At 32.4% G+C, this 72089-nt stretch overlaps 5 protein-coding genes across 11 annotated transcripts in view; 2 read left to right on the forward strand and 3 right to left on the reverse strand.

The window, feature by feature from the left end:
- Nucleotides 1-8652: 8652 nt before the first annotated feature.
- LOC132753263 (transmembrane protein 184C-like) lies at nucleotides 8653-19101 on the reverse strand. The gene is made up of 10 exons (XM_060743709.1): nucleotides 18723-19101; nucleotides 17785-17821; nucleotides 17146-17351; nucleotides 16267-16341; nucleotides 15195-15288; nucleotides 13742-13854; nucleotides 13165-13261; nucleotides 11905-11998; nucleotides 10915-11120; nucleotides 8653-9342 (listed from the first exon to the last, which is right to left on the reverse strand). The coding sequence occupies exons 1-10, from the start codon at nucleotides 18965-18967 to the stop codon at nucleotides 8893-8895; spliced, it is 1617 nt and encodes a 538-aa protein (XP_060599692.1). The 5' UTR covers nucleotides 18968-19101; the 3' UTR covers nucleotides 8653-8892.
- Nucleotides 19102-19148: 47 nt separating this feature from the next.
- Nucleotides 19149-28949, forward strand: LOC132753262 (spartin-like). 2 transcript variants are annotated; one of them, XM_060743707.1, is made up of 7 exons: nucleotides 19149-19294; nucleotides 20410-21215; nucleotides 22859-23080; nucleotides 23545-23739; nucleotides 24789-24947; nucleotides 25446-25536; nucleotides 26065-28949. In XM_060743707.1, the coding sequence occupies exons 2-7, from the start codon at nucleotides 20420-20422 to the stop codon at nucleotides 26309-26311; spliced, it is 1710 nt and encodes a 569-aa protein (XP_060599690.1). In that variant the 5' UTR covers nucleotides 19149-19294; nucleotides 20410-20419; the 3' UTR covers nucleotides 26312-28949. The 2 variants fall into 2 exon arrangements, with proteins under 2 accessions (XP_060599690.1, XP_060599691.1); XM_060743708.1 differs by having other exon boundaries at nucleotides 19191-19209.
- Nucleotides 28950-33853: 4904 nt separating this feature from the next.
- On the reverse strand, nucleotides 33854-37734 carry LOC132753265 (polyubiquitin-C). Of its 5 annotated transcripts, XM_060743711.1 has the most exons (8): nucleotides 37577-37734; nucleotides 36950-37177; nucleotides 36569-36796; nucleotides 36105-36332; nucleotides 35698-35925; nucleotides 35245-35472; nucleotides 34777-35004; nucleotides 33854-34367 (listed from the first exon to the last, which is right to left on the reverse strand). In XM_060743711.1, exons 1-8 carry the CDS (start codon nucleotides 37689-37691, stop codon nucleotides 34132-34134), a joined length of 1719 nt encoding a protein of 572 aa, XP_060599694.1. In that variant the 5' UTR covers nucleotides 37692-37734; the 3' UTR covers nucleotides 33854-34131. The 5 variants fall into 5 exon arrangements, with proteins under 5 accessions (XP_060599694.1, XP_060599698.1, XP_060599695.1 ...); XM_060743715.1 differs by lacking the exon at nucleotides 36569-36796; XM_060743712.1 differs by lacking the exon at nucleotides 35698-35925.
- Nucleotides 37735-39464: 1730 nt separating this feature from the next.
- LOC132753266 (calnexin-like) lies at nucleotides 39465-54268 on the forward strand. 2 transcript variants are annotated; one of them, XM_060743717.1, is made up of 19 exons: nucleotides 39465-39622; nucleotides 41122-41278; nucleotides 41433-41512; nucleotides 42067-42190; nucleotides 42952-43028; nucleotides 43281-43362; nucleotides 44122-44190; nucleotides 44693-44816; nucleotides 45500-45578; nucleotides 45899-45973; nucleotides 46873-46908; nucleotides 47188-47342; nucleotides 47851-47966; nucleotides 48252-48326; nucleotides 48738-48884; nucleotides 49302-49430; nucleotides 51215-51370; nucleotides 51823-51899; nucleotides 52624-54268. In XM_060743717.1, exons 2-19 carry the CDS (start codon nucleotides 41123-41125, stop codon nucleotides 52658-52660), a joined length of 1794 nt encoding a protein of 597 aa, XP_060599700.1. In that variant the 5' UTR covers nucleotides 39465-39622; nucleotide 41122; the 3' UTR covers nucleotides 52661-54268. The 2 variants fall into 2 exon arrangements, with proteins under 2 accessions (XP_060599700.1, XP_060599699.1); XM_060743716.1 differs by lacking the exon at nucleotides 49302-49430 and adding an exon at nucleotides 50174-50305.
- Nucleotides 54269-56933: 2665 nt separating this feature from the next.
- The window catches only part of LOC132753256 (uncharacterized), a 56950-nt gene continuing 41794 nt past the window's right edge, over nucleotides 56934-72089 (reverse strand). The window contains exons 8-12 of the mRNA XM_060743699.1: nucleotides 61705-63576; nucleotides 61193-61322; nucleotides 60576-60677; nucleotides 59967-60140; nucleotides 56934-59332 (exon numbers count right to left, since the gene is read on the reverse strand). Of these exons, the coding sequence (XP_060599682.1) occupies nucleotides 59066-59332; nucleotides 59967-60140; nucleotides 60576-60677; nucleotides 61193-61322; nucleotides 61705-63576 (2545 nt within the window). The 3' untranslated portion in view covers nucleotides 56934-59065. The remainder of the gene's footprint in view (nucleotides 59333-59966; nucleotides 60141-60575; nucleotides 60678-61192; nucleotides 61323-61704; nucleotides 63577-72089) is intronic.

A 72089-nucleotide genomic window follows, 5' to 3' on the forward strand; every position in this document is an offset into this window, starting at 1 on the left:
ATTCAAAATTTTAACCATTTCATGTTTAAATGTTGAATTCTGCTTAAGCCGGTGCTAGGGGGCGTGGACGGTAACTTGCACTTTCCAGTACCGTCCATGAACAGGCTCAATCAAACCGAGCCTGCAACATTTTCAATTTTGCCGTGTTGGGCTTTCTTTAGGGTTTCTGCATTTATCTATTTAAGTAAGTCAAAACCTAAGGATGACTTTGATTTTATGTACAATGGTAAAAAACTTGATTTAGTAGATAACTTTACTTACCTGGGAGTACTTTTTAATTATAATGGTAAATTTTTGAAATAAAAAAAATTCTTGAATGCTAGAAGAGCAATGTTTTCTGTGATCCAAAAATCCCGTAAATTATGTTTACCAATTTCTTTGCAACTACATTTATTTAACTCTATCCTTCTTTATGGAAGTGAAGTTTGGGGATTCGAACAAGTTCAAATTCTAGAGAAATTTCAGTTGTATTTTTGTAAATTTATTTTGAATTTAAAAGCTTCTTCACCTAATTGTATGGTTTATGGTGAGTTAGGCATATTTCCATTACTCTTACAAGTGAAAGCAAGAGTTTTGTGTTTCTGTAGTAAAATTATTAAAATAACAAGAATAAAGATCAACAAGGCAAAGGCAACGTTCACAGGACGCCGCCCCCGAAAAAAACCCAAGCAGGACGCCCAGAAGGCACCAAACAATACCTGGAGTGGACACAAGGGCAAAAGGAGCGGGACATGTAATGTGAAATAATATAAACAAAAACAGACCCATAAGGGAATTGAAGGGAAAAGGGCTGTACGGGTGAAAAGGTGGGGGGTAAAAATGGAAGAGGGGGGTGGGGGAAGAGAAAATACCTACCGTCAACGACAATCCAACAAGGCAGACATCACAAAACAAGTAAACATCTAAAAACAAGCAACAATACAGACAAGAAAAACACGTGAAGGAACACAAAGGGGTACCGCCTTGGAACGGTCAGTGGTAGTTAAACCACTGGGGAGTTTAAACCGGTTTTAGGCGCGCCAAACCTCACTCTTAGCCCCAGTGTGTTCCTGAATGACACGAAAATGTATATAAAATTAATCCCCGCCAAGTGAAATTCTAACAATGGCCATGGTTACATTAGACGAAATAAATAAAACACATACAAAATTATGTAAATATGTAGAAAAGGTTACTACCTAATGACCATTACCAAAGTACTCGATGCCTTAAAGGAAGGCAGAGCAACAAGAAAATCACCTACAAGGGCCCGACGAAGCAAGGCAGAAGACGAACATTAAGACAATTCAGTCCCCAAAGGGCTTGAAGAACTGTCCATCATAGAGTCTCCCACTTGGTCCGTCAGATGTAATCAAAAGAGGAAAGCGTAGCGTCCAACTGTAAAAGGGTTGAACACCAAGCATGCATAATGTCTTAAAATAATTGGGTCATAACAATGAATGCTAAGGAAAAAAAGATATGTAAACTTCTTTATAAAACAATGTTGTCTTTGTCCTCTAGGGATATTGTTGATTCTAAATGGATAAATTTTGTGAAAGAAACACTTAGTAATCTTGACATGTCAGAATATTTTCATTTACAGAAGGTAGATGATATTAATCACTTTAAAAAATATTGTGAAGCTTAGACTATAAGATCAATTTTTATTTGTTTGGGTCGTCAGACCAAACAAATAATGGTAGCGAAATTTCAGACCCTGGTGCTGTTAATTGCAAATGCCGAAAGAAGTCCGCCTTTTTTTGAAGCGGTTACTTCCCTTTATATGTACATTAACGCCGAAAAATTCAGGGGAGATCACTGCGTAAAGATTGTCAAATGACAGGCGCATTAATTTTCAAGCAAAATAGTTCCCAAATGGTCATTGTTTTATTCTTTATATATATATATACATGCTTATAGTAAACTCCATGATTATTTACATCTGTGTTAAACAACAGGTTTAGCGTCGAAATAATAAGACTTACAAACCCTAATTTAGAATAATATGGTTTTCTTCAGACCGTTAATATATAACTTCACCGTGGCCGAGGGGTTTGCACGCTCGCTTAGGAATCGAGAGGTCTGCAGTTCAAATCCCAATATAGGCAACTCATTTGTTTTTTGATTTTTTAAGTCAATTGCAATTAGTCTTATAGCCAATTTAAAACACTGGAAAGTATTGGTGGCACTTTACAAAAACAAATTGGTTTATAATCTCACAACCTTCACCTTTCTGACATTCTGAGACCCAAACAAATTCAACGCCTTCTGTGCTTTGATTACAAGATTGGCATAGTACTATTGATACATCCACTAAGTGTTTAGTGTATCGTACATATTAAATACTCATTTTTCTAGATGTTCTTCCTTTTGACATAGGCAAATATTTATGTAAATTTAGAACAATGAATCACCTATTACCAATTGATAAAGGCAGACATTTGGCAATTGATCATAATAATAGGCTCTGTTCCTTATGTGCGTACCAAGCTATTGGTGATGAATTTCACTACTTATTTGAATGTTCGTACTTTAATGATATAAGACGTAAATCTCTTCGTCCCAAGTTTTATATTCATCCCAATATTTTTAAACTTGACAGATTAATGAATAGTTGTGATAAAAAGATTCTACTAAAATTATCTTTATTTTGTAAAAACATTATGTTAAAATTTAGATAATTAATACTTCTCATTCTCCGTTCCCATTTGTTACAATGTAAAGTACATATTGTATTGAATTCAGTACTTGAATTGAACAATATGATCTCCTTTTTTGTTCATTTAGCTAGTCATAATTGTATTCTTATATTGTGATATTAGTGATTTTTGACTGTTATTTTACTGTTTTTTTTTGTTTTTTTTGTTATAACCAGTTACATATTATATGCCTTGGTTTAATAAAAACAAAAAACTGAAACTGAAACTGAGAAAAGGGCACGATATGCCTAAGAAATTATTGGTGGGATATATGTATGGTTGAACACTTTTAACTGAATCTTTTGGATCCATACACAGCTCTAAAACTTATATTGGACAGTGAGTCGACTAGCACAGGTGTCCAATTTACGGGTCTTACTAAGTTATTGACTGTACTTTCTAAGGGAATTCAATATTGTACTCAGTAGTGTATAATAACCTGTTAACATGAACCTGGGCCATTAGTCTAACTAATTGTCCGTTTTTTAAGGAATAATAAAAATGTATGATAAATCTAAAACTACAATACAGAAAAGGATGTTTTCCTTGTACATTAATGAGCCGCGCCATGACAAAACCAGCATAATGGGTTTGCGATCAGCATGGATACAGACCAGCCTGCGCATCTGATCAGGATCCATGCTGTTAGTTATCAGTTTCTCTACTTATAATAGGGTTTGTAAGCGAGCAGCATGGGTCCTGACAGACTGCGCGGATGCGCAGACTGGTCTGGATCCATGGTGGTCGCAAACGCATCATGTTGATTCTGTCATGGCGTGGCTCATTTATTGAAAGAAATCTAAGATCTGTACTCTATATTCTGCACAGACCCCCATACCAGCTTGTACAAATCTACTGTATCTACTGTTCTTAAAACCATGGAGTCCCCTCTTCCCCCCCCCCCCCAAATTTACGAGTTCAGTCATGCATTTAAATTTAAACCCAAATAACTATAACTTATTAAAGCCATACAGAAGTTAGTCTTAAAAAAACAGTCAGCAGCAAATTGCAATTATGATCCAGAATACATGTTCACAAAGGACTAATATTCCGTCAAAATCCATGTTAGACCTTTTTGGACTATGCAATGAAGGCTTATAAAGGACTATGCAGTGAAAGACTTGTCTTGGCAGTGAAAGTCTTGACTAGGCAGTAAGACTAATTAGGACAACAATGAAAGGCATGTTTAGGACTAGGCAGTGAAAGACTTACAAGAACTATTATTAGACTTATTAGGACGAGGCAGTGATAGACTTATTAGGACTAGGCAGTGATAGACTATTAGGACTAGGCAGTGAAAAACTTGACTAGGTAGTGAAAGATTTATTACTAGGCATTGATAGACTGATTAGGACTAGGCATAGATATATTTTTAGGCCTAGGCAGTGAAGACTTATTAGGACTAGGCAGTGAAAACTTTTTAGGACTAAGTAGTAATTATAGACTTATTAGAACTAGGCAGTGAAAGACTTATTAGGACTAGGCAGTGAAGACTTATTAGAACTATGGGGTGATAGACTAATTAGGACTAGGCAGTGATAGACTTATTAGGACTAGGCAGTGAAGATTTATTAGAACTAGGTAGTGATAAGACTTATTAGAACTATGGGGTGATAGATTTATTAGAACTAGGTAGTGATAAGACTTATTAGAACTAAGTAGTGATAGACTTATTAGACCTAGGTAGTGATAGACTTATAAGGACTAGGCAGTGAAGACTTATTAGAACTAGGTAGTGAAGACTTATAAGAACTAAGCAGTTGATGACTCATTAGGACTAAGTAGTGATAGACTTATTAGGACTAGGTAGTGATAAACTTATTAGGATTAGGCAGTGAAGACTTATTAGAACTAGGTAGTGAAGACTTATAAGAACTAGGCAGTGATAGACTTATTAGGACTAGGCAGAGATAGACATATTAGAATTAGGCATTGGAGACTTATTAGCACTAGGCAGTGATAGACTTATTAGAACTAGGCAGTGATAGACTTTTTAGAACTAGGCAGTGAAGACTTATTAGGACTAGGTAGTGAAGACTTATAAGAACTAGGCAGTGATAGACTTATTAGGACTAGGCAGAGATAGACATATTAGAATTAGGCATTGGAGACTTATTAGCACTAGGCAGTGATAGACTTATTAGGACTAGGCAGAGATAGACATATTAGAATTAGGCAGTGAAGACTTATTAGAACTAGGCAGTGATAGACTTATTAGGACTAGGCAGTGAAGACTTATTAGAACTAGGTAGTGACGACTTATTAGAACTAAGCAGTTAAGACTTATGAGGACTAAATAGTGATAGACTTATAAGAACTAGGCAGTGAAGACTTATTAGAACTAGGCAGTGATAGACTTATTAGAACTAGGCAGTGATAGACTTATTAGGACTAGGCAGTGAAGACTTATTAGAACTAGGTAGTGAAGATTTATTAGAACTAAGTAGTTAAGACTTATTAGCACTAGGCAGTGATAGACTTATTAGAACTAGGCAGTGAAGACTTATTAGAACTAAGCAGTTAAGACTTATTAGGACTAAGTAGTTAAGACTTATTAGGACTAAGTAGTGATAGACTTATTAGAACTAGGTAGTGGTAGACTTATTAGGACTAGGCAGTGAAGACTTATTAGAACTAGGCAGTGATAGACTTATTAGGACTAGGCAGTGAAGACTTATTAGAACTAGGTAGTGAAGATTTATTAGAACTAAGTAGTTAAGACTTATTAGAACTAGGTAGTGATAGACTTATTAGGACTAGGCAGTGATAGACTTATTAGGACAATAATAAAAGGCAGTTTAGGACAAGGTAGTGAAAGAATTATCTGGACTCATATGCAAACTTTAAAAAAAAAAGATAATAATGAGTGAATGGCTCTTTAAAAACAAGAGTATATGTAAGCACACTAGACCCTTTGATCCCTTCAGTTGTTTTTGATATACCAATTATCATGCAAAATCATCCCTGACGCCTGTGTCAATGCAGAATTCAACAGCTCTCCCCATCCTTAAAATACAGTAGAATCCCTACTTAAGACCACCCCGGAATTAAGACCACCCCCCTATTGAGACCATTTTTTAAAAGTACGGAATTTTATGTTCTATATGTCAATGGTTACATGATCCAGAATTAAGACCACCCTACTTATCCACTTTTAAGACCACCAGATTCAGTCCCAATTCTTTGTTTTGTTCTTTATTTGACCCCACTATTGAGACCACTGATTTAAAGTCAACACCTACCTAGATCTTAAATTTGTTGGTAGTATCAGCTTGAATGCTCTAAGGCATGACACCTTATTTCACAAGGTGTCAAAAACACCTCATATCATTGGGATATTGTATGAAATAAGGTGAGAATATAAATTTTAGAGTGGTCTAATCTTGCTTTAAACACATTGATTATGCGAAGAACTAATTTTTTATTTGATGGGTAAATTATGTACATCATATAATAATTATATTGAAATTGATATTGAAATCATACAAAATAGAATTTGATATTAAAGTTCTTTCTTCCCATCAGATGTTAATTTATAACATAGTTTTATGTTGTATTTGTAGATATATATTGTTTGTTCATAAAAATAACTAAAATAGACCATGGTCAAAAAGTGTGTAGGCATTGATAAGAATATTCACAATTAAGACCACCCCACAATTAAGACCACTTTGGTCCAGTCCTGATGGTGGTCATAATTGAGGGTTTTTACTGTAGTCAATATAATAAAAAGCATATAAAGAAGCAAAAAATGTAGTTTTAAAATTTATTTTATAAACATATACAAATTGTAAGCTATCATTCAATTGAAAACATAATTCTTTGCTATGCATTGAAGCTAAGAAACTTGGAACATAAATTATCAAAATGTTTTTTTTTAATGATTTCCCAATAACCTTTGAAAAAAATCAAATATTTCTGAAACTAATTAATTGAATAAAATTTTATTTCAGACATAATTCACATCAACAGTTTTCTTAAATTAGCTTTTTTAACATAAGTGCAATATTTCTTTTACATGATAGATAGATTGATCATTATAACTCTTGTTATATTGCTGTAATTTTCATTCAATTTCCTGTATTATGGTCCAAATTATTGTGCTTGATTTTCATATCTAATATCAGTATTATTGATACACAGCTTTAATTTACCATTTAAGCTTAGACCTGAGAGAAGAAAATTAGAATGAGTTGACCAAAATCATACCATGCCGAAATTCAACAAATGAAATAGCTTGGATTTTCCTTCCGCTTTTTGCTTACAGTTTCTTCAAGGACTGTGATTTTTAATAAGTTCCTCTTGTCAATAAGATGTATATTTGTAAATTTGTGATATAGTTTATATATCAAAACTTTCACACATATAAAGGAGTATTACCTTGTAAGAACCATAGCAAATAAAAGGTAAAAAATAAATTAGTATATCAGCATAATGACAGTATTGCCTAATGTCCAGCATTGCCTAATATTATAAAAAAGATAGCATGACATCATAGTAAATAAATCAAAATTGAAACTTCTGTAAACATACACACAATATTGTTTATTTTACCTGGAACTTTTTATGTTAATGAATTGAGCCGTGTCACGATAAAACCAACATAGTGCGTTTGCGACCAGCATGGATCCAGACCAGCCTGCGCATCCGCGCAGTCGAATTGTAATGAGCAAACAATGAAGTTTAATAGGTAACAGAACACAGACCAAATAAAGAACAGCATGTCACATTTTTATTACATCTGAAACATAATCTAATCTCATTCACAATATACCAGGTATGAAGTTAAAAATAATTGAATGCCCTTATAAAGATTGTAAGAATTAACTCTCTATTTATCGAGCAAAAAAATGAAGAAAAAAAATGGACAAAATATATTTTTTATGATAATATTCTGTTTTTAAATGCACAGATTAAATGTATTTGAGAGTACATGGAACATATGAACCAAATAAAAATGTCCTTCCTTAGAAGCTAATTTTGGCAGGAAACAAGAGTGTTCCTGTCTTGCTTGATGTAAATGTATAGTATACAAAAATTTTAGTTATGTACATTTAAATCTTCATAAAAATGCCCAACTCAAGTCATGTAACTGACGCTACATTTAATCATCAGCAGAATTTCACTAAATGGAAAAAAATGATGTGGTGGGAATTAAGTCATTATTACAATTTTTACTATCTTTTGCTAAACTCGCTTTATACATTTTCATACCGGTTTTTCCCTGAATATACACATGTTTACCTTTCATGATCAATTGCACTAGGTTTTTATGATTAATTATCTTCTTGTCACCATCAAGTGACATACATTGTACACTTATATATACCGGTACAACATACATTTTTTGTACATTTATAGAACCAATATCCCTTAAATTTCTACTTACATGTACATGTATAAATCATACATTTCAAAGGCCATTTTTGACCAATTATCTGATTACATATTTGATACCAGTTTCAGTGACGCATGATTTTCAAGACAGAATATGCCACATAAATTAATAAAGTTCCTTTCTTTAGAAAAGGCAAACATGAACTTTAAAATGGTTTAATAATGATTCTAATTACCTGAATAAAGTTGCGCTGAACGTGAAGCTTTTTTCATAAAAGTAGCAAACTGTAAACAAAGCAGTATTTTTACTTCCAATCAAATTGCTTAATCACTAAAACTATACAAATTGCCAAAAGGCAAAAGATGGTACAAAAATATTGATTGACACCAAAAATAAGAAGCTTTTGAGTAATAAAATAAAAGTATTTCTTGGGCAGAAGGGGCCTTTACGCATAATTGTGCAGCAAATTTTTTCAACTTCAATAACCATCAAGGACCTAGAATATTGTGTCTCATCCTTCAAGGATCATAAGTAAAATTTTACAAATAAACACTTTTTGGGGAGTATGGCAAAATATATGTATGTGATGAATTTAGAAAAGTTAAACACATTTGACCACTTTTTTATAGTAAAAGTAAAATTTGGAATAAAACTTATAAAAATAATTTCATATGTATGGACATAGACAAGGATTTTAACACTTTGATGTCAATTAATTTTATATAATGCCATTTTACTATATTTGTGACAGACTTGTGACAGTATCAACAACTGGAATGAAAATAATTGTACCAAGATTGAAGAAACCAATACACGGGTGGAAAATAATGAATCACAGATATGTTTTGCTTGCAATGTTCACTGATTGCTTATATGCTATCTTTTGCCTTCATCACTTTGACTCTTGTCATCACTAAAGTCTATAAGAGACTCTTCTGTGTCTTTCTGAACTCCATCTTTAACTGTATTGCTTTCTAACTCCGAGTTTGGTTCCACATTTGAATCATTTACAAGAGTATCACTTTCTACAAATACAGAATCAGACAGCTTTCTTCCTTCTGTTTGTTCAGAGTCACTCAAGTGCTTGACTCTCAATGATTCTTGGTCCTCTGGATGCTCATTAACTTGTGACTGCATAGACTGGTTATCTACACTAGTAGAAAGATCAAGGTAGTTCTGCATACTTGATGCTATAGACTTAGTGCCTTGTTTTTTATTCGGTGACTGCCACCTGTCGACTGATATCGTGTCATCCCACTCTGAAGTTCTGCTTAAAGCATCCGGCTGATACTGGTAACCTGACTGGTTGATTTCTGCTTGGGTTGTCTAAAGATATATATACATATATATACAAATAAAAGAAAAAATGCAGAATTCAGCTGTGTGCATATTTTTAGGTAGGTAGATGCTAGTATTAACTGTAGCAACCAAATGACAGCTGAATATATCCAGGGATATAGAATACCAATCTATATTCCTGACACATATATCGTTGCATTGATGTTTTTATTAATTGTCTTCAATAGAAAAGTTAACCTACATTTAAATCTCATTGATGGAGTATGTAAGTTGTAACGCTATATTGATATAGGGTTTTTTAAATGATGGAATTGAAAATATTTTTCCAGATAAATGTCCCATTTGATGTAGGTTTAGACCACTAATCTTTGTGCAAAATTTCAGATCATTCGCGCACTCTGTTTTTCCAGAAAAATTATTCAAATTGTAAAATTTGACAAAAAATGAAAAGAGTTTAAACGCCTTTCACACAAATCAAGCTAAGAAAAGCATAAAAATACGATTTTCAATTTATTTCGAAGTATATTTCTTGACTATCTTTGCATATATTTCAGTTTAAAGTGCCTCAGCTCATTTATGTTCGAAAATTCAATATTTATGTTCTTAGGCTTTTAAACCTCAGTGGAGTCGCTTTTATTTTGAGTATTTGTTTTTCAATAAATAATTTCCAATACAGACTGAGGTAAGTCAGTTGGGTTTGTGGTTATTGATCACCCACAATACAGTCTGGACCTAGTTCTCACGGACCCAAAGAGTTTGTACGGAGCTTAAAGAGGCATTAAAGGGATTAACTTTGATTGAGCTTTGAAACTTTCAAAACATACAATATCCTCAATTCACAAGGACAGGTTTGTTGAAACATTTGAAAATTAGATAAGCAGAGAAAGGAAGTAAAATAATCTTGCGGGTGACTACAAAAAGAAAGTGCCACAGTCGCTGGACTTTCATGATGTTTGAGCGGCATCATTTTTGTACTGACACTATGATCTGAGAACGGGGTTACAAGCACATTTGTTTTCATTGTATAAATATAGTCTGAGCGTATATATCACACTAAATTTAAATATTAAATATAAATAATGTGGAATGTATGTTTCATTCATTTATAAGTTCCAGTTATTAAACTTGAGCATTAAATTATAAAGAAATTAAAGGGACTCCACTGAGGTTTATTGACATGATGGGACTGGAAATATTTTTTCCAGATAAATGTACCATTTGATGTAGGTTTAGACCACTAATCTTTGTGCAAAATTTCAGATCATTCGTGCACTTTGTTTTTCCAGAATAATTATTCAAATTGTAAAAAAATGACCTAAATTGCAAAGCGTTTAAACACTTTTCACTCAAATCGGGCTAAGAAAAGCATCAAAAAAGATTTTCAATTTATTTCAAAATATATTTCTAAACTATCTTTACATATATTTCTGTTTAAAGTGCCCCAGGTCATTTATGTAAGAAATTCAAATATTATGTTTTTAGGCTTTTAAACCCCTTTAAACAAACTTTACAAACAACCTTTGTATTATATTTATAACTACTCTCCCCAAGAGATATTCTATAATATTCTCACACATTAAAAAATCTTAATTAAAGTACCTGTATAGATGATGTGTAACCAACAACATGATGATCTTCAGAAGCCACCTGTAGTAAAGGAGTACCTTCAGTGTCGTCTGCTCTAGATCGTAACTGACCACTCACTGTTTTCTTCATTGTCGTGGAGATGACCTTGACATGTTCTACAACATCATCTTTTACATCTGACACATCCCACATTGATGCAAATGATCGACAACAGTTACCTATGAGAGGGTTGGAGTAGTATTGAAAATAATAAAACTGAATAAAACTGAAACAAATTTTTCATACATCTCATTAAATATTGAATCTTACAAGAGTTGTCGATAGGACAGCATATTTGACTATTCTCAGTGCTTGATAGTAAAACAAAAGTAGAATTCAGAATTTAATGTAAAATTTATTAAGTTCAAAAAGAGCCATAACTCTGCCAAAATTTATGTTAGAGTTATCATCAGTTATGGGCCTTGAATAGCGACCTATTATGATCTCAAATTTATAAGTTTGTTGAGCTTCAATCTATTCCTTTCAGTAGTTTTGGAGTTACAAATTTGCACGCAAAAACTTAACCAAAATGTGACGGAGACACTGAGACCAATGCCAACACCAGTGTGATTACATTAGCTCTTCCTTTTCTTTGAATAGTTGAGCTAAATATTCATAATGATATCCCATTTCTTCATGCATAACATATTTACAAAACTCACTAAACCATATACAGCTTCTTTGACTTAAAGTAAGATTTAAACTTTTCATATATGTTTTTCTATTTTTATAATAAATGACAAAAATTGGTTTGGTTGGACTGGATTGGGCTAAGTCTCATCAACAATTAATGTCTAGATTGTAGTGGAAGAAAACCAAATGAGCAGGCTTCTAGAGTTAATGCAAAAGTAACGGATCTCTTATAACATTTACAGCATTTTTACTGCTAGTTTGATTATAGGATAGGACAACAAAATATCACATAAAAAGAAATATTGCATCAACACTAAAGATGTAACATACCTTGGCCTGCATTTGGGTCAATGAAAGGTTTATGAGAGAAGGCAAAATAATGCATGACAGCAGCGAGAAACATCTCAATACAAATACAGAAATCCTGAAATATATAAACATCACCATTATATCACATAATGAAAGGCAGCAAGAAACACTTCAAATACAGAAATCCTGAAATATATAAACACGAACATCATATCACATAATGAAAGACAGCAAGAAACACTTCAAATACAATTCTAAAATAATAAACACCAACATCATATCACATAATGAAAGACAGCTAGAAACACTTCAAATACAGAAATCCTGAAATGCATCATATCACATAATATCACATAATGAAAGTCAGCAAGAAACACTTAAAATACTGAAATTCTAAAATATATAAACACCAACATCATATCACATAATGAAAGAAAACAAGAAACACTTAAAATACTGAAATTCTGAAATATATAAACATCAACATTATATCACATAATGAAAGAAAACAAGAAACACTTAAAATATTGAAATTCTGAAATATATAAACATCACCATTATATCACATAATGAAAGAAAACAAGAAACACTTAAAATACTGAAATTCTGAAATATATAAACACCAACATCATATCACATAATGAAAGAAAACAAGAAACACTTAAAATACTGAAATTCTGAAATATATAAACATCAACATTATATCACATAATGAAAGGCAGCAAGAAACACTTAAAATACTGAAATTCTGAAATATATAAACACCAACATTATATCACATAATGAAAGGCAACCAGAAATACCTCCGTACATATACTCAACATATCCTAAACTTAGTTAGATGTGGTCTTGTATTATCAATTCTTCTTCTCTTTGTTAATACTTTTGCTCTAGATTACAACTGAATGTAAGAAACAATCTTGACTTTAATTACTTAAAAAATGAGGATGTGAATTCATATACATTTCAAAAAAATTCATGTATACTGTCATATTTTATGCATTGTAAATCTATTAGGAATAGGATTTTATAAGGTCAGCATTTTCGTGCCTGTATCTGGTACTATTTGTATATATACTGTGAAGTTGATTGAAATCAACAACATTGTTTTTTAAAACTAAAGTTAGTAGGCAAACAGTTAAGAGCTCGGTCAGACTGCACGGGTGTGCATGCTAGCCAGGCTCTATACTGGTAACAAAAGCTAATCACTTTTAGTTTCTGCAGAGTAGAATTCAATTGTAATAAATACAACCCAGTATATATACATTTAAACAAACCCACCTGAAGAGCTGTAGCAACATCTTTAACATTACGATCATAAAACTCTGTCGATGGTATCAAGTCAAACTTGGCAAAGGCTGCAATTACCACAGCTTGCCTAAAAAATCAAAAGAGAAAAAAATATCAGCCAGAAAATTATTTGCTAAACAAATACATTGTACTTCAAAAGTCTGCAGTCTCCAATATGCTCAATGTGTGTTTGTTGAATTATTTTGCATTTTAACATGAAGTAACATTATGGGTAGTTAAATTTTATCTTGACAACCATATTGAATTATCAATCATCAGCTCTACATCCAAGGGAGGTCACATTATTTACACATATTTTGCACATGAAAAGTTTAACAAAAAGAAAATATATAAATGAAGAATCTTCATCTGATGATAACAACACCAAATACAGGTAAACTAGTACAAAACATTAAATTTCGAACTCCTTAATTGGTGTAACAGACAAAATAGGCACACAATCTTGGCTCTATTCTCTTAACAAGGACATAGTTTGACAGGGATGTACACTGCTGTTATATGTGTTTAGATATAATATAAAGAAATGATTGAATTCATAAACACTTACCAAAATGAGAAGAAAACCACAAACTTTACACACAGAAACTTTGGTATAGGCTTAATGGGTGCCAGCATATCTTTTGTAGCTTGATAAAATAACACCAGACAGTACATAGCCCACTGAAACAAAATGAAAGAACATGAATGTAGTTATAACATATTTAGTATGGTTTCCTTGGTTACCACGATATTTAATATTTCCATGATTTCTTGATGAATGAAAAGAACCTACTTTCACTGACTTATTTTACTAGTATTTTGAGTTCTGCATCTTTAATTTAAAGTACACATATCCATCAAAGTTACCGGCAATGATCAAAGACAATAACATTTAGGTCAATTTGTTCATAAATGGTGCTAAATCATCAAATAAGTACATAATCGGATAAGTGAGATATTAGTTTGGGCATGGTTCCTTCAAGGAGAAGTATATTAATAGTTATAAGAAATATGATCAAATATATACACATGTACAGTGTATTTGGAATACATGGTGTATAATCAGGAATAAGACCTTTTTTCTAAAAGTAAAAAGTTTGTAAAATTGTTAAAGTTACAGAAAAGTACCATTTAAATCCATTTTCAATGTGACTTTTAACTTACATAATTATTCATGCAGGTTTTATAAGCCTATCAGCTAGAATGATAGTACACTCACACCTATCAAGTCTATCATTCTAAATATTGTAATATCAAACTTCAATCTTGGTTCAAAGTTGCTAGTCACACTGATTTATCACCTTTTATATGATTTATCTTATTATTCATGCAATATAATATCCATATATAAAAAAAAAATGAGAAAAAAAAATTGATTTTTTGTTACATTGTATAGCAAAATAAACAGAACATCACTTTTTTCCATTTCTATTTGTTTTTGAGTATATGGATATTATATTGCATGAATAACAAGATTAGGATAGTTTATGTCAAATCAATGTGTGTTGGTTCACTCCTACATGCCTATCTTTTGTTTGAACACAGCAAAATCTGAGATTATTATAGATTTAGAGATAAACTTTAAGTTTTTCTACTTGTTATCATACACTGATAACTATTCATTACCTTCCTAAATCTGATTAATTGACTTGGCCTGCTTTTGGAATTAACTATTGTTCATACAAGGTATTTCTAAATCAAAATTAAAACAGTCAGTATAAAGTGCCCAACATTGTATTTTTGTTTTAATGTTGAATCTGTCTGTAAATATTCATGTGTACTTTGTATGATACATTATGTAAGCAATTTATTGAAAATAAATATTGTTTACACCAAAAGTGACCAATCTTCCAGCAGTATTACAGGGAACTTGAATGGGGATACAAACAAGTTATTAAGAAAACCATATACATGTACAAAGTGAATTAACCTGAATTTTTTTTTCTTCATCTAAAATTATACCTTTTCACTTCATGATTACTGGCGCGTATACAAATAAAGAATCTGTAAACAGAACTCACAATTTGAGAGATATTGTTGATAATCACAAGATATGACCAGCCGCTCTTGAAATTAAAATCACCTTCATCATATTTGTCATTCAGCTGACAAATCCTGAAAGAGTGAAATACATTTTACATAACAGAATATTACTTATCATATGTATTAAGAGGTAGTATGCAGTATGGCTCTTTATTGGCAGTTAAAAATAATCTTGAATACTCCTGTTAATCAGTTATTTTCATGGCTTTATTAAACAGAAACTGCAACATTTTCAATATTGTTGTTTTGACCATTCTTTAGGGATTCCGTTTTTCCCTATTTAATTTCCCTAAAAAATAAAACAAACAAGGAAGATGTCCAAGACATGGTGAATTTAGTTCATGTCAAGGTAATATTTATTCTTGTGGCTCAAATGAAACTATAGTTGGCAATTGCTTAAAATTTCAAACCAAATTCTAAAATGCATGCCTTGTAATTTATTGTTTTGTCAAGAAAGTTTTACAATTCAGATCATCATAACTAAACAAGAATGTGCTGTATAAATGGTCTTATATGTGACTCAATATTGACCCTATCATGCTGGCATTTTCAAATGATACAGTTGAGACACATGATATGATATTCCATTTATCTAATTTCATAACAAACACAAATTTAACAAACAACATGCCCAATAAATGTGATGTGGCCTGAAAAGTTAATGTTGCAAAATGATGATGCCAGTGATCATTATTCAAATATTGTGTAAGATAACAACAGCCTGGGTGCACTGTCACACCGATGTGACACAATGTTGTACATGCACACTAAATACCTTTTAAGATTTGTTATGTGTACATATGAGCTATGCCATGACAAAACCAACATAGTGAGTTTGCGACCAGCATGGATCCAGACCAGCCTGCGCATCCGCACAGTCTGATCAGGATCCATGCTGTTCGGTTACAAATCCAATACAAGTAGAATAACTAATAGGAACAGCATGGATCCTGATCAGACTATGCGGAATCGCAGGCTGGTCTGGATCTATGCTGGTCACAAGCGCACTATGTTGGTTTTGTCATGGCGCAGCTCATTTTATTTACTTACAATGCTATCACTGTAGTGACAGGTCTTACAATTGTGTACTGAAGAACACCATGTTTACAATTTTGAATCATGGAACTGAAATACAAAATGACACATTATTAAGATACACATTTACAGTATTCCTTATTCATTAAATCTCATTAACATACATGACTTTGGTTTAAAAAAATAGGGTAAAATATGTAGGTATGTGAAAAGAAATTAAATTGATTTTACCACAGACTGTTGTCCGATATTAAATAGGTATTAATCAATACATGTACATTAAAGCTGCATGCCTTCATGTGAGCCAAATTATTTTTTAAGTTGAGAAAATGGTAATACAATTTTAAAAGGACTCCACTGATGTTTTTTGACATGCTGGAACTGGAAATATTTTTTCCACATTAATGAATAATTTGATGTAGGTCTTGACCAATAACTTGTGTGAAAAATTTCTGATCATTCACTCATTCCTTTTTTCCAGAAAACATAAACAAAGGGGTATGACTCCAAAATTAGACAAGGCAGAGTTACAATTCTTTTGCATTGCACTTTTAATTTAATGAGTCCTTTATATCTACATACAAAGTTACATAATGATATCTCTTACAGTTTTAGAGTTATGTCCAGACAAAGGGTAAAAAACTCCACAATTAGGCAATGCAGAGTTATTGTTCTTGTGCACTGCACATCTTCCCATTGAGATCTATCTACCTACAATGTTTCAAGTTGATACCTCTTGTTGTTTCAGAGTTATGTCCCGGACAAGAATAGCTGATGGACGGACCAACGGACAAAGCTACGACTATATGCTTACCCTTTGGGAGTATAAAAAATATTACCAATATAATATAATTAACCAAAGGGAATCAGCAATTTCTTAAGAATTATTCTTACCTTCCCATAGGCCACACTGGAAGACAGCAGAATGGAATCAAGTGTTTCTGTTGCCTTTTCCTACTTAAAGCAATTTCAAGTTGCGGGTGTTGTGTCCAAAGATAACTCAGTAAATATGCCATAAAGTTATAGATGACATAGGCTTCATAGCATTCCCGAATTGTGTCCAGATAAATAGCAGAGTCTTTAAATCTCAGGGCAAACCACTACAAAAGAATGTTTCAATATTAAGACAGTCATTTAATTATGCTTATTGTGTACAAATTCTGATTTATTTCATCTAGTCACTTACACACTGATATCATTTAGTTTAAAGGAAAAGATATTTCCAGACAAGACTGAATAATTTTGATGTTTTCCTTTGAAGAGAGCTTTGCTAGTGGTTGTTTTTTTATTTAGTTTTAACAAGCAATCCACATGGTTCTTATTACCTCTGTAATGCTCCTGCTACAAAAGAGATGTATTTACAACTTTGACTTTACACTGTATTTTGAAGGTAATGAGAAGCATAAAATTATACATTATTATTTTTGCAAAAGTTATCCTGATAATTTACAACAAAATATATACATAAGTAATCAATTCATCATGCCATTCTTCTGACATACAAAAAATAAATGAAAAGAAATATATACTTACAGCATTTACTGCATAGATAGGCACCATCCAAATGATTCTGAAATATATTATAGATTTTTTTTGTCTGTCACCATTCTGATATTTATTTGCATTCTTGCATTTGATTGTTTGTACAGTATTGCCATATTATTTTGAAAGTATATCTTTTACATGTCTATCCTTTATAACTGTCTGTATGATATAAAACCCCATGATAACATAAGAAGACAGGATATAGTTTGTTGCAAGGATATAGTTTGTTGCAAGATGGATTCAAGACTGTATGTTTTTTTTCTTCTGTTTTTTCACCATAGAGATATAAGAAAAAAAGATATTAGCATAAACTTGAGCTATATTGATTATTTCTAACAAGAACACTTGGATTTTGCTATTAATGTATAAATCTTTTAAGTATATCTTTTAAGGTATATTTAAATCTTAAGTTTAAATGAATGTAAACAGTGACTTTTTTTTTTTCAATTTTCAAAACAACCTGTGGCTTTCTGAAGGTGAAAATATAGCGTGATAAATCACGAAAGGGGAAAATCAAATCCCAACAACTGAGAATGGAATTTACCCGCACATTTTTTAGAAATTTCAATTCAATTTAACATGCATAGTACATAGCAGAGGCTATCTATAGGGACAGCATTCTGTCTTTCAGCTGATATAAGTCAGCTGCTGTTAAGTCATGGTTCTAGTAAAGAATGTGCACAGTGCATTTTTAGGGGAAAATATACCTATTTTGGACTTAGGGAAAACAGCCTTTATTCTGCTGTAAAAATTAAAAAAACAGGTAAATAACTCTGGTAAATGTCATTACATACAATATAATGAAATATTTTAACATTTCATTGCCTTAAATTATGACAAATATCAACATAATACAGTTTAATAAATTTGAATTAGATTTCCCTATTATAATCTGTATAAGGTAAGAAATGCAAACAAATTATCACCTTATAATATACTTCTGCAGATGTGGTTGTGTATAGTTAATAACATGCAGAATTATTTCCCATAAAGAGATTGGAACAGCCATAAGTGTAAATACGCCTCCAGCAAACCATGCCTTCACATGCTTGTCTTTTTGATGGTTTGTTACTTCTACAATACAAACTGGAATTGCAATCATCATTAATATAAAGTAGATAAAAATTGCCAGTGGACGAATCCAATTTTTCCAATGTGCAACGAAATCCATTTTTATTATTTTAAGTTTAACACAAAAGTCAAAAACTGATCTTAAACAAAGGTGTCGTTCTGTTTACCACCTCCTGTCAAACTTAATGTCCGTCTGCCATTTTGTTATCATGTGACTTTTACACAGTCCGCAATATCTTTCACAGTATGAAGCAATGGAAAACACAAAACTATCCAAATTTAGTAATAATATTGTTTACTTCCGGGTTTGACTCAACATCATACCACACTTTCGAAATACATGTAATAAATACTTTATTGTAAAGGTGTATCAAGAATTTCTTGCTCGACATCATAAGATAAGAATAACAGTTGGATGACAAGCTATGTAAGTTTGTGTTTAACATGTGTCACGTACTACCCGTGGTTAATTGGGACTATCAACTTACATGTGACTCTGAGATACTCTACTCAGATACTGAAATTATTTTGCCTATGTAACATTCTCATGATTTTGATTTACAATGATAAACCTTTTCTATGTAGCGTCTCATTTTTCTACAATGCTCTTGGAAGTTGATATTTTTCCTTTTTTTTATTATTGGTTTCTAGATTTCTTTTATTCTAGATTGGGCTAGCAAGTGGACATGCCTACTTTAGAATACAGACAGTAGGGGGTCATACCCAGCACCCCACTTGATCCATCCCTATCAATTGTCAATAAAAACCCAAGAAACATTCAAACACAGACAGATCATCCATCTTATTTAAAACCATTTCCAAATGTCAGAACGAAAATCCCAGTTACTATAAAGTCTCATTCAGTAAAATAACTTTAGATTGAAGACTGAACACACATTTTTGTCCAAACAATGCTACAAGAGTTTCTGGCTTCATGTTTGCAATAACGTTTTGCTTTCTCAGCCGGGAAGCACGCTACACACAGTAGCTGGCCCTGTTCTGGCTCAATAAGCGCACTTATGAGTGCCACAGAAACTATTACAGTGGACAAGATGCAAAATCTTCTTTGACTTCAATATTATTAATATTTAGATTATGGTATCTTAATAATTTCAATTAACTTGTTTTTATTCCAACTGAAAGATAATCCATTATTCTGACGATTGACACTGGAAAATAAAATAAGTGTGAATTTATTAAAATGATTTAATTCCCTTTGATAGATACAGAGGATCAGTGTTTATGTTTTTAAGTGACTGCAATCTTTACTTTAATGAGACATGACGGTATTAATAAATAGGATTTTTTAAAATTCATTGGGAAATTGAATCAAGCCAAGTTTATGACTTACACTCCGACCAATGATGCCCCACTCATTTAAAAATAATAGAAGTAACAGAGAATGAAAAATGCCTGATCAAGGACAGGTATTGGTCTGAACTCAACTGTCTGTGCTATTTTTCATAATTTTCATCAGCAATAATAAAAATCTTACGTATATTTATGTATTTTACATTATATATATTATTATATATTATTCAGATATAGAGAGATGGAAGCACCAGCTCAAGTTAGATCTTCAGATGGAAGGTCAGGTGGTGCAAGGTCAAGGTCACCAAGGACACAGCCAAGAAGACCACCACCTCCAAATGCTGCAACTGGAATACGGAGCGAACATGATATTCAGCAGTGTCATGATGATGCCTATAAACTGATAGAGTTAGGTCTGACAGCTGATGAAGAAGGAAAACTAGAAGATGCTAGAGCTTTTTACCAAAGTGGTTTACAGTCTGTAGCTAAAGTGTTGGACATTAACTGTGAACAAATCATTGGAAATGAAGATGACAAAAATCAAGCTAAAACTTTACAACAGAAGTTAAATAAGACAAAATTGCAAATAGAATATAGGTTACAGGCTTTAAGAGCATCAGAAATAGCAACACCATCTGCTCCAGAGGCTATGAACGTTGAAGAACCTCCAAGTTATGAAGAGTCAACAAGATCCACACAAAATGCTGACTTTGTAGAATTAGGAAACAGTATAATGAGGGAAAATTCTATTTCTGACAACAGTTTAACAGCTAATGCTGCTGAAATTTTTTGTATCCCTGATGGGGTTCAGATATTTTATATTACACCAGAGGGTTATGTTAGTGCTCCATCGTACCCAACCAGTCTTAAAATTTTCAAGTTTATAGAACAGGAGCAAGGGGCTTCAAATTCCGAAAGACCAGCAGCTTTCCTTCAAGTTGGTGATTGGTTTTACCCCTTACAACCAGGGGCCTCACCTGCCCTACAATCAAACTATGGTGCCTACCTATTTCCTGATTGCTCGTCTCAAACTCCAGGTGAGATTTACAATTAATATATTGTCATTATCATCACAGGAAAGATAATTATACCCCCACAAACGAAGTTTAGGGGGGGTATATAGGAGTCAGCTTGTCGGTCGGTCGGTCGGTTGGTCGGTCCGTCCGTCCGTCGGTCGGTCCACATCATAGTTTCCGGACGATAACTAGAGTTTGGAATGAGGTATTGTAATCAAACTTGGTATATAGCAACCTTATGTGGAAACTCTGGTTGGTATTGCATTTGGACCCCCTGGGGTCAAGGTCAAGGTCACCGTTACTAAAAATAGAAAAATGGTTTCCGGACAATAACTAGAGTTAGGAGTGAGATATTGTTATCAAACTTTGCGTATAGCAAGCTTATATGAAGACCTGGGTTGGTATTGCATTTAGGCCCCCTGGGGTCAAGGTCAAGGTCATGGTTACTCAAAATAGAAAAACGGTTTCCGGACAATAACTTGAGTTAGGAATGAGATATTGTAATCAAACTTGGTGTATAGCAAGCTTATATGACGACCTGGGTTGGTATTGCATTTGGACCCCCTGGGGTCAAGGTCAAGGTCACCATTACTAAAAATAGAAAAATGGTTTCCGGACAATAACTAGAGTTAGGAATGAGATATTGTTATCAAACTTGTTGTTTAGCAAGCTTATATGTAGACCTGGGTTGGTATTGCATTTGGACCCCCTGGGGTCAAGGTCAAGGTCACCGTTACTAAAAATAGAAAAATGGTTTCCGGACAATCACTTGAGTTAGGAATGAGATATTGTAATCAAACTTGGTGTATAGCAAGCTTATATGAAGACCTGGGTTGGTATTGCATTTGGACCCCCTGAGGTCAAGGTCAAGGTCACCGTTACTAAATATAGAAAAATGGTTTCCGGACAATAACTAGAGTTAGGAATGAGATATTGTAATCAAACTTTGTGAAAAGCAAGCTTATTTGGAGACCCCGGTTGGGATTACAATTAATTGAAATATTTCTTTGTACACAGTTGATAGTATGTGTTGAAATTTTTCTTCAGACTACTTATTTTTCAAAAAGTTGCTGGTGGAGGTATTAATCACCTTCAGTGATAGGTCTAGTTCTGATGGCAGATGCCTGCTACTGTATCCAAGCAAGATAGAAAAAATTATTTATTTTTTATTAATTTTTTTTATTTTTAGTCCATCACTTGAATAATGTTTAGTCTGTCACTTGAATAATGAAATAATTTATGGGAAAAAATTACTGTAAAAAAGCAATTATGTTTTATATTATCACTATAGAATTCTTACCCTGTATTTTTTTACAAATAAAGATGAAGTTTTATGTTCTTAAAATACTTCATTGGAACCTTTTTTTTTAATTTACATTTTCAGCTGATTATGTATTATGTTGAAACATCATTGTAGTAAGTTGAGAATCAAATAAGCATTGCTACTTGAAATTTTGTTGTGATCAATTACATATCAACACTGGCCATGTTGAAATAAATAATTGAAATAGATTCAGACAAATTCAATTTGTTATGTTTGTTATAGATCTACAATTTATTTTGAATGTGCAATTTCATTATGATAACATAATTTCAGGGTTATTTCTTTACTTTTATTGTTTAAATGTAAGATGAGATTTTTATAAGATTTTATTACGTAACAGGGTCAGCAGTGGGCCTTATGGTGCCAGACACTTTAGCACAAGCAGATCGTGAACTATTTGAAGAATTCCTCAACTCCTTGACAGTATTACAACAACAACAGCAACAGCAACAAGGAGAAATACCCACAGCACCATTGGAAACAAGGGAGGCTACTGGGGAAGTAAGACCAGAAGGGGAGGCAAGCTCTACAAGTACTAAAATATCTAAAGGATTAATTGTAGGTATGTAAATTGATGTATGAAATTAAAATTTTTACGTGATAAAAAAGATGAGAAAGCAAAATACAGTAAATCATATTTATATTTTCAATATTTTGGATCTACATGCATTGTAAAGTTAACGTCACACAGAGTATCGAAAAGGTTCAAAGGTTTTGTTTTTAAGGACGCTGTTGTGAAAAGATAGTTTCATTATAGTTGTGAAGAATATATTCTGATTCAAATTTTTTACCATTTAGCAGGGGCAGCGAAATCAATTATCCATTTTGCCCAGGTTGTGCCACAGCCTGTAAGTTTAAATTTTCGAAAATTTACTATATAGATGTTATACAGACAAGTTAAGAAATGCTTCAGAGAAAAACAGACTAGTAAGTCAAAATTAGATTTTGCCGGCCCGGAAATTGATTGAAACACATGGATATGGATATATCAGAGTATCATGTAATATTTTCTTCTGTTTGATTCAGCTGCGGAATATATCTCATGGGGCGTGGGTAAGGGGGCGGAGAAAGCAGGACAGCTAATGAAGCATGGGTCATCAAAAATTAGGGAGAGACTGCACCCAGAGGATAAACCAACGCACGTTGATCCAAAAGTTCAGAAGGGGATACAGTATGCCAGGAAAGGATCTCATGTTGCAGTACAAGTTAGCTCTTTTATTGGTAAATACCTTAATTAGTTTTTATTATAAATCTCTTTAAATACAATGTACTAGTACTAGGGGCAACTGTCTCTTAAACCATTCCAGTTAGCATATTCTGTTGGCTTCTCAGTTTTCATACTTAGATATTTAAATTTATCATGGATACAATGAAGTTCCAAATTCAGACACAAATACTGTTGAGTTCAAAAATCTTTCCCATGTTGTTTTTATCTTTCTTTGGAATTTTGAATTGGCATGAAATCAAATAACTTAACATTTGGGCATCTGATTTGAAAAGGCCGTATGGTTAGCTCAATAGGTAGAGAGTTGGAATGTAAATCGGGCGACCAGAGTTCAATTCCCGGACAGTGCAGGTCATTTTCATTCTGATTGATCATGAAATCCTTTCTACAGTCATTTCTACGATCATTCGCACTGTACCTCTGCTCTGGCATGTACAGACATTTCAGTTCCTTGCGAAAGTGAAAGTAACAAGTACTGGTAAACTGCTTGACAGCTTGCCCAGGAACTGTGCTCTGGTAAATTCATTGTGGCTTTCTGCCGTGATCTGGAGTGAAAACTACTAATACCACCACCATCTGATACTTATTGCAAAGTCATTATGTCTTATAACCAGAGAAGAAAGGTATAAATCTGACCTGTATCTTTGTATCTCTATACTTATTTATTGTCTTTTAATATATTTAAATTATACTTCAGTACTCTGTGATCTTTTGGAATCAGTCATGAAGAATATGACAAAGATAATTATATTGTCATATTGGTGCAGTTACAGGTTAACTCCTATTGAATTTAACAGGAGTTAGCCCGTTACTGTATTAAGGTGATGATATATGATATTACCTCTTCATATTTACATGTGAGAGAAATTAAACAATTTTGAGTTCTGTAAAGCAGCTGCCGACAAATATTCTAACACCATTTACATAAATTTATAAAATCAACATCTTGTCACCTAAGTATGACACAAATGTAACTGCAATTACTTCTTTTTCATAGAGACAATGAAATTTAGAAATAAAATGAATAAGCATGATTTCTTTTCAGTAACTAAACTTGGGGAGGCTACAATGGCATTAGCTAGAGAAGCAGCCCCACATATACGTAAGCAGGGTGAGAAGATTTTACCTGCATCAATGAAATCGTCAGGTGATGGGAAATCAAAGATAGATGGTGTGATAGAGGTAGCGGCTTCAGGATTAAAAGGTAGGTTCTACGTTCTTCTTATATCAAACACTAAATAGTCTGTAAGTTATGGAATATTATCATAATGCCTGAAACCAGTGAAATGTTACTTTTACAGATGGTTTTATGTTCATTGTAAGTTTAAGTCTGTTGCATAGTTTCTTCACCTTGATTTATTCCTTCACTATGTTAAATGTCTCACATTAATTGGAAATGGGTAAGTAAATTGGGAAGGCTTATTCTGCCACTTGGTAAATTTCGTGAATTGAAGAGTGGAAAATAATCCTCATTGACTTGGTTAATAGAATATTGGTTTATTTTAAGTTTAAAATGAATAATGTCTAATATTTTTCAATTTCTCCTAATTGCAGGACATTGCACTTCGAAGTATGATATAATTCACATCAACTAAAAAAAGTTCTATGTTTATATTTTATTGATATGATTAGTATAAACAGTAAAATTAAATGTCGATCTTGTGGTAAAACTAATTAATTCATTCTATTATAACTATTACAGGATTTGGAACAGTATATATGAGTTTAGAAATGGCAGCTAAAGCTTTAGGAAAGAACCTTGCCTGTGAGACAGTCGAAATAGTTAGCCATAAGTTAGAATTTGTTACTTTGTAAAAATCATACATTATCCAAAAATACTGCTTTAAAATACAAAATTTTAAAACATATTAATATATTTTAATAAGATGTATGTGTGTTGAATTACAAACATTATTTCACATTGTAACATATTGTGATGGGAGTTGAATTAAGTAATTTCTTATTAATGTGGAACTCATTCACAACATGCTTGTTAGTCATTCACAACATACTTGTTAGTTGAGTAAGAACTAAACATTTAACATTTCTTATTGATGATATAACACATTTTAATAGTTAAACATTACTTTCTTCTACCAAACTTGCAAGTATTTATATATTTATCTTGCTAACCAATATGAGCCGCGTCATGACAAAACCAACATAATGGGTTTTCAACCAGCATGGATCCAGATCAGACTGCGCGGATGCGCAGGCTAGTCTAGATCCATGCTAATCGCAAACGTATTATGTTGGTTTTATCATGACGTGGCTCATATGTTAAACCATTTATTAATATTTCATCATTTATTTTACCAAAGGTATGGGGCTGAAGCTGGTAAAGCAACTGAAAATGCATTATATGCAACAGGTAACATTGGAATGACAGCTTACAATGCCAACCATCTTGGGGTCAAAGCTATTGCAAAGAAAGCTGCAAAGGACACTGGGAAGGCAGTATTGGAGGATATTGCAGAGAAAAAAAAAGCACCACAGAAACCTCCTCCCCCTGGGTCAGGGGCTTATCCTTACCCCGGCGCAGGTCCATCAGGAAGTGAGAAAAGATGATGAAATATATAAACCTAACTATTATTGTTTGAATAGTCTTAATCTGTGATACAGTTGATATAAATATATACAGCAGAACTTTGGTAAGTCAAAATTGAAGGGACTTTCGTAAAAACTTCGACACATCAGAACTTGGACTCATGATTCTGTTGCAATTTGATGAAAAAATGTTAACTCCCTGGCATTTAGAAGGAAGTAAGAAAAGGCAAAACAAAAGGAAATAACCAGCTTATAGTAAATATTATTATCACACATTTAGATGCATACAAAGGCTGTGAGAACACACAGCTGTGTTACAACACCTGTGACACAAGTTGAACGGAAATCATCTTCGGGACCAGAAAAGGTGTGAAAAAAGTCTCGAGATTGAGGGTCTCAAAATTATTTGAAGGACTTTGACTTATTTATGGTAAATTCTCGATTTATTCTATACGGACAACGAAAAAAAAATTGACGCAATGAAAACTTTGACACATAAATTATCAACTGATATATAGGTTTTTATTAAGAATATTTAGGAGGGAAAATCGATACTTTAATTTTACTTCACACATTTATAAAATTGACTAATCAAAGTTCAACTCTGTTTACTCATAGAAGTTCAACTGTATGTATAATACAATGTTGATGAATGTAGAAACGAGCTATTATGTTGTTTTAAACCATCTTCTATAAGCAATGCTTACAGTAAACAAGCCAAAGCTAATCACTTTAATTTCCAGCATATTTAGGGTTATGTATCTCTGAATGTTTATGAAGCAATGTAAGTATCTAATATAAATAAGCATATATGTATGCATATAATGTTTATTCATTGGAAATTTGTGTGTGGAAAAAATAATGAAGGTTTGATTTATGTATCATGTTTACAATTGACAATATTTCTCCTTTTTTATAAACATATTTGCTAAGTTAATCAGTGAATGGGGGTTCACCAGACCAGTATGTTTGTATTATGTCCATTATGTATTATAATTTATTATTATCATAAAAAGGTTTTATTTATTTGATTATTCATTAGACTTTTCCATTTTCATTCATCTTTGTCATTATGTCTATTATAGGAAATCACGCAAGTTCTTTGTCATGCGTTTCAATATCCTTACCTATTTAAATTTATTACATTGACATTCCATTAATTGACTTACAGTATATTTCTTAACACAATTTTCATACTACATTGTATATATGAAAATGTGTATTTTTCATAAATATCTTGATTAATTGCACTAAATAACAGTTGGCCCTCTTGGTTAGGTATGGTCATTACTTTTGTGTTAGTATTAACAATTTAACATGTTAGAGTCTGTGGCATGGTCTGAGTGAATTTGTGATGTTTTGGTGTAAAACAGTATTTCTTTAATCAATTTGTCTGCACTTATACTCTACAAAATGTCTACACCTGGTCAAGTTTCTTACATGTCACATTCAGATAAGGTAAATAAATGGCCCTTTCAACATATAATCAGGCAAATTTTTTACTGAAATGTCTTATTAAGATTGCCCCGAATTCATACCTTTGTCTACAGTAAGACTATCGTGTTTCTATAAAATGTGTGAACAAAAAAGTGGGAAAATGATGCAATTAGCTAAAAATAATGGAGTTAATGAAAAATGCACATTCTTTTTAAATATATGGAAAATGTGAGAAAAATATATTTGAGCTAATTAATTGATACAAATTTGTTATTTGATGAAAGTTATTCAGTAAAATTCTTATTAATTTGCTCCTTTGAAAAACAGGTCACTGTTTTATATTTCTGTGGATCAATTTAGGTCTACAGATGGAGGGGTCCATTTACAATGACTTTTCAAGCAAAAAAAAGTAATCATTGTATTCTTAATATCTAGGATTGTTAATGCAGTTCATTCCTGTCAAATGAAAGAAAATACTGGTTTGCTTACTTTTTCTAGAAAATATAAAGTTTAAAACAGTCAGCAGTTTATAACAGACATTTTTCGTAGAGTTAAAAGGATATCAAAAAGGTTACTGTAATCATTTGTCTCTGAGTGCCTAATGTGTACTATCTATGTTAATAATGTAATAAATTTGATTGTATCCTCACATTTAGAAACCCCTGACCTCGCCAAATTAATTAATTTTTTACATCAGCATTGTTTTTAAGTTGAAACTCTGCCATACGTAGATATTTTACATTTCCGAGTGCAAACCACACCTCTAACTCCTCCTTAATATAATGCATTATTGAAATTAGTTAGACTGGTTAGATGACTAATTAAGTAAATTTTATTTAATAAGTACAAATTAACCAAAGTTAGACTTTGAAATTTGAAAAATACTGCAATGTGATTGGACAAAAAATAATGTGGATCATTAATATATTTTAAATGATTCGCACTTACTATAATTGTGATTACCAACAATTGATATTGGAAAATGTTTAGTATAAAATAAAAATATTAAGGAATTTATTCTTTACCAATCAAAACATTATCAGGGATATAAAATTATTTGATTAAGAGTGTTGTTTGTATGTACATGTATTCACCCAACTTAAAGAATGCATTGTAATCATTTTCTTTTTGCTATATACCTTATTAAGACTTACAATTCTTTACCTCTTGTTGAAGTTATCACTATGTAAAATTATGCAAATAAATAATAAGTAAAAAGAAATGTTATTGTTTTAATATGAAACCATCATTCTGTAACCTTCATAATGTTACAGAATGTCCACCAGCTGGCTAGCTGAGAAAGATCTGGAATTTGTTAGTAAGGTTGTTCATAGGCAATTGGGAATAATTTGACAGATCATTATTTCTTGCATAATCAGGACAGGACTATCTACAGTTTACAGAACTTCTTACACCCTGTGTAAGACAAATACGTGCTTTAAAAGAAGTCCTTCTCGCACACTTTTTATACGCCCGTTTGAAAAACGGGACGTATTATGGGAACGCCCCTGGCGGGCGGCGTCCAATTTTGTCCGGAGCATATCTCCTACATGTATGGAGGGATTTTAATGAAACTTCATAGAAATGTTCACCACTATGAGGAGCAGTGTCGGGCACATGAACCAGGTCTCTAGGTCAAAGGTCAAGGTCACACTTAGAGCTCATTGAAAAATGCTTGTCCGGAGCAAAACTTCCACATGTATAGAGGGATTTCAATATTACTTGGCACAAATGTTCACCATTGTGAGACGGAGTGTCGCGCACAAGATTCAGGTCCTTGCGGCCAAGGTCAAGGTCACACATAGAGGTCAAAGTTCAGATCAAAATATGAAGATGTGTATATGGACCATTTAGTCATCATTTATTGAGGGATTGTAACACAAATGGTCATTATCAAGACTATGGCTGTGATACATATAATTTAAGTCAATATATACAAGGTCAAGGTCATTAAAGATGATGAAATATCCAGATTTTGTCCGGAGCATATCTCCTACACGCATGGAGGGATTTTAATGAAATTTCATAGAAATGTTCACCATTATGAGAAGCCATGCCACGCACATGAACTAGGTCTCTAGGTCAAAGGTCAAGGTCACACTTAGAGCTCATTGAAAAATGCTTGTCCGGAGCAAAACTTCTACATTCATAGGGGGATTTCAATATAGCTTGGCACAAATGTTCACCATTGTAAGGCTGAGTGTCGCACGCAAAATTCAGATCCCTGCGACCAAAGTCAAGGTTACACATATAGGTCAAAGTTCAGATAAAAATTTGAAGATGTGTATAGGGACCATTTAGTCATCATTTATTGATGGATTGTAGCACAAATGGTAACTATCGTGACTACAGGTGTGACACATTTAATTTAGGTTAATATTTGCAAGGTCAAGGTCACTGGAGATGATTAAATATCCAGATGTTGTCCGGTCATATTTTCTACATGCATGGAGGAATTTTAATGTTACTTTATAGAATTGTTCACCACCATGAGACGTAGTGCCCTGCACATGAACCAAGTCTCTAGGTCAAAGGTGAAGATCACAGTTAGAGCTCATAGAAAAACGCTTGTCTGGAGCAAAACTTCTACATGCATAGAGGGATTTCAATATAATTTGGCACAAATGTTCATCACTGTGAGGCTGAGTGCCGTGCATAAAATTCAGGTCCCTGCAACCAAAGTCAAGGTCACACATCCTGTGCATACCTTCCCTACTGAATTGTTTTAAGGTTCATTTTACAACACAGTGCCAAGAATAAAAACTTGCTTGCTAGATAACACTTATCCATAATGCCCCCATCTCCATCTAAAGCTTTCGTAAACAGGCGTATTTTGTGACTATGGCACCCTTGTTTATGAATGATTTGGAGGATAATAGCATTTTGCTATTAAAGAAAAAAGTTGTAAATTCATAAGCTACTGTAAGAAAGTGCAACATGAAACTATATGGTTTTATTTCTTTAGCAATATGCCAGAAAAAATATTTAAATACAAGGTATTGTCACAGAGGTAAATATTGGCAAAGCCTCAATACCGCCATAAACAGTTGCTCTCAAGCTAGATCTTGTAGTCTGTACCGACAGCTTGTGTAAGATTCTTATTGTTTAATACTGTATTATATTTAATGATTTATTTGGAGAAAATGGTAGAAATTTATGTGATGAACTGGTAGAGACCAGGAACAGCTATTACGAATCTACCTAAAAGTATATGACTGAAATACTGTTTAATCTGTAGCTGTAGCTTATACAAGCACCTTCAACCTATCAGGGTCTAAAGATGATGCTGCAGCTGTGTGCATTTTAGTTTCAGAGAAGACATGTTGAGTATATAAACAAAGTGGCCTCCAAGACAGTGACATTTTTTACCCAAAGAGCATTACTTCCATTGGATAGTACTAGATAGTCAATTAAGCAAAGCTACAGCTTTTGGAATTGTAGTCTTCCAGAAGATTTAAATGTAATTTCCTAAATTTCTCTATTCATAATTATGTAAACTTAGAAACCCCTGCAACTGAGCCAATGTTGGTGATTTATTCCAATTTTTGTTGAGTGCCAAATAGATAAATTCTAGGAATTGTATAATATAGTTTCAGATAAACAAAATAAGCCCCACAGATTAATTTTTTAAAGAATAAACAAGCCTTTGCTTCATATCTAAGCTCTCAGCATTGAAGTTTAATGTGTATATGTCTATATAAACTAAGGGCCCCCTGCAGCTTCACTCTTCCTCTCGGTACCTGCTTGTTGGACAGAAAGGAAAAACTGGCTGAATTCATCACCAAGGACATGTTGACTGGTTAAGATCAAAGCAAGAGAGCTATGTTTCTATCACAATCTACAATTCAGCAGCCAATGTCCTGACTGAAGCTGAGGGGAGAAGCCCTCAAATGTGGCAGGTACAAGGGTGCATGAGCCCCTAGTATTAAGAGGCGGCTTGAACCATGATGCCCTTTGTAGGCAGCCCTTTTCAGGACAACCTCCTTCATTATTGTTTCTGGTCACTGGAGGTAAATTATCACCACATTCTGCTTCAACCTTAGCTTTTTAATGGCATGCCTTAATTTGCAGATGGACCCTTATTAAGCATAATACAATACTACATACATGGTACCAATGCATGCCAAATTTGACCAAGGTGCACAACTTGGTATACAATGTATAACCTTTGTAGAGGACCACATGGTTGTGCAACATGTCAAATATCTTATTCTGGGCATTGGAGACCGTAGAAACATGATGAAATAAGTCTTTATAAACCAAAAGACACCCAAGCTGTGGTCATTTCTTTTATTCCAGGCCATGTGTTCACCAAGATTTAAGGATCGAAATGAAGATCAGATTTAAACTTGAATATTCTCCATTATTTATCCTCGTAAATTACATATCAACTTGATGAAACACCATGCTTATGAAATTTTAGAATTATCTTAAAGATATGGGCATTTCCCAGTTGATCCAAATATTGATCTTGATCTAAAATTTATCTGATTATGTATTTCTTTTATTTGTCAATTTTATCCCAAATTAGGATTGTTTCTTTGCAAAGAAGCAACTTTTTTACATCATTACTGAACCAATTAATTTTAACACAATACAATCAATTTTAGTTTCATAAAACCAGGATCATTTGAGACGAATAATTAATTTAACTTTAGTAGGATATGTTATAAGCTAATTTTGAGCTCTGGGCATTGTGGCTTCAGAAAAGATCTTTAAAGACATGTTAAGTCTATATAGCTAAATGACACCAAGAAGTGGCCATTTCTGACCAGATGGATCACATGAAATATTTTATATACTGACAAATGCCCGTTATCAATTTAAAGTGAACAATTAACATACTATTAAGGTCATCAGTGTACAGGATTGTGATTCATATGAATGTAAACAATACTTATTCAGGACATGATTCAACTTGTAATATATGAAGTATTTAAGTAGTTCACTATTGTCATCTCATCACATGACACCAATTATCATCCCATTTAATGTTTAAACAGTTAAGTTTTATCTTTTCAATGTGATTGCATATATTTTAATCTAAATGATACTTATTATCAGTGAATGAATTATACAACACTGCTAGTGCTTTATCTAAAGATAAAAATCTACAAAGGTCAAAGTTCCACAAAGGACACCTTGTGATTGATAATTAGTTCTCAATTAATTTCGATATTTTCATTAAATTTTTGCCATAATCTTTTCCCTAACTTATGAACATCATGTTGATAAAACAACACGTTTTACAAAAGACAGCCGAAAATACACTCTACCAGCACAATTGTAGTACCAACAATAGCTGTCAGAACAGCCCCTCAATTAGTCTTAGAACTTGATAGTTAAACAAGAGATTGAATAAGTTACATGTAACATACTAAAGGATTTTATTTGAAAAATATGTTTTGGGTATTGGATATTTGTTCATGAACACAAAAGACCATATTTCTTTCAAAATTTATACCAGAGTTATCGATCTTGGAAAGTGACCAAATGCAAATTGATATAAAATAAATTTCTTTATTTTCAAAATGCTAAATAAGGTACAAATTAACACTCAGAAGTGTTTTGAAAGATTCATACTGCACAGAAAAACTGAAACCAAAACTTTACAATTTCACTTAGGGCAAAACATTCCTTCAAAATAATTTAAATTCATGCCATTCAATTATGATACCAAACACATGAAGCTTTAATTAATTACCATCTGAAGATTGATGCTTGAACTTAACTAGGTTATGTTCTTAAAAGTTCAAAAGGGGCAATAATTCTGTGAACTTTTATGATCTCAATTTAAGATGTTTGAGAAGATTTTTTGCTTGGGTTTTATGCAGCACCAACACAGTAGAGGTCATATGGTGACTTTCAAGCCTTACTGGCAGAGGAAGACCTTTGGTGACCCTCTGTGGATTATTTCAGGCACAAGTGGAAACACGAGCAGAACCACTGACATATTGTATAGCTGGATAGCTTCCTTACTTAAGTGAAGAGTCTCTTGTGGGAAGTTGTCAGAATATATCAGTGGTTGATGAAATACAAAAGGCAGTTCAAGAAGTTGCACACAGAACCATAACTGTTTAGTATAATGCCAACAACAAAAAAATGCACAAAATATGACAAAACAGATAATATGCCGAAACGTTTATTTTTATTCAGTTGCAAAAGTTTCAAGATAAAAAGTCTTTTGATCAATAGTTTTACTTACCAAATCCAAAAATTTACTATAAAAAAAAGTTCTTATTTTGTGAATGTTTTTAATATTAAAGGTCTTACTTTTCCCATATTTTTAAAATGATAACACCATGCAAATGTCTACAAGATTCATTCCTTTCTGAAGTTAATAAATGTCCTTAAACAGTTTTGTTTTAGATGAGTTTATGATGATGTCACAGCTTAAGTATGTTTCAAAACCCTCCTCTAAGACGGAGCACAAGATGGAGAGTGGACTCCTTCTGAATGTTGTAGTCGGACAATGTACGTCCATCTTCCAGCTGTTTACCAGCAAAGATCAATCTCTGCTGATCTGGGGGAATTCCTTCCTTGTCCTGGATCTTGGCTTTCACATTCTCAATGGAATCAGATGGTTCTACTTCAAGGGTAATGGTCTTTCCAGTAAGTGTCTTTACGAAAATTTGCATACCTGAATGAACATGAAACGATTTATTAAAGTCAAATTTGTTTTATTAATCACCTAATAAACAAAAACCTTAAATAAAACAAATGATATGTCTTTTAGTTAATAAGCAAGCGGCTTCCATGACCTAAATGATTAAGATTACTGATCAAATCAACACTGACCACTGTGGGTTTGAATCACATCAGATACTTAGGACTCTCTTAAGGAAACTATCCAGCTTGCAGCTAGAAAATTGCTGAACAACCTCTACATGTCATACTTGAACAAAACAAAAAACAAGCAAGTTTCTTATAGGCTGCAAGATCAACATACTTTTTTATTAACATTCCAGCTAAAAATGTAAATAATTATATGAAGGAATTTCACAGACATTAAGCTACTTCATCAAGAACAAAGTGGTCACATGATTTACCTCCTCTAAGACGAAGCACAAGATGGAGAGTGGACTCCTTCTGAATGTTGTAGTCCGACAATGTACGTCCATCTTCCAGCTGTTTACCAGCAAAGATCAATCTCTGCTGATCTGGGGGAATTCCTTCCTTGTCCTGGATCTTGGCCTTCACATTCTCAATGGAGTCAGATGGTTCTACTTCAAGGGTAATGGTCTTTCCAGTTAGGGTTTTTACGAAAATTTGCATACCTTAAAAACAAACATTTTATGATTAAAAAAATACATTATCACTATACATTTTGTACATAAAATACTATAATGAAAGACTCAATTATCAGATAATGTTCACTTTATGGATGAATATGTTTTATACTGGGTCTCAAAATCTCTATAAAAGATGCTTATAAGAACAGGTACTACAGACTACAGAAAAAAAATTTGTATCACAGCCCATAGGTAATAAGGGGCAGGGCATTCATTTTTATTTACCTCCTCTAAGTCGAAGCACAAGATGGAGAGTGGACTCCTTCTGAATGTTGTAGTCAGATAATGTACGTCCATCTTCCAGCTGTTTACCAGCAAAGATCAACCTCTGCTGATCTGGGGGGATTCCTTCCTTGTCCTGAATCTTGGCTTTCACATTCTCAATGGAGTCGGATGGTTCTACTTCAAGGGTAATGGTCTTTCCAGTAAGTGTCTTTACGAAAATTTGCATACCTGGCAAGACAAATATTAAGGACATATAAATATTTTATTTACAGGTTTTATCACAGTATTCTTTAAAGAAAAATACTGTTCTGTATAATATTGTGCAAAAAACATGTCAATTACTAGAACAATCAGTTTTAATCATAGTCTGAAATAAGAAATCAAAAATTAATTCAGCACAGCTGACCATCAGAAAGAAGTTTAACTACAAAAAGTAATATACATTTTGCTTACCTCCTCTAAGTCGAAGCACAAGATGAAGAGTGGACTCCTTCTGAATGTTGTAGTCAGACAATGTACGTCCATCTTCCAGCTGTTTACCAGCAAAGATCAATCTCTGCTGATCTGGGGGAATTCCTTCCTTGTCCTGGATCTTGGCTTTCACATTCTCAATAGAGTCGGATGGTTCTACTTCAAGGGTAATGGTCTTTCCAGTAAGTGTCTTTACAAAGATCTGCATACCTGTAATATATTATAATTACTTACAAAAAGGAGTCTGGAGTAAATCAATAATATCTGATTTCAAGATCATTCATGGACCAAAAATCTACCAAATGAAACCTCAAGATGTTTTAATTAAACAAAACTAAAAAGGCCAGTTCTACAGACCATCTTTTAAAGATTTAAAACATCTTTATTACCTCCTCTAAGACGGAGTACAAGATGGAGAGTGGACTCCTTCTGAATGTTGTAGTCGGACAATGTGCGTCCATCTTCCAGCTGTTTACCGGCAAAGATCAATCTCTGCTGATCTGGGGGAATTCCTTCCTTGTCCTGGATCTTGGCTTTCACATTCTCAATGGAATCAGATGGCTCTACCTCAAGTGTGATGGTCTTTCCAGTAAGTGTCTTTACAAAGATTTGCATACCTGAAAAATCAATAACATACCAATTATATTCAATCATATTTTAACATAAATATACTAGGACATATAAGCAAAATGTGGGATGTTTCAATTTAAGACACAAGATTAACTAGTCCTTCAATGACTGTATTTTTATTAAATCAAAAGTAAATTATGCGTAATTTTTATTAAATCAAAAGTAAATTTGCCTAAGCAAACACTATGATTATTTTATAATTATAATAAAACATTTTATTTACCTCCTCGAAGACGGAGCACAAGATGGAGAGTGGACTCCTTCTGAATGTTGTAGTCGGACAATGTACGTCCATCTTCCAGCTGTTTACCAGCAAAGATCAATCTCTGCTGATCTGGGGGGATTCCTTCCTTGTCCTGGATCTTGGCTTTCACATTCTCAATGGAGTCAGATGGTTCTACTTCAAGTGTGATGGTCTTTCCAGTAAGTGTCTTAACAAATATTTGCATGCCTGAAAAACATTAACATTTTAACTCTTTTAATCAAAGTCATTTATTAATCTATTGAATATTAAAACGGCAAAACTTTGTATTTCTTACTAAAACAACAGGAAGTAATGCTACAGCAAACAAAGATTAAATAAGAAAAAACATTTCTTATTTACCTCCTCTTAGACGAAGTACAAGATGGAGAGTGGACTCCTTCTGAATGTTGTAGTCAGACAATGTACGTCCATCTTCCAGCTGTTTACCGGCAAAGATCAATCTCTGCTGATCTGGGGGGATACCTTCCTTATCCTGAATTTTGGCTTTCACATTCTCAATGGAGTCAGATGGCTCTACCTCGAGGGTAATGGTCTTTCCAGTGAGGGTTTTTACAAAGATCTGCATACCTGAAAATAAAATACTACTGTATAACAATTTTACATAAACAATGCCTATGGGCAATTGGCCAATTTTCGTTTTCCAATTCTATAATTTATTCAGGCAATCAATTGTTTGATTTAAAAACCTGATTACGTGCCATTATTTATTTTATTTTTATACAGATAAAATCCCCGTTGGAATTATCGTTAAATAAAATTGAAGTTGTATTCAATATGATGTGCAGTTATAAAATTTTTTTACGGAATTTCCGACGTAAATTTTCATGATTTTGAAATATTTATGAAACCGAAAAATGACGGCAAAAATGACAATATACTGTGTTGTGAACGCAAAATAGCAACAATTTACAAAGAAAAAATATTCTGATTTACAAAACGTCGCAATAAATATTATTTTACACTTACTTAAGCTGTAGTCTTTGTCTGTACTAAATGATCTCAATGTTTCCTTGTCGCTTTTCGATGATGTTATGGCGATTAGGGTGCGCGCGCTTCCTCTTATGCTTTTGAGTGACGTCATTCTATTTTTGCGCGAATTATAATTATACGCGGTTTCTGTATAAACTCCGTGGTAAGTCCGGTAATTATGATTTGGGAAACCGTTGAAATGTGTTCATTTCTTTATTTATTTTGAACAGTTAAGAGAAATCTTACGTATATCTAAATGTATCACAATTACAAACTAGCCAATGAAATGATTAATATGTGCAAATTTTAATGTCTAAGCATGTAGAACAAACTTAAATAAAGTTATTTTTCCTAATTTACGAATACAATTATGTTGTATATAACTCCATTTAGTCGGTTACGAGAGGAGAGGAAACTCCAGAAACGATGTGGCTATTTTTTTTTTAAATAAAGATATAGAACCATATATAGATATAGATATATATCCATAGGCGATGAAAAAGCCAGCTACAGTTAGGGAGCGTTTCCAAAGGAGGGGATAGAGATGAGGAGACACTTTAAAATTTGTACCTTAGATGAAAGATTAACACAAACATTTTATTTATATGAATTTATCCACAACAAATCCAGATGTTTCCCCATCAAACAATACACAGCTATTCTATTGTGTTATATGTACAAATGAATACATCACAACACTACATTTATATAATTGCATATGATGTATAAATTAGCTTACATATCTAAAGACATGCATGTTCAAAACGAGCGGCAAAAATTTAAGGCGTACCTCCATTAAAAAATAACACGAACAAAGACAAAAAATACAAAAAAAAAACAACAACAAACAAACAAAAAACAACATAAATTTATCAGATCTTAGGGGAACATGATATATGTATCTCAAAAACAGTATTGTATAAAAAAAAAAATTTTCAAGTAATTAACGGCTTAACAGGAACCTTCACTGAACACTTAATTAAGTATGTTTTAATGAATTTGATACAACGATTGTATGCCTAATTTTCTACTTCCTCTCTGAAAAAATATTTTAAAATCATACAATTTTCTCCAAAAATCCAGTTAACTTTTTTCTTTCTTTCACTTTTGTTAGAATACCAAGTTATTTTCCCAATATATGTGGAAAGTCCCTATCAGTATGAAGTGAAAGTTCCGTGAAAAGGTTAGTGTTATACATCTTTGCATGTCTGAAATTTTCTAGAAAATGTTGAAACGTATATTATCAAGTGTGCTTACGAAATTGTATCAGAAGCCATCATTTAGTTTTCAAAAAAAGGAAGAGTATATATTATAAGCTCTTGCATGTGTTAAAGGCTGGAAATTTCTGGAAAATTGTTGCACGTTAAATTGCGTACGTAAGTTATTTAAATGCATCAGAAACTTGCATTTTACTTATTCTTTTTTTCCCCTCTAAACTCTGCTTTAAAGTCTTAAATTTGGTATTTTAAAACGTGCACCTATAATTAATTTATGCAGCAGAACTGAAGTCACCGTTGAACATAACAAGGTAAGGGTGGTGGTTCCTTAAATATTAGTGCCTTTTTATTCCCCGTGTGATTTATTACCACATTGTAAAACAGGCTTGATTAACAGAGTTGTAAGATTTGCCATATTTTAACATATATATAACATATGTTCATTGAGTAGGCTAACCAATCTCCTTGATTATATAATGCGTGTCCTAAAATCATTCACTCATTGATTTATATTATAACATCAAGTTTATGTTATGTATTTTAAGATACATGTTTAAATGAACTGTTCCAAATTTAAATGCTACGATAACAGTCCATGGATATGAATAAGATGTTAATATATAAACATTTAGAGTATGCAAACTGGTGACAGGTTTTAGCAATATTTAATATCCAATCAACAGTTGCGTTCTGGAAAAAATTATCCAATGAAAACGATCCACGTGCTAGTGTCCGTGCCTGTGCGTTGATCTTGTATTTCCTGTGTAATGAATTGAGATAATTTTCCAAAATTACGCCGAAAATAAGTTAATATATATCCAAAAAGGTAAGAAACTATTTGCGATTAATCTGATTTTATGGAATATAAGTAATACAATTGAAACATTTACACTGAACACAACTGAAGTTATGTTTGTCATAATATTAGTGTGTTTCTTTATAGTAGAAAAGTGGGTGGGGTATGTAAATTCCCCTCGTGCTGATATTTTCATTGGCAAACAGTAAAGTTTTAAAGCACCAGCTGAAATTTCTCATTTGTATAAATGTCATGTTAAACAAAATTTTAAATGAATAGTCAAATGATCCTTCTTCAAGTTCTTAACTTTTTCATTGAGGAGGAATGAATAATTGGATTCATGCCACCAGGGGTCGTGAACTCTTTCAATTGATTGAACAGTATCAAAGGAAAAAAAGATGTATTGATATATGGAATAGACTGAATGAAAATAACATTCTAAGTATAAATGTTTTGTCTTTCAAATGTTAACCTGATAAAAAGTGGCGAATTCAGAGCACTTTTAGAATATGCCCACAGCAAAATCAAGGTTTCATAATCCTAACCCTTACCCCTAACCGTAACCCTAGAAGTAATCTGAATGATTTTTAGAGAATAATAAGCTAATATTGAGGATATAATATTGTGTGAAATGTTAAAAATAGCTGCGGACATATTCTAAAGTCTAGCCGCAAATTCATAGGTTTTGTTTTGACAATATACTTATCGGCCCTCTGAAGTTGTTGTAGAGGAAAAGCTGAATTGTAAGCCTAAAAAGGCTTAATTGCTCAGGAGACGGAGAAAGGGTAATCTGAAATATATCACATTTTAGTTGGCCATTTACCCAATACTGCCAGTGTTTTTTTTCACTCTTTGGGGAAGGGGGTCGGTGCCGTTTGGAGGGGGAAAAATGCAAAAGGAGGGGGAATTTTATTTCTTCACAAATGAAGAAACAAAAACGAATCCAATGCATATTTTAATACAACATCACTTACCACTGTAAGATTTACTTTTGTTTGACATTGTTTTCTTTCCAGTGAGTAGAAAAGGGGAGCAACTCTTGCAACACAAGTTTAAAATACGTCGCTTTTTCTTAATATACGGATCTAAAATATTGACAGCAGAATTTAAAGAGTCGCATGTTAAACTTGTTGGGACGCCAGGAGTAGCTCCCCTTACATACCCGGGAACAATTTGTAAACAACTTTGCTTAACAGTAAGTCTTACAGGCTTAATATAAAACATTTTTCGGCAGTTATACGCAAAAACAATGGTATCCATTGCAGAAAAATTTTGGCTGCCATATGAGGGGGAAATTTCGGCTTTTAGAGGGGAAAAAAACATACTATTTTGAGGGGGGAATGGGGCCGAATTTCGCCGAATATTTTGGTGAAAAAAAACACTGACTGCTTATATTCAGGACTGCTTATAAATGTTTAAACTTAAATAAAGCATAACAAGTTGTAAGATCTGTTAAATATTTTCCTTTTCATACTAAAAAAATGTAATTTCCTTTTAAGAAGGTGAATTGAATTGTTTATGAATTTCAGGATGAGGGGATATTGGAAATTTCTCTCAGTATTACTGATTAGTTTGCTTGTTTGGAATGGAGTTGTTGCAGACTTTGAAGATGAAGTAGATGAAGATGACGGAGTAGTTGAAGATGAACCAGATGTATCTGAACAAGAACCTGTAATTCTTGAAAAGGTATTTGCAAATATCATATAAGCCAGATCTATGCTTTTAAGTTTATACCATAAATTAATTGTTTTTTGATAAACTTACCAATAGTTTGACATTGAATAAGTTCTTTTGGGATAAATAAGACATATTTTAATTGCTTGAGATTTTGTATTTTCAGTCGAGATATGAACCACCAGAAATGCCAGCAAAACCATATTTAGCTGAAACATTTGATGGTGCAGATGTGTTGAAAAGAAGGTGAGAATTTATGTTGATAAAAAAAATCTTAAAATGTTTATTATATGTAACTAAAGAAGCAGCTATGTATTTCTGTTGACAATTTCATTTGGACAACTTCAAAAACTTATTCAAGTATATTTAAAACTTGTACAACTTAACTTAGTTATCTTTTTAATCGTATTCATTCACTGGATATTAATAAAGATTTTTGCAGACTCTCCCTGAGGTTTTTGACATGTTGGGAGTGATAACATTGTTTTGAGATTTGTGTACCTTTTGATATGGGTCTAAGCCAACAACTTTGTGCACATTGCTCACTCTTTTTCTCCAGAATAATTATTTTATTTTGTAAAATGAAACATAAATGAAGGAAATTTCAATGCCTGTAACTTGAAGCCAGCTTAAAATTGCACAAAAATCATTTGTATATGATATATATAACCATATTTGTATGTTTATGGCTCCATGCCTTATTGATAAAAAGTGTCTTATCTACATAATAAATGAGTTTTTGTTTTATGAAATATACATCCATTTACAATCATTATAAACCAGTCATGAAATTATTTCAGTTGGATCAAATCTCAAGCTAAGAAAGATGATGTTGAAGAGGACATAGCCAAATATGATGGTAAATGGTCAGTTGAAGAACCCAAAGACTCGGCATTAGAAGGAGATTTAGGCCTATTATTAAAGGTATTAGTCAAATGCAGGTATTTTCCAAGTAGTTTTCATATAGCCAATCATACTGTTATCTAAGCAAAGAGATAATTCACACTAGAATGCAAATGAGCTGCGCCATGACAAAATCAACATAGTTTGTTTGCGACAAGCATGGATCCAGACCAGCCTGCACAGTCTGATCAGGATCCATGCTGTTTGCTTTCAGTTTCTCTACTTGTTAAAAGGTTTAAAAGCGAACAGCATGGATCCTGATTAGACTTTGCGGATGCGCAGGCTGTCTGGATCCATGCTGGTCGCAAACCCATTATGTTGGTTTTGTCATGACACGGCTCAAATGGTTAATATTAACAGAAAGGACAAGTTGCAGTTCGATCTTAAATTTGAATTGGCATTGGAGTGGAATAAACTGTTTGTCATTTAATTGAAAGTTATTTTGATCATATTTATTGTGTTGAAACTAAGCTAGATGTGCTTGCATCACAGACTGTAATATATATACACATAAAAGTGACAAATGAATTGAATGTTTAAAGAACTATCTAGCAGAATACAGAACCAGGATATTGTTTTGTGAAAACATTGTGATTTCCTTGATAATCTGAAGTGGTTGTGTAGCTGTCATTTAATGAAATGTTTTACTTTTTTCCCAAATAATCTGCCATTTGTCATAGAAATGATTGTTTTATATAATGACGAAATATTACAAATTGTTTTTCTATAAAATCTTATAGATATATGTTTTATGTTTTGATTATTGACTAACTTTGTTTCAGTCAAAAGCTAAGCATCATGCAGTGTCAAAGAAACTTAACAAAGTGTTTGATTTTAGTGGAAATCCTTTCATTGTTTCGTGAGTACACAGAAAATTTATTCATTTTCTTTTTTATTTGAGTTCAGTGTCAGCCATCAAGGAGTTTTATTGTGTAACTATATTGTCTCTGTTTATTTAAGAATTTATATTGAATTTAGCTTGAATAAGTAGAGATTAGAAACTTTTTATTGTAATGATTGAAAACTATTTTGTATATAGAATGATATGCCATTTTTATAATCAATAAAATACCAAGTTTTTCAATTTAAACATTTTATTTTTGAACTACAGGTATGAGGTAAAATATCAAAATGGTATCGACTGTGGTGGCGCTTATATAAAACTGCTCTCAAAACAAAATAATGCTGATCTGGTAAGAGTAATATTATTTTATAATTTGATGCATCAATATTTCAAATAAATGAATTTTAGGGATAAGTCTTCTAGTTTTATGTTGGGTTTTCTTCTAAACAATTTTAGGCCGACTATTAAAAGAAAAGGGAAAGCTATTGTACTCTCCTGGGTGACTGTTGCCATCATACTTATAGCACTATTTTCTGCAAATTCATATGTCAATCTATTGAAGGAATTGGTTGATACTTGTTCCCTTAACTCTTACTTACCTTTTTACAAAGTTACTCCCCTTTCCCTACTGTCAAGCACTGAGTAGAGTTGAGCACTCTGTCTTACAAAAAGCTTCTGTTATTTAAGAGTTCCAGGGACTTGTGTTGCAGTGAGAGTCACATAGAAAATTATGAGGGTCCAAATCATATATTACTTTGAAGAAAGTTATAAGTCATAGAATTTGTCTAGGTTTACAATTATAGTTCTTCCTGCGGTTACGGCGTCTCCATCAGTAGCACGGTAATCCAAATGTGCTAATTTGCAAATGTAGTGCCAGCTATTGACCTAAAAATTATCGCCTTTGATTATTCATCTTGATTGACGTGTAATTTTAAGTTAAGATGCAGCAGTTATTAGCAGTTATTTATGTAAAAATTATTCCAACTAAATATGCCATGAAGGGGATGTAGCATTAAAACATAAAATATCTAAAGACTTGGACAGTGAAATATTTGAGAAATAAGTGTCTTTGTCTTATGCTCTCTAATTTTATGATGTTTCATTTCAGAAATCATTCCATGATAAGACACCATACACAATTATGTTTGGTCCTGATAAATGTGGATTAGATCATAAGGTAAGACTGTAGAAATATGAATTTTGTGTTTAATAATGATACAAAGACAGCTCGCAAGAAAATGTCACAACAGAAAGAGATTGCTAATGATTCCAACAGATTGAAAAAAGAATAAATAAGTATTGTTAATGGTTTAATAGTATATTTTTTTTAAATCAATATATTTGGTTTTTATGATATTTCAATACTTTTTGTTAAGTATATTATCATTTGTGTTAACATTGTAAAAATTAAAACGTTAGATAGATTGATGTAGCCAAGTGTAAAGATATGGATCATACCCTGATTTAAACAAGAAGTTTTAAACATGTGACTGGTAATGAGTGTAATGAATACTCTATGCTGACTGCTTGGAGTATATCGCAGCCTGACGATGATTTTTCCTTTGAGACAATTATTTACAGAAATAAGCTCTAATCTGGTCTTAAATTATAAGGTGTTGCAAGGCTAAAAAAATATTGATTTAATGTATAATCAAAACTTGTATTGTTACCATTTTCAGCTACATTTTATATTCCGTCATAAAAATCCCAAAACAGGGGAGATTGAGGAAAAACATGCTAAAAAACCATCTGGAAATCTCGACAGCTTTTTCTCTGACAAGAAAACTCATCTTTATACTTTAGGTATGCCACTATCTGTGTTCAAGGTCTTTCTTACTGTTTTGTTATGAGGACAATTTCTTTACTACCTTATAAATAGTTTAAACTGTTGGATTGGAAGTCAAATTTAGTGTGTTAAAAGAAAGGTGCTAATATATCAACTATAAAGTTGATGAAGTGTTTCTTTGGCATTCTTGATGTTTAAAAATTAAGAATTAAGTTAGTAGCATTTAAAGTTATGATATTACTGATAAATGATTAATAAAAAGAATAAGGGATTAATTGATTAATGATTAATACAACTTTTAAGTATTAGAACATACTAGATATTTTTATCTATTGTTTGTATGTTAATGTATGGTCCATTTCATCTGATTTTCTGTATCTTGCTATGTGTAATTAAATATTAATACATAATGTTATGTTTAAATTGATCTGTAATAGGAGTTATTATTGATGGTAAACAAGTAGCTTTACTTGCTTTGTATTATATGTTATTGCAGTAAATTCTATTCAGGTAGCTAACTGAAGTTTGTTGGTCTTAATTTGTGTGAAAAAAAGAAGTAACAGCACCTATGACCTTACTCCACCAGTATAACTTGAAACTCACCATTGTCCTTACCTGTGTCAGGACAGCTTAAAATTAGCCCCTATGAAAAGTTTTAGGAAAGATCATAATAATTTTTATGCATTTGTTTATTTTTCAGTTGTAAACCCAGACAATTCATTTGAAATACTTGTAGACAACAAAGTGATCAACTCTGGTAATTTATTGCAAGATATGAGGTTAGTAAACATGCATAAGAAGACATGCATTTACTTAGAAGTTCACATGTATTGATAGATGAATGTCTCATTTAAGGTTTTGTTTGTTCATTTAAATATTGAGTAGCATTTACATATTATTATTATGTGTTATGGTATTATTTTAACCCTGTTGTCTTTGTTTTTAAAATGTCAAATTCATGTGCAGACATTGTACATTGTTAAAGACTTTCAACTTAAAGACTTCTAGCTTAAAGTATCCTGAAATATATTTAAGGATGGAATGGGACAATTATTAATTAATATTCATGATGTTTTGATGTATTTTTGTGTTATTTCAGTCCTCCTGTAAATCCACCAAAGGAGATTGATGATCCAAATGACAAGAAACCATCTGACTGGGATGAAAGAGAAAAGTAAGAGACATTTAAGTTATTATTTCATTGTGTATCTAATCAGTTATGTATATATTTATAAATCATCTAAAATCATGATCCAAACGTTGAGTACGGCATTGACTAGGGTCATTGTTGTAATTTAGTTTTGGAATATTAATAGTTTCAACAGTAGTACTGTCAAACTCTTGTTATGTGTTTGACTGTTTTAATTGTTTGACACACTACATTTACCTGAACTTTTCTTTATCCATTTTCATTTTAATTTGTTGTCTGATAAAAAGGCAAAAATGTTAGCAGTTGGTAGAGTTGTTAACTGATAACTTTGATTGAGTAGGCAAGCAAGTTAATTTAATAAAGGAGAGTGTAAAGTCTGTTGACATTAGATTCATCTGTTCAGACTTTGAGGCTTCATAATTTGTCTGTCCTTGATCATTGGTTATAGATTATATTGGTTGTATTGAAATGCTCTGAAGCCTTCTTCCACCACAGATTCAAACAAATTATGTGTATAAGTTACAATTATATGCAGACTGTGATAAGTTCTTGTTCAGAATTCAAAAATGATTTAGGTAACTGCCAATCTGCCAGCTGGTAAATGGTTGAATTCTTAAAGATAAACACTAATACTGTAATAGAATTGTTAGAAAATTGTAGAATAACAAAAATACTGAATCTATCCAAACGTTGAGTACGGCACTGACAAGGGTCAGTGTTGTAATTTAGTTTGGTAAAGAAAAAAATTGTCATACATTACAGTGGCCTTACATAGAAATCTATGTTTGGCTTGTAAAGTATACTGTTTGACACATTGAAAATAATGTAAACTTATGCATGCTTTGTTAACATTTTAATAACAGTTCATTTCATATCCCAAGTTTATCAAACCTCATACATTGTATGTTCACTTTTGATTTCAGAATTCCTGATCCAGATGCCAAGAAGCCTGATGACTGGTGAGTTAAATTTTTCTAGATCTAAGTTAATAGGGAAAAGAATTTCATAGCACATTATATCAAATATTATTTCTAAATTCCATGATTTTATATTCGTCAAATTTTGGCTGTACAGAAAGTTGATGTGGAGACATTAGCTGTATATTTTCCCCACCAGTAAAGCTTGCAATTCTTCTTATGACGTTAATCAATTTTGGTGTTTTTGCGACACAAATTAAATTTCCTTAACATAATGAACATATAGCCATGCCTTTAGCTGAAATATACTGGTTATTTTAGGGATGAGGATGAGCCAATGGAGGTACCCGATGAAGAAGCAAAGAAGCCTGAAGGTTGGTTAGATGATGAGGAGGCATTAATACCTGACCCTGATGCTGGTAAACCTGATGACTGGGACGATGAGATGGACGGAGAGTGGGAAGCACCTTTGATAGGTTAGTACAAATTGATTGTTTGAAAGATAACTTTAGTTGATGAGTATACAGTGAATGCTTCTTTGATTAATGAAGGCTTTATTTTGTTGTCTCCAAATGGTTGTGATAATGATGCTTGTTTAGTGAGTCATCCTTTGTTATAATAATATGCATATTGACTATATGATAAAGATAACTTTGATAAATGGAAAGATATCTTACACTTAAAAAGTGCTTAATTAATTTTTTCATAAGATTTTTCTATCATGGCTACTTCTCATAAGGTCAAGGGTATCAACATGTTCAGTTTGTAAAAAAAAATTATCGAGGACAATGCCAAAAAATTTTCAGAAGATCTTGTCTTTTCTATATTGAACACCTTACGTGTATAAATGAAACAAAGAGAAGTTACTAGTTAATCTTTTATTTTTTATATGAAAATATAGTGTGCTGTTTCTGTACAAAATTTACACAAAAATACCGTTTTGGTTCTGGGTAATTAAATTTATATGTATAAATTTCTAATTAGATAACCCGAAGTGTAAGGATGCACCTGGATGTGGAGAATGGACTCGTCCTAATATGCCAAATCCATTATACAGAGGCAAGTGGAAGCCAGAGATGATAGATAACCCAGACTATAAGGTATACTTTATAATATAAATAATATAAATGTAAAGTAATTTACTAGCCAGAAATGAAATTTAATGAGCTTTGTTAACCTTGATCACTTGGTTGCAACATACAGCTGTTTTACCTCCTATATCAACATGCATTTACAGTTGTTTTATTTACTGAAATAGACAAGATTTGTAAATTTGTTAGATTTACTTCTGGGAAATGTCACTATATTAAAACAATTAAAACAAGAACTTCTGTAGTCTATGAATATTCTTTGTTTTTCACTTAACATTGTCAATTTGATTTTAGGGAGAATGGAAGCCAAGGAAAATAACAAATCCCGACTTCTTTGAAGACAAATCACCATACAAGATGACACCTATTGTAAGCATGCTTACCATTCTTTGTATTGAAACGTTGTTATAAAATGTACATTGATAATTGAGACTTGATGTTTAAATCGCTTAGCCATTGGATAAGCTGAAACTGAAAGGATTTACTTCGTTCTGCTCATAAAATAACACGTACTAAATAAATCGTGTAAAATCCATGCTAAAAATGATTTCTTTACACTACTTTGACCTACGTGGGACTTTCATTTTGCAAACAATTCAGCCTTTGGCTGATGTTTCAGCCGAAAGTGGAACTTTGAAATCTGTTTTTCCCTTGTATGTGGAATTTCCTTTTTATTGAGTGTACCCATATGACTACTTCTAAATGTCATTGTTAAATTGGCTACAAAAAAGTTTTTTTAGGGCAGTCCTACAAAGAGTAGAATTGTGTTTATTTTTACAGGAAGCTCTTGGTTTGGAACTCTGGTCGATGACAGATGAGATTGTGTTTGACAACTTTATAGTGACAGATGATAAAGATGTACATTCCAGATGGGTAGAACAGACATGGGAACGTAAATCCGTTGCTGAAGCCTCCAAAGGGGCAGGGGTAAATATATCTGAACTTATTTTAGCATTGAACCTTCCTTAATAAATGTTTACATCTTTTTCAGTTTTGAGAGAAACAAAATTGTGATGATTACGCTGTGTAAAATTAAATCTGAAGTGATTTTCAATGCATGAAATGTATATAAAATTGTTTAAAACATGATACATTATTTTCATGTTTATTTACTCTGCATATAAAACAAGTTCTTTATCATTATATGATTGGCACTGTAGAAATAAAAAAATGTTGTTTTTCACAAACATTGCAAGCAATTTAAATAGAAGACCTGATCTTTATGAAATTTAAATAAATACATTTTGCAACTCAAATTTACATCAATGTCTTATTTTTTTCGGAAGATACAGGAATATTATTATCCTTTAAGCAAATAAATATTGTCATTATCGTATATTGTAGCAAAATGCATTAGTACAAGGGATACTAGATGTAACTAAGGATCGCCCATGGTTATGGGCTGTATTCCTTATAGTAGTGGTTCTGCCAGTAATACTTGTTATAGCATACTGCTGTATGCAGAAAGATAAGGTGAGATGCCAGTAATGGATGTTACACTGGTACTGCTGTTGTGAAATATTGTGTTTATGTTAACTTATAACTTGATGCAAGCTCTGTGAAGTTGATATGGTGTGGAAAATTTGGTGTTGAAGAAAAAAATCTATATAGAAATCACTCTGGAAAAAATAAATATCTATTTCACAAAGTTTATCAACCTGGAAACATTGGAAGTTGATAATGAAAAAGAAAATTCTTTATGACAGTGAAATGTTTCTCCACAGAAAGTAAAAAACTTTATATGAAAATGAAAGTGAATTGATTGTACCAAATGACTAAATAGAGCTTGCAGATGGTTTGGTTTAGAATTTAATACTCCCCTTTTGTTGACTACCTGTTTGATGCTTGATCTTAACATGGTCCTATTTGTAAAATATGATAAATGATAAAAATGTCTTTACAAAATCAATTCCAAGTGATATGCTTAATCAGGTGTATCATTGGAAGTCATAGAACTACAATGTTTGTTGTAAACTATGTCTAATGCTATTTTTTTCTCTGCTGCTATGAATGGAGAAGTTTCTTTTAAGATGGAAATACACATTGCAACTCTTGAAAAAAAATAACTACCATGTGTAGCTATTATTGAAAGGTTGTACTCCCCACTTTGCAGGCTGCCACATCTTAAGATCAAGCAATAGGCAGGTTTATCAATTAACATGTTTTATTTTTCTGTGGTCATTCTAGCATGTGTGGTGTTTTTATGTTATTTTTAGCAAGGTATTTGGTCAACCCTGATGTCATCAGCTGAAGAACGGCCATGGTTATACGCTGTATACATTGTAGTTTTCCTGTTACCTATAGTTCTTCTATCTATATGTCTCTGTCCAAGATCTGGGCCAATTAAGGTAATTGTGTACTGAAAAACTATTAATAATGTTCATTCTGTCAGATTGAAACAATTTGTACGAACACACAGGTCAAGTGAGAATGGGTTTTATAGTGCATATTTAAAACATTTTGTATTTTCTCATAGGTCTCTTTGTTAAATTTTCAAATATTAAATTACTAAGAAAACTGTAAATCTATAAAATCAAAGAAAAACTGGCATTTATTATTTATTGTACATTTGACCAGATATCTGTTTTACTTAGTATCTATGTTGTATTTACTAAAAAGCTTATCACAAGTTTTAGTTAGTTTATTTGAGTTTTGCACCTACCTATAGATAACATTCTATTTTGATTTTGTGACTAAAATATAATTGTTTGTAAATAAAGAATATCTTAACATAAGTTATTTTTTTGATGTTGTTCATGTTATTTTTAAGCTTTAACTAGTTTTCAAAATTTTATTAGATTTTATTTTGTTGGTGTTGATAGTTTATAATAATGTTCACATGTTTCATTAGTTTTTAATCTATACTGCTTGGTTTAAAGAAATTGAATAACTGAAGAATTTACAGTATTGTTATATATTCTATTAGACTAATGACTTTCTTAAAGGAAGTTTATATAAATTTCTTCTCTGATTAAACTTGTTAAATGTTCGGAAGGCTTTGCAAATAAATACATTATGAAATCATGGGAACAAGTTTTCAGACATTTGCCAGAAGTTTAGATTTTTTTATACTCCTGAAACACACTTTAAAAACCATTTAATATATTGCTAAATTCTGGGCTTACTGAACTTGCACCCATGTAAAATAAGAAGAGGACTTTACCCTTGTATATAAGTAAACATTATTGCATTGTATATATTTGCCAGAAAAACAGCAAAAGCTATATATCTTAATAAAATGATTACATTTCAAACAGCAAGAAGATTTAGATGCTGCTCGTAAGAAGACAGATGAAGCATCACCGGATGATGAGAAAACAGAAGATAAAGAAGATGAGGGTGTTGATGAAGGAGCAGGAGGAGATAATTTAACTACTGAAACTAAGAAATCCAAGGCAGCTTTGGAAAAAGAGGTTTGTGTCTGGTTTTTATTAAGTTTTAAAGAATTGTTTGCTTGCTTTTAGAAAAAGTAAAAAAAATCAAGTCTTGTCAATGCCCGGCAGTGGCTCTTGCTATATAAAAGTTTTTGATGTAAAGAAACTGAATTGTGTATCAACTTGTGGTCATGTTTGTTTTCGTAGTATTGTCAGTGATTTGATGTAGTGTGACAGCCATATTAGATGATGATTCTGCTCTTCATGAAAATAACATGGTCATTGAGTGTACAAATAATCATGTTGTTGCCTGTAATGTCATTTTGTTTACACAACTGACTCAATACATGGTATGAAATAAGAAAAATTAATTTTGAAGTTATCCATTGAAAATGAGAATATTTTCATCAGAATACTTTAAGGGTATTATAAAAACAATGAGAAGTGTCATGTTGTCAGTGTAATATCATATCATGTCATGTATTTTGTAGGAGGAGGAAGAAGAAGTGTCTCAGGAGGAAGATATGGCTGAAGGTGATACTGAGGGCAAAGATTCTGGCTCTCCTAGGTATGTTCACTAAATAATAACATTCTTGGGTAATGTAGTTAACATCCCAATCCATTTTCAAGCTAATGTATATTCCCGATAGATATTTTACCTGGCCTGTTGATGGGCATTTATTGTACTGGAGTTGAATGTTAATTAATATTGATTAGACAACATGCAAAACCCTGATTCCAGAATATAAAGTCAAGTTCACTGTTAAATGTCTATATTTTTAGGTCCACTAACTAAATTTGTCTTCAGATATTTATGATTCTTAAGTCTGATGTTTATGTCAGCATGTAGAACCTACATTTCAGGCAAGCTAAAGATACACAATTTTTGTATAATACATGGGCTTATTCTGTGTAAGGCATTTTCTTTTTGAAATCTTCCAGGATGTATAATTTTGGTTTCCTTATAACAACCTTGCATTCTGGATATATTGTCCCACCCATGCACCTCTGATTTACTGATTTGACAAGACTTATTTGCTGTCCAAAACTTTCAGTTTTTCTTCCCAGCTTCCTTTCACTGACCAATGATTGCTAATTTGCACTTGTTGAAGAAGTTGGCATTATACATACTAAAACTTCTTAGGTAACTGTTTGTTAATTCATATAAATTTATATTCCCACCAGGCAAGAATGACATTAACTAATGGTAAAGATGGGTTATACTTTACTATGTACGTACACAAATTTTCAAGCTGGATTATTATAATGTTAATTTTCTTAATATTTTTCAGACGGTCACCTAGGAAACGAAAAACAAGAAAAGACTAAAGAAACTGTGATTTAGCTTCGAATAATTGTTGAAGAAAAAGTGTAATTGGCTGAAATATGGAAGTCACTTGGTTGTTAAATTGTATGCATGTATTATTATTTGGGCTTTTTTGAAGGTTTATTAGTTAAAAGGTATTTTAGGCTATCACACAAATGTTTTACAAATGGTTTTCAATTATTTTTGCTTTTTAAACAAATCAACAATCCAAATACTAATAAATTATTTAAACTTAGGGTTAAGATTTCCTAGCTTACAAATAAGCGTTACCACTCAGGTGTACAGATATAGAGATGTAGAGGATTGCATAGTTATATAAAGCTGTAAAGTCCCAGTATGACCTTAAACTTTGTCTGTGTGACTCTAAACCTGGCTAAAAAAAGTCTCTCGGTGAGTTGTATTTTTTTATTTCATATCATTGAAGTTGCATATGTTTGTTGGTTAAATAGAGTCATTGTTTAACCCTGAACATGCTGAATATCTTAAATGGACTTGTCCCACTTCCATTTTTGGGACTGTCCATTATAAATTTTAGGGATATCAATTAGAATATTTAAAATTTGTCAGCCAACAGTATAGAGCCTGGTCAGACTGCACTTCCGTGCAGGCTGGCCTGGCTCTATACTGGTGGCAAAGACTTTATGCTTTCGGGTCCAGCACTTAAAGGGTTAAGTACAGTGTAATGATTGGTTGATGAAGTGGAATGATGGAATGTTTTGTATCAAAGATGTTATGAGATTATACAATGTTTTCATATGTGAGACTTTAAATGTATGAGGTCAGATGTGATTCCAATGTTTGAATGAATAACCTTTCGTGTTATCTATCATCCATTTTTACATTTTACAACATTTTGTTAGGGTTTTTTATATTATTAATTATATATGAGGGTATTTCATTGTTGTTGATAACGTAATTATATATATATAATGTGAAAAATATTGTGTTCGTGAATTAAAGGGGTAGGCTACTGTAACCCTTCCATGATGTGAAACTGCCGCTCATTAATAATCATGTTTTACATATTGGGTGTCTACCAGGTTTTGTCTTTTTCAACTTGCATCTTGTTCATCTTACAGTATTTTAACTTACAGTATGTTCCTCTTTTATTTTGAAAACAATTTTTGATAGAGAAAGGTGTTAAATGCTAGCTCAAGTTCTACTTGTGTGTTTACACATACGTGAATTAATGAATCGGATTGCAACTAAAAATAAATTGGGGTTTTCATTATTTACAGATTGGCAATGCATAACATCGGTTGAAATGCTATTAAAATCAGCTGTATTTTCAGTCTGTAGATTAAGATATCCCCCTTGGCCAATCGATTGTTTTTTGTTGGCATATTTTTTTCCTCGGATAAAAATGAAAACCATGTAAATAAATGGTCATGATAATGGGTTGATATTTTGGTTGGCTGTCTCCCCATATAACCTGGGTCTTCGGGGGTGTTTTTTTTTATTGTTTTGTAATAATTATATAACCAGTTATGCTTTAGATATGTAAAAGTTTTTCCCTTTTTTAAGCGAGTTTAAGATTCATATAGATATGTTACCCTGTTTGATTTCCTTTATGCTAAACAATAATTATAAAACAATATTGTTGTTTTTACGTTAGATAATATTACGTTAGATAATATGATCAGGATCCATGCTGTTCGCTATCAGTTTCTCGATTTGTAGTAAATTTGGTAAGCGAACAGCATGGATCCTGATCAGACTGTGCAGATGGGCAGGCTGATCTGGATCCATGCTGGTTGCAAATGCACTATGTTGGTTTTGTCGTGACGCGGCTCATATTTTTCTGATCTTTATTAACCACTAACTCTAGAAGAAATAATATAATGATTTACAATAAAAACTTGAATCATGCAACATTAGACAATAAGGCTTTAAAGATTGAATTATGTTAAACTCTGTCTGCTTCATTTTATGTGCCATTTTTTTTCTTTCCATTTTTATATGTCATCATTTTTTAAGTAAAACATTGTGGTCTTGATGAGGACATTCCTGTTACTGTGTTTTTATATACATGTACTGTTAGTTCATTGCTTAAATTTATGTTGTATTTTCCATACCAAAGTTCTCCCCCTTTCCCACTTTTTGTGGATTTTAACCTGCACATGCCCGGTATATGAATTGTATTTGTTTGATTTAATCCAAGTGAAGTATTTTAAATGTTTATGTTCAGATTGACTTTTGTCTTTTCTTTCAACAGCAATAATCAAAGGAAAATTTACATTTCTTAAGGTGATTACCATTATTTGTATATCCATAAAGTTATAAAAAACTAAAAATTTAACATTTTTACAAAAATGACAACTGCCTGCTATATAGTTAATAGACACGATAGTGGTGTTGCTTGCCAAATTTATTAGGTATTTATAAATAAAAATACTGTAATGTGATCACATGTCAGTACTGTACTGATGTCTAAGATTTGATTTAAAGCTCATCTATTTTTACTGTAATACAGAACAGAAATAATAATAATAGTACAATATCTGTAGTTCAGATGTGAGGTAACTTTTCTTAATATACAACTGTAAAAGCTTTACACTGTTTTGGTTTATGATATTTTTGTCACTATCTTTTACATTGACATATAAAAGGAAGAAATTTTTAGTGTTTTGTTTGAAGGTAGTTTGCTTGTTAAATGTTTTATTTGTTTGTGGGAAATGAGGCAGAAACACAATAATTTATGTATATAATGAAAATGTTAAAATGTGTTTTAAACAGACTTATGTAATTTATTATGCAAAGAAAAATAAAAATGAAGAAAAACTTGAGAGAAATATCCCTGCTTGTTTGTTTGCTGACCTCCCTTCTTATTTAAGCTTGACTATGAAAAATGCTTGTAGTTGATTTGAACCATTAAAGTCTGCTAACCTGTACTGATGTCAAACAAGGAAACATGGTTGTGATACCAGAAGGGTTTTAACCCATTATTACTGGGTAAAGAGTCAGATGTCTTGACCATTTGGTCACAACAATTTTGATCTACCTTGAATGAGCAGTCTTACTGGAAAGGTTAAGGATGACAGCCATTTTATATTTGTTAGTAATACGGTGAACAGAGTACACTGAATTGTATCTAGCGAAATTGTTGCTAGTTTGATCCATCTCTGAAGTAAACTTTCTCATCATCATTTTCAGTTTTTACCATAAAATATAGGGAAAAAGTTAAAATTGTTGTTTACTGGTAAAATATATACCGGTACTGGTTTGATACAAGTTGGATTTCTTAATTACTTTGAACAATTTGAATTTTAACTTCGGAATACTATGGTGAAAATTAAACTTTAGTGAACAGTTAAGAACCTGGTCAGACTGCACATCATGTGCATACTGGCTTGGTCTCTATACTTGAGGTAAAGATCAGTTTTCAATAGGTAAAAGTCATTTTACATCCCAACATTTCGGCCTTTTCTATCAAATTGTTGAACCATTGTATATTGTGTAAAAGTCAACTTGTATGATTTAAATTCAAAGATGTTAAAATTACACACTGATTGCTGTTATGGTTTTACCAGCTGGAATCATGAAAGATGTGACTATATTTGTTTTTCAAAGTTGATTGTAATCTATATAAGTGGAATCTTCATGTTGGACATATATCTCGTGTTCAATAAAAACCTCAATTACACACAATGCTATACTAGAATCTCGAATAACATTCATGCTCTGACTTAAATCAGTCAAATGTTCGAACTAACGTCACACCGACACAGTATAGGTCATGGCAAAATTCCAGCTTTACTGGTGGAGGAAGACCTCCGGTGCCCTTCCGTGCATTATTTCAGGCACAAATGGGAACCTGTGTAGAACCACCGACGTTCCGTAACCTGAATACTATTGTGTTTTCATTTTGGTTGTCATTTTATAACATAAGGAAGTAATTTTCTTTTTTGGTTGGGTTTTATTTCACACCAACACAGTAGTGGTCATATGGTGACTTTCCTGGTTGTCGAGGAAGACCTTGGGCGCTCCTCACAATCCGGCATCCGAGTAGAACCAGCTAGCCAGATAGCTGCCTCTTATGAAAGAATCTGAAGGCCCTGGCAGGATTTGAACCTACAGCAGTAAGGGTCAAGTAGCCTGAAGTCAACAAGATGAACCATTCAGCCACAGACACCCTAAGCAAGTCAATGCACAGTAATTTTATAACATAAATCATTTTGTTGTTTTTTTACATTAACATGGTACTAGAGAGACTAATACTTCATTGGTGGGTGAATCTCGAACTTCAGGAAGTTTGAAAAGAAAACAAAATGGAAATTGATTACACACATTTTAATTTTTTTATTTGGATGAACGTTGCTGTTTTTGTATAGACAAATAGTTATGACAAAAGTAAAATGTTCTGATTTTACAATTATCATTGGCATGGCAATTTATACAAAAATTAAAAGAAACATTTACTTCTTCAATGCAACCTATATGAAGACTGAAAAATATGAGAAGAAATTTCCTTGATATGAGGTTTAATGTTTTCACATGGAATGTATTTGAGAATGTTTTTTAGAGTGAACAAAATATTTAAATGGTCAAAAATAAAATACATGTATTTTCTTTTCCAAAACAAAAACATTTTTTTTTACAAGCAATAATTCAATTTTGAAACTTTGGTCAAATAAATAAAAAGTTTACTGTACATGTATGAAATAATTATTCCATTTGAGACTATGGTACAAGATGTTCAGTCAGACATTTTCAACTGATTGCAAAATGCTGATTAAGCAAATTTAGACATTTAAAAATTGCTGAGTAAACAATATTACAACTTTAAAAAGATGAAATGAAAGTATTAGCACTGTTATTTATCACATGTTGTAAGACAATAAAATTTCATCACATCTAAACAAGTAGATAGTTTTTATTTTTAGTAAAAACCTATGAAATACCCCTTATTTTTTCAAAGAATAACCATTTACTACTGTACAAAATTATACATACATACACGCTTTCAACAATATACATTTTATACAAAACAATAACGTTCCAAAAATAATTGACAACTAAAAATGTGAGTCAAATTTTAAGAAACAAAAATAATGCAGGAAAAAATATTAATAAACATTTCTCTATTAATAAATGTAACATTTCTTAAAGGGACTTGGTCCCGTTTTTAATACAGTGCACTTTTTATAATACAATAACTGAAAATGGAGATTGAAAGTTAGCTGTAGGAAAAAAAAATTGAACAGGAAACTTACAATGAATGTAAACATGTAATTTACATCTAATGTACACATGTAAATGAAACCCATAGTGCAAAAAGATTGTAATTATAACCCTGTCATTCCAGGAGTTACATCTGTTTTGCACGGAGCTTTCGAAATGGCAGCTTACAGCTTTCTCCACCTTTACACTTAAAATTCCAATTTCTGTATCTCTCATCACAATTGTTTGTGACTATAATCATGTATATAGTTACTCCATTGTCTTTAATCAACACAATCTCCCTTAATACATTCTTCAGTAAGTGCTCACAAAAACTATTTCACCTTAAATGCCTTTATTCGTCTCTATTTAGATAAATAAAGACTTCGAAATAAATAAACACAAAGCATCAAGGAGAAGATAAAATCAAAAATAAATATTTAAAAAAAAAAGCCATTTTCATTTATACTTTTCTCATGATTCATAAATGAAATGGTTTTACTTTATCGAAAGACTTTGGTATATTTACCAGGATTCCTCAAGATTTACTTCTAATACCTTTACTCTGTTCCCCCAACCTTTACCTTCTTAAATAATAAATTCATTCCTTTCCCTAAATAACTCAACTGCCGTTCAAATTTTTTAAAATTTCATTAAAAAATTATTTTTCAAGTCATTAAATCCCCTGAACAGTTTGACTTTCTTGGATAACTTGTCAGAAAAATCTTTTTAACCCTTAATCTGCTGGAACCAAAAGTGATCAGACTTTGCCACCAGTATATAGCCACGCCAGCCTGTACATCTGTGCAGTCTAACCAGGCTCTATACAGTTGGCAGCTTAACTTTTGTATTTTGATATTGAAATCCCTTGAACTTTGAATAGACTGTTTTAAATTCAAAGCTGGACAGATCCACTAAATAGCAGGTTACGGGTTAATAAAAGAATGAAAAAAAAACCCACTCTCTATGGTCAACAATATGGAAGGATTTCTGTTGTTTTCCACTCAAGAATTATTCATAATAAAGCACCATTAGGCTGTCAAGTTGCATATTCATTATGTATTTCTACACAAGTGCACTTTTATACTTTATTTATTGTTGTATCAATCACAGATTGTCACTCTTTGTTGTTACTGTTGCTTTTCTTACACAACATAATTCTTCATTTCTTTACAATGTTACGTACACACTTCAGTATCCTCTCAAAAGTAAATTTTTCACTAATCTGTCACATCAACGTTTCTTATCTATGACTTAGATTTGGTCGGTATACTTTTCTGTAATGCAGTGATTTGTTCATTTCCGAGGGTGATTTTATCCTCCAATTCTTGCATCTGTATTGTATATTTTGACTTCATTTTAATGTAATAATGATAGTCTTCAAGTTGTGCCTCGGTGAAACAATCATGTAAAATGGCCTCCACTTGGTCGCTACGACGATCAATATCCGTCTTAAGCTCCTTCGCGTCCTCGTGTTGCTGGTACAGACGATCTCGCTTGTCAAACGTCATTTTCTGTAAAATATACAACAACAGATTAAAGAAAAGGTAAGATATAAAAGTTAAGTTTATCAAGATTTATCATCTATTAAGCTCAAAAGATTCGACCAAACCAAATATATCAAATGGACGTGTCCATTTTTCAATCTGAATAAAACCATTCATCACAAATAGGGAAAATTTCAAAATATGTAGTGACTGAATAGCAAACAGTACAAACCATTATCAGACAGCTTGGATGTGCTGACTGATTATGGTCTGCAATGGTCGATTTGGTAAATCAGTCATGTCAAAATTTGTTTTTTATGACTTAGATTTGCTTGGTGTACTTTTCTGTAATGCTGTAATTTGTTAATTTCCGAACAGGCTCAGGATAAAGTTACTAGTCCAGTTTAAAAAAAAATTTACAATCAAATATGAAAAGGAATTAAACAATACAACTTTTCATAGACCCTTATTTTGAGTTGATCTTCCTCACATTGCTACATAAATGATAACTACTTCTCATGATCAGAGATATAAAATTATGTAGAAATAGAAAATAAAATTGAACAAAACTGACGAATATTCAATTATTAAAACAGATCCTTTAACATAACCAACATAAATGGAGTAAATAAAAAACAAGAATCATTTCAGTAGACCATACCTTGATTTTTTCATTGGTATTTTCAGTCAGACCCTGGATGGTGTTCTCGGCACGTGCTAGCAGACCGGACAGTTTCAGGAGAAGACGTATAATCTTATCAATGTCATCAATGTAGGACTTGTACTTGTCCTTCTCTTGTTGATTACGACAATGCTTCTCTACGTATGATGCCACCTGAAATAAAGAAATAATAATATTAAAGAGATTAAAACATGGGCAAAGGTCTGTGTGTGTATGTGTGTATTCTATGCTTAATGAGGATCCATCCGCCCTTTCAGGCACTGAGCTTACGGACCCCAGTAACAGTCAGTAATAGTAGTATAGTTGGTGTTTATCCTTGGAAGAAAGTTGTTTTGAATCAGTAACTTCTGAAATGAATGATCAATCCCAACTCAACTAACAGAGGCATACTTTGGAAAATTATTTGTATTATTCATTACAAGATATTTCTCAGTCATTTTATGATTATATATAAAAAATCAAAATATAATATATAAATTCAACATCTGATGAAACATAATTACATATTCAAGTATACTGTCAGAAACAATGTTATCAAATTTAAAATTATCTTCACAATTTTGCCAGTGCTAAATGGTTAATATATACCTGTTTTCCAAGGGATTCATTCTCTTCAATATCAATCAACAATTCCTTCTTGTCGTCTTTGAGAACATCTACCTTCTTTACCATACTCTGTAATAACTCCTCCTGTAATTTAATACACAAGTTTATCAATAAGTAATTTAACTAAACAGCACTTGTCCAACTATTACCCCTCCCTGATAATACACTACATTCTATTGGTATTCTTTATAAAAAGAAAAAAACGAGTTTGTACCCCATCAGGGGCATCCCAAGGTCTAATACTTCTGCAGTAAACCTGGAAAATCATTATAATTTTGACTTTTACAGTTTTAGTGTAGTGATTTAAAATCCAACCATATAACCAAATGATCAATAATAAAAACTTAATTTAATTTATAATTTATGTAACAAATTATAATTCTGAAATTACAGAGGTATCTTGATTATATAGTTAACTAGTTGATCTTTTCTTTCACATTTTAAAGTAGGTTTTGTACAAAGAAATGAATTGATAAAATAAACGACATAATTCAGTTACAAATGAAGTATTTCCTCAAGTACAATTATAGAAATAAAATTTAGACACTATAATGCTTTATTGTTATAACATGATGTGTAACAGATTATATATAACAAACCTTTTTCTCAGCGAGGGAATCATTATCACCTATGTCTTGTGTAAGTTGATCACCAAACTTTCTGATCTCTAATTCTATCATAGCTTTTGGTGGTGACACATAATAGTTTGAGGGCATAGGAGATGTTGGTCTGTAAATGAAATTTTTTTATATAATTAGGATGCTGGTAAAAAAGCACATACATTTTTTACATTAATAAAAATAAAAACCTTTTTTTTCTTTCTGAATTGCTACCCAGATTGTCTTACCGTAATTCTTTTAATGAGAAATACAAATACCTCCTAATCACCTAAAGAGCTAGTTTAACAGCAAATGAGAAACTTTACCTACTTTTCTAAAAGTATTCAATAGTATTTAAACTTTTGTCTTTATGTGAGATTTGAGTTTGCAGAAATAACATCAAAAACAAAATAAACAAAGTGAACCAGCAATTGTTCTGGAAATTTACAAGTATTACATTAAAAATATGCCATGAAAGAACGGCTTTTAAATAACTATTATGACAAACTTACTCATTGTCTGTTTTGTCCTTCTGTTCTTCAGCCGAAGGTTCTGTTTTTGTACCAGAACGAGGTCGTCTTTCCTGACCTTCATCTGAGTCAACAGGAAGTAAACCATCCAAATACTGCATACGTATTTTCTTACTGTCCGATGTTAGCACCTCACTAAGTTGTTTATCACTGTCTTTTAATACTTTAGCAAGCTCTTGGGCCTTTTGATCACATTCCAATTCTTCTGCCGAAGGTTGACGGCCATGATTCACTGTGACTAGATGTGAACCATGACGATCTTTCTCAGGATTTGTTACACTTCCTCGTGATTTATTTGATACATCAGTACATGGTGCATCATAATTATTAGTCCTAGAACTGGATTCTGATTGGCTATTGTTACGACTCGCAACATGATTGTCTACATGATGTAAATGTGACCTTACATTACGAAGCTCACTACTAGAGTTTCTACTTTGACCTGGTGACCTATGATCATGTGACTGTGGTCTGTGTTCAAACGAGTCACCTCTTTGGTCATTCCTATGAGAGTTACCTCTCACATTTTGCTCACTTTGAGTATTACCTGGAAGCCTAGTGTGGAAATTAGCAACATTTTTATCACTTTGATGGCTGTCTGAATTATGGGAATTATTTGAACTGCCTGAAGAATGAGTCCGTGATCTTGAAAACGATTTTTCATAGTTTCTTTTATTTCCACTAGATAAAGTAGGTGTTTGCGTATTTTCTCTTTTTTGCACATTTTCATCAGTGTAATTAGGTTTCAGTCTTGTATCTGGACTAGGAATATTAGAATTTTGATCACGTAGATTTTGTTCATTATAGGGGCCCAAGTTCTGCTTCTGAGGCCGTGCTGGTACCTGAGGCTCAGGTACTGACTGACCTGGGCTTCTTTTTGACTCGGGCACTGAACCAGGTTTATAGTTATTATAATTATTGTGATTTAATGGATTATGAATGTTTGCACTTCCAGAATTTCTACTTTCATAGGGTCTAGGCGCATTATGATTTTGGAATGAATTTTTCCTAAACACTGGTTCATTTGGAACACTAGGTTGTTTTTGTCTGTATGTCCGGTTAGGCACAACTGGTGGTGTCACTCTAACACTATCTGCGGCGTCTGTACTGACTCGTTCCGGTGTTACCTGTTGTTCAGGTTTATCATTGTCAACCCTTTTCACAACAGGTCTTAATCTATCCCTAAAACTATCACTACTTTTTATTGAGCTTTCCAACTGTTCTAAAGAATCGGCAGCATTAACATCCTTCTCATCCGGTGAAATTGAACCCTTGTTAGCAGGATCGCCAGATTGCCGCTGGCTTTTTGAAGAAACTGGAGAATGACTGAACACTTCAATATTTTTAACACGGTCCTTAACTGAACACCTTAATTCCTCCTCAGTTAGGGTCTTTTCCTGTGCTTGGTTCATTGCTGGCCTTTGAACAACTGTGCTTACAAAACTTCCTGACGTATTTGAAACACTTGATGGTGAAGTTAATTTTTGCACTGATACTTGTGGCAGTGGCTTTGCCATAGACTTTTGCGCATGCTGTACAGTACTTACTTCAGCTGGTTGGAATGCAGGCACTTGAGGAGCTGGTTTCTGGCTATCTACGCCATGTAAAGCAGGACTGTTGGATCGATAACCTTGTGTTGGTGAATTACGTCCGTGAAGTTCAAGTTTCTTTCTCGGAGGTTTATTTGGTGTTATCTCAGCCACATCTCTGCTGTTCAGATCAGGATGTGGGCGGAACGGTTTTGAATCTTGGTGTGATCTCAGTAAACTGGTATCGGACGATGTTCTCTTGTATTTCCCTAGTTCCCTCGGCGCTGTTCTAGTCTTGTATGAACCATACGAGTCATCAGCACACCTGGAAATATATATCATAAAACATTGTATCATCTGATCACTTAAAACATAGTTTGAAGGGGAAAAGAAACAACTTCAATGACATAAATACAATGGTAACCGTTTCCAGTTTATTTCTATTTTTCAATTTTTTATTATATTTTTTTTTTATTATCATTTGTCTAACGTGCTTAAAGCAATTGTTCCATACTTGAATCAAGTCAGGTTAAGGATATTCAGAAAAATGACTAAAATAGCATTTGACTGCATTATATATTTTATTTTATCTTATATTAATAGTTTTTATAATTATATACTCCTATCCTTTATATTTAGATGATATCATGTCCATTAATTATATTAACATATTATACCGTAAAACCTTTATGGAAAAGTTATTTCACATCCCAAGAATGTGACAGCCCCTCTTAAAATAAATAATTACAATATTACACACACAAACACTTTATAAAATCCTCTCCTGTTAAGAGAACCCAATGATCGTCTTTTATATCCTTTTATATCCAACTTGGGCGACTTTTTACGTTTTCTCAGGATCTTTAACACATCAACAGAAAAATCCATGCTTTAACCCTCATTTGAGATAATCCCGTATTAGTCATAATGCATTTTGCATGTTCATATCCCAACACTTGAAATAAGACTGATACAAATGGTATTTCCTTTATCAAACAATACCCACTATCCTTATATCCCTAACCACGATTGATAATAAATCATGATAATAACTAAATATATTTAATTATATATCTTTACCATTATTATTTCTGCATCACTGATCTTTCTTTCTGATAAACCTTTATTATTAATAGTTAGATATGATTGAGTGATTTTCCCAACAATACAATGCTACCATCCCAGACACCTAGACCTGACTTATCACATGACATCTTCAATTAAAGGTGATAATTGTTATAAAATAGCTATTTAAGTCAATCAGCATATTTCTCACTTTTAGGTATTTCCTTTCATTATATAAAAGTGTCATTTATTTGTCCTTTAGATATTTTTAATTATAAATTGATAGTTGAAATATAATTGCTTTAACATTTTATTACATTCAGACAGTAACATATTTGCTGATCAATTTATTCATTATTAATATCTGAATTATTAAAATTATCACATATCTAATATAGCATATGCTGTTGTATATATAGATTGTTAAGTGTTATTTTAATTATTTATTTTCTTTCATAATAAAACAAAAATGGAAAAGAACAGATTAAATACTATTTTAACATGTATATAATAATCAAATGGTAAAAAGATATTGCATTATATATTTTTATTATGTCCTTAAAAAAATCTTATTCATATGGTGTAATAATTTAAAGAATTTTGCTCCAAATTAAGTTTTAAAACATTATACATGATTTCTTCTGCTTACGAGGTTTGAAGTTGAATGGACATTTAGATTAATTATACCTATATAAATTATACAGTACATTTTTAGCTAGATTGTTTTAGCCCCCACCTTGATATGTGTGACTCATATAATACATAAATTATAAATTCATCTCATATATTATAACAGTGGACATGTTTTATTGGGTTCATACGAGGCTACTTTCCATTTAGATAGTTAAATTACAATGAAATATGCAGGGCATTCAGCCATAAATAAAAATAAAACAATACCGGCGTAATAAATTATTGCACTGAACAACAACAACAACAGGGCAATGTCATATCAGTATGGACTTCTCACTTTTTTAAACTCTTCCTTTTATACTTTAATATAAATCATTTAATTCTTAGAATGGAAAGTTTCAAATCCACAGCAAAAGAAATTCCATTAAACAAAGACGGACCTGGAACTTCAGAAAAAAGCATTTTTATGTTGTTTTTTTATACTTTTTCACACAGAATTGAGGACACATATACAATAAATGCAAGACTTCTAGACTGTAACATAATCAGTATACCTTATAATGAAAGGGCAGAAGTATGTTATTAATTAACAATTTTTGTTTAGTATGGCTTAATCATCCATACACCTAAATATACATGCTAGTTTTTCAGACAAATATCTGACATGAAATGAAAAGTACATCATGTGATACCAAAGCATATACAATTTGCAATTTTTGTTTACAGAATTTCATACCTGATTCCCCATCGTTGGTAAGCATACATCATGTAGCCTCAATACTTTGATAAAATCCAAAGAATATAGGAATAAGAATTTAACTTCACTCCTCCATCATTGGATCATAAATTGTATATGATATTAATTCATTTACATGTCTATGCATTCTTTAATACTGCTAATAACAAAACATTTACATATCTTTGTCAATGTGTAACTCAAAGGAATTGAAAATGTACAAAGAATTTCATTATCCAATTTCGTTGTTACTATCATTTATATCATTTATAGAAGTTGAATAATGTATATTCTAAGCACCGACCTTTGTATGACCATGTTTCCTGAACCATTAAAAATAAATATTCAAAGCATGGAAAATTAGCCTTTTACAAAGCACTTGAGTTCTGTTGATGAAAACACTGATTATAATTTTCCATAAAGAAGCTTTTTTGTTGCTAAAAGAAACACCTGACACACCACTATAAAATCATTCAAAAATCGTTCTTCTTCACTGAGAAACATCCAAAACCAGTACTCAAAAAGCACGGAAAGCACCAAGTTCGTTTGACACTACCTATTACATCTATAATGAAATAAAACCACCACATTAATTAGACCATCTCTAACATCTGTAGCTCTCTAATTTCCCCTATGATTCCTGCAGTTAAAGACAACGCTATCCTATTCGTATTGCCCAGGTATGATGTACTGATGATATAAACTAGCTGATTATTTTCTCTAACAGTTATTTTCCCTTCACTGTTAATCCAATCAAATATGTTATAAATCCTTCAATTAAGGAAACATAGAAAAACATGAAACTGTTCTAGTAGAACTTCTATCTCACAACTTATCGGCAATAAACTTCTCCAAGAGATCAGAAAAAAAGTAGTAAAACCTCCACTTCTTCACATTCCAGGCATTAATATTCCCTCCAAAAACAAAGGTAATAGAATTCCTACATTAAATTAAGACCCCTTTTCTCACGAAATTTTGCCACTTTAACAAGTATTTCTGGATTTTTTTTATGGTGAATTTTCTCCTGCAAGCTTGATGCTGGGTTGTTAAACGCTGGATATGCAAGGGAAGGGGGTGAACAAATGGTTGTAGAAAATGTCCATTAATATTCCAACTGGGAAAAATTCAAACTGCCACACCTTGAACTATAATTGAATGTAGTGATAAAAATCTCCCTAAAGATAACAGATGTTTCCCTGTTTTTAAAAACAACGTTCCACAACTAAAACCTGCAGCATCATCCATTCACAAACTCAATCATTAAAGGGAGATGGTAACCCATATATTAAAGGGAGGTTTTCAATATCTGGGGGACAGAAAAACTGAAATCTTGATCTAGAAAAAGAAAATCCCACTGCAAAGGAAGTTTAGTTTGTAACTTTCGTTGAATTTTAAAATCAAATAGTAAAAAACTTCACTGGTGCAGCCATCTTAATCAAATATTGGCATGCATGTTTTCATCTTGACTAGAAAAGGAAATCACACTGCAAAGGTCAAGTTAAATTTGTCACTTTGGTTCATATGATAAAACTTCACCGGTGTAGATATCTTTTATTAAATATTGACATGCATGTGTTCATTTTGACCACACAAAAAATCAGAGAAATTATATTTCCTGTAACATCTATTATTGTTATTTAAGACCTGCATCAGTTGATTTTTCTGATAATGCAGCAGCTTATAATCAACATAACAATAGTTCCCTCTGTGGAAATTTACTATAATTGATTTAACAACACATCTGCCAAAATTTTGAAACTTGACAACCTCCCTTTAAGATACAATACAACCACAAAGGTGCTTAATTTCTATATTAAATCCTCTTAGAGTACAGATCCAGATTACTGGGTGCAAAATTAATGATATTCAACCTGTACACAATGGTGCAAAAGATAAAACTATCAACTACATGCAGAGCAGTACAGCAGTGGTCAAACACTCTTGTACAGTTAAAATTAAAAAAGATTAAAATGTCAGTCCAGATATTTAAATGTCAAAATCACAGTTTCATATGAATCACCAATCCATTTTGTTTACAACATGTATACCGGTACACTTTTTATGACCTAAACATACTGTTAAGCAAAATAAAAAAAGAACAGAAAACCATTATTTTATATCAAATACATGAACAATAAAACAAAATCCAGCTTAAATGGAAAAACTAGGCTTCAAACATTCGTTGAAATCTCCCACATAGCAGAAAATCCATGAAAATCAAACATGAAAAATATTGCCATGATGTACCTGACAGAAAATTTAAACAAAATTAATTAATAAACATAAATATTCCATGAAAGACAAATCCTTTCCGTTAATATAAACATTAGGAGTAACTAGAACTGCCACTATCATGGCGTGAATACCCCCGCATACCACTTTGTCAGAATCAACAGTGGCCATTTAGAGCTCAAGGACAACCTCCCTGCCAAATCTGAGATTACTAAGCCAGTGCATTGCTAAGTTATGTATTCTACATGCTTCAAATGTGAAAATGTCAAAATCAATACATTGCGGACAGGACATTCTTTAGCAATTGAGAAGAAAAGCTTTTTTTTGTCAAGGTCCCTGTGACCTTGACCTTTGACCCAGTGACCTCAAAATCAATAGGGGTCACCTTATAGTCATGATCAACATCCATGCCAAATATGAAGACTGTGGGTCAAAGGAATCTTAAGTTAATGGGTGGACAAACTTTTTGAAGTCAAAGTCCCTATGACCTTGACCTTTGATCCAGTGACCTCAAAATCAAAAGGGGTCATCTACTAATCATGATCAACATCCATGCCAAATATGAAGACTGTGGGTCAAAGGAATCTAAAGTTATTTGGCAGACAAACTTTTTGAAGTCAAAGTCCCTGTGACCTTGACCTTTGACCTGGTGACCTCAAAATCAATAGGGGTCATCTACTAATCATGACTAACCTCCATACCAAATATGAAGACTGTGGGTCAAAGGAATCTTAAGTTATAGGGCGGACAAGCTTTTTGAAGTCAAGGCCCCTGTGACCTTGACCTTTGACCTGGTGACCTCAAAGTCAATAGGGGTCATCTATTAATCATGACTAACCTCCATGCCAAATATGAAGACTGTGGGTCAAAGGAATCTGAAGTTATTGGACAGACAAGCTTTTTGAAGTCAAGGCCCTTGTGACCTTGACCTTTGACCTGGTGACCTCAAAGTCAATAGGGGTCATCTACTAATCATGACTAACCTCCATGCCAAATATGAAGACTGTGGGTCAAAGGAATCTTAAGTTATTGGGCGGACAAGCTTTTTGTAGTCAAGGCCCCTGTAACCTTGACCTTTGACCTGGTGACCTCAAAATCAATAGGAGTCATCTACTAATCATGACTAACCTCCATTCCAAATATGAAGACTGTAGGTCAAAGGAATCTGAAGTTATTGGGCGGACAAGCTTTTTGAAGTCAAGGCCCCTGTGACCTTGACCTTTGACCTGGTGACCTCAAAATCAATAGGTTTCATCTACTAATCATGACTAACCTCCATGCCAAATATGACGACTGTAAGTCAAAGGAATCTGAAGTTATTGGGCGGACAAGCTTTTTGAAGTCAAGGCCCCTGTGACCTTGACCTTTGACCTAGTGACCTCAAAATCAATAGGGGTCATCTACTAATCATGACTAACCTCCATGCCAAATATGACGACTGTAGGTCAAAGGAATCTTAAGTTATTGGGCGGACAAGCTTTTTGAAGTCAAGGCCCCTGTGACCTTGACCTTTGACCTAGTGACCTCAAAATCAATAGGGGTCATCTACTTATCATGACAAACCTCCATGCCAAATATGATGACTGTAGGTCAAAGGAATCTTAAGTTATTGGGCGGACAAGCTTTTTGAAGTCAAGGCCCCTGTGACCTTGACCTTTGACCTAGTAACCTCAAAATCAATAGGGGTCATCTACTAATCATGACTAACCTCCATGCCAAATATGAAGACTGTGGGTCAAAGGAATCTTAAGTTATTGGGCGGACAAGAAAAAACCGACGGACGGACGGCCGGACGGACGGACGGACAGCCGGACGGACAAGCTGATTCCAGTATACCCCCCTTACAACTTTGTTGTGCGGGGGTATAAAAATTATTTCACAGAATCAAGAACTTGGCAAGAAACAGTTTCTCTCTGAAACAAAACATATGTGATAACTGCTATTATTTTTAGGTATCCAAATAGTTTTTGTTACAGAAAAACAAAACACTATATCTTTTGTCCTAGTCTATGAATATAAATTCCTGACCCAAAAATTCAAAAATTATTCAACACATTTCGAAAGTAATTTAAATGCATCACATAAGATCATAAAATCTTACGCTCCACAATTTGAAAACATCGTTAAATAATTCATCTTTCTTGCGTTTAGCGTAAATGTTTGAACGCTTGAAAAAACTTATCGTGAGCACAAATGTACATTTAGAAATCATTTACGAAACAAACTGAATAAATACCTCGCTTTCAAACCAAACGTGTTAAAATCTTCATTATCCAGCAATGTGAAAATGAACAATCGATGGAAAGCACATAAAATGAATTGTTTCGGACACCACGATGATCAGCACAATGACACCTCGTCATTATCTCTGGTCAACATGTTGTTATTGACCAATAAACGCTGGTAAAATATACGGACCACCGGCTTTATATGGTCGCTAAAACAGCCATATGTAATTTGATGCAAACTTTATTGTTTGAAAATTATCTTGTTTATTGTTCTACGTATCTTTAGGGTCATTTCAGAGACCATTCAAATGGCATTGAATAATTTCGCAGCCTTGGTATAAAATATTTCAACTTTTGACTCCTTATCGCCTGTTTTTACTATGACTCACCTGACCGAATGCTCATTTCAAACTTAAAACTTCAGATAGTGAAACATTTTCAAATAGTTAGACCGGAAAGCAAATGTCTTTCGCTGATAGTTTAATGTTTATGTCTCAAACTTTAAACTTGGTTACAATAAAATTCTGTCGTAATTTAAGTTTGCAAATTCATTATTTACCAGTTTGAGACCAGTCTCAAAAACAACAACCCTGACATGTAGTACATACTTTGACAAGATCAAACAAAACATATCATAAAATAAGGAATTAATGAAATACCTCACTCAATGAACAAAATCCTTTCATTATTTTCCTCCTAACATTTACAAAATGTCATCATGAACGATTTTCATTTTTTAGCGTTTTCCAATTTTGTTTAACGGATCACCCATAAAAGGAAGAATTTGATTGGTCAAAAGACTCAGAGACAAAAAATTGATTATTGCATTACAATGGCAGATGGCAAGTAATATCCCGCCACTTTGTATTGTACTTTTAACTTAATAAAACCATAATGTAATTGGTGTCTATGTGAAAGCTTTCAGCTATCTGTATCATTTTAATGGTCCTTGAAAACTGCTGTATTATCGATTCAAACATTGTTGGGAAATATGTGATGTAATTTCGGTCCAAAATTCATAGCTATGTTACATTATAACTTGTAGTCATTTTGTTCCGCTATTTTTTTCTCTCTCTCGCACATTTGCATTTCAATTGTATGCCTACTTAAGAATTGTGATGTTACGTAAGAAATTTGAACTTAAGTCCCTGCAATAGTTCAATACGTGAGTAAAATAAATAGATTTTTTTTTTCATTACCAAGCCACATGTTACTCAATATTTTAAAACAATCGGTGTAACAACTGCAGCAGATTTTCACAACTGGTAACTCATAAAAACTGCTTTTCCTCAAAAAACATTTTCTTTCAATGGAATTTATAACTTCAATATAATACTTCACACTATTTCATGTTTGATACTCAGAAATAAAATAATCTCTCCTTTGCTTACATAACATATATAATCTATTTTAAGAAAAGAGGAGTTAATATGGGATGGAGAAAAAAGAGCTCCTCAAGTGGAGGAAAACTACAAATTCTTTTTTAATTGTTTACTACATTAACAAATTACCTTCCTCGCTAGTTTTTTGTAGCCATGTGTAATATATCTTCAATTTTACGTTTATGTTCAACATTTATGTTCAGTTAATTGCTCATTTTCCAGGCAATCTTACAAATTACTTTATGTAGGTACATTTACAGACAGAGAAATGGAATCAGTAATGAAATTGTTATGTTTAGTGCTTGAAATTCAACATAGCATTTGAAACAAATGTTACTGTATCGAAACTTCTCGTATTTTCTTATTTTGAATTTCTTATAAATAATGTAACTATTGTTGTTGTTGAAGACTGAATTAGTCACATTTTTTTAACTTGTTATTGGCCTTATTGTCTAGCTGGACAACAATGCATTATCATAAAATTTATGCATCAACATACAGGAGGGAAACCTGATAAAAAATATGGAACTTGAAATCTTGAAGAAAAGTTGTTATTGGAATT

Source organism: Ruditapes philippinarum, unplaced genomic scaffold, assembly GCF_026571515.1.
Source record: "Ruditapes philippinarum isolate M1 unplaced genomic scaffold, ASM2657151v2 ctg826_1_1_1_1, whole genome shotgun sequence".
NCBI classification, from domain to species: Eukaryota; Metazoa; Mollusca; class Bivalvia; order Venerida; family Veneridae; genus Ruditapes; species Ruditapes philippinarum.

Coding starts and splice junctions, on each gene's coding strand:
- LOC132753263 (XM_060743709.1), bottom strand. CDS start 18,967: ATGGATTTCGTTGCACATTGGAAAAATTGGATTCGTCCACTGGCAATT. Junction 13,262..13,741: donor GTGGTTTTCTTCTCATTTTG/GTAAGTGTTTAT, acceptor TTGATTTTTTAG/GCAAGCTGTGGTAATTGCAG. Junction 11,999..13,164: donor ATGTTGCTACAGCTCTTCAG/GTGGGTTTGTTT, acceptor TATATATTTCAG/GATTTCTGTATTTGTATTGA.
- LOC132753262 (XM_060743707.1), top strand. CDS start 20,420: ATGGAAGCACCAGCTCAAGTTAGATCTTCAGATGGAAGGTCAGGTGGT. Junction 23,740..24,788: donor ACAAGTTAGCTCTTTTATTG/GTAAATACCTTA, acceptor ATTTCTTTTCAG/TAACTAAACTTGGGGAGGCT. Junction 24,948..25,445: donor AGCGGCTTCAGGATTAAAAG/GTAGGTTCTACG, acceptor TAACTATTACAG/GATTTGGAACAGTATATATG.
- LOC132753265 (XM_060743711.1), bottom strand. CDS start 37,691: ATGACGTCACTCAAAAGCATAAGAGGAAGCGCGCGCACCCTAATCGCC. Junction 36,333..36,568: donor TGTGCTCCGTCTTCGAGGAG/GTAAATAAAATG, acceptor TTGATTTTTCAG/GTATGCAAATCTTTGTAAAG. Junction 35,473..35,697: donor TGTGCTTCGACTTAGAGGAG/GTAAGCAAAATG, acceptor TTGTCTTGCCAG/GTATGCAAATTTTCGTAAAG.
- LOC132753266 (XM_060743716.1), top strand. CDS start 41,123: ATGAGGGGATATTGGAAATTTCTCTCAGTATTACTGATTAGTTTGCTT. Junction 41,279..41,432: donor AACCTGTAATTCTTGAAAAG/GTATTTGCAAAT, acceptor TTGTATTTTCAG/TCGAGATATGAACCACCAGA. Junction 50,306..51,214: donor CAAGATCTGGGCCAATTAAG/GTAATTGTGTAC, acceptor CATTTCAAACAG/CAAGAAGATTTAGATGCTGC.